The sequence below is a fragment of the Nicotiana tabacum genome, chromosome 19 (genome assembly GCF_000715075.1).
Source record: "Nicotiana tabacum cultivar K326 chromosome 19, ASM71507v2, whole genome shotgun sequence".
Lineage (NCBI taxonomy): Eukaryota > Viridiplantae > Streptophyta > Magnoliopsida > Solanales > Solanaceae > Nicotiana > Nicotiana tabacum.
Genome location: NC_134098.1, coordinates 72,480,191 through 72,544,445, shown reverse-complemented (window position 1 = coordinate 72,544,445; position 64,255 = coordinate 72,480,191). Strand labels below are relative to the sequence as shown.

General features: G+C 38.4%; 3 protein-coding genes across 11 annotated transcripts; all 3 read right to left on the bottom strand.

The window, feature by feature from the left end:
• Positions 1-27,339: 27,339 nt before the first annotated feature.
• On the bottom strand, positions 27,340-41,994 carry LOC142173241 (uncharacterized). Of its 9 annotated transcripts, none has more exons than XM_075237988.1 (5): positions 41,636-41,994; positions 41,495-41,537; positions 33,587-33,638; positions 29,218-29,277; positions 27,340-27,580 (listed from the first exon to the last, which is right to left on the bottom strand). In XM_075237988.1, the coding sequence occupies exons 1-5, from the start codon at positions 41,730-41,732 to the stop codon at positions 27,557-27,559; spliced, it is 276 nt and encodes a 91-aa protein (XP_075094089.1). In that variant the 5' UTR covers positions 41,733-41,994; the 3' UTR covers positions 27,340-27,556. The 9 variants fall into 9 exon arrangements, 4 of the variants coding, with proteins under 4 accessions (XP_075094089.1, XP_075094086.1, XP_075094087.1 ...); XM_075237985.1 differs by lacking the exon at positions 33,587-33,638 and adding an exon at positions 30,458-30,526; XM_075237986.1 differs by lacking the exon at positions 33,587-33,638 and adding an exon at positions 30,458-30,526 and having other exon boundaries at positions 41,657-41,994.
• A 357-nt stretch (positions 41,995-42,351) lies between these two features.
• LOC107799617 (subtilisin-like protease SBT3) lies at positions 42,352-44,961 on the bottom strand. Its single transcript, XM_016622760.2, has one exon. It carries the CDS (start codon positions 44,774-44,776, stop codon positions 42,431-42,433), a length of 2,346 nt encoding a protein of 781 aa, XP_016478246.1. The 5' UTR covers positions 44,777-44,961; the 3' UTR covers positions 42,352-42,430.
• A 1,429-nt stretch (positions 44,962-46,390) lies between these two features.
• LOC107799616 (glutamine--fructose-6-phosphate aminotransferase [isomerizing] 1) lies at positions 46,391-59,180 on the bottom strand. The gene is made up of 11 exons (XM_016622759.2): positions 58,851-59,180; positions 57,728-57,900; positions 55,891-55,999; positions 54,554-54,699; positions 53,782-53,946; positions 51,141-51,501; positions 50,783-51,033; positions 50,593-50,707; positions 50,226-50,481; positions 49,987-50,155; positions 46,391-46,816 (listed from the first exon to the last, which is right to left on the bottom strand). Exons 1-11 carry the CDS (start codon positions 59,056-59,058, stop codon positions 46,733-46,735), a joined length of 2,037 nt encoding a protein of 678 aa, XP_016478245.1. The 5' UTR covers positions 59,059-59,180; the 3' UTR covers positions 46,391-46,732.
• Between the last annotated feature and the right edge of the window lie 5,075 nt (positions 59,181-64,255).

Here is a 64,255-nt window from a genome sequence, read left to right as displayed (position 1 = left end):
GTTTTAAGACGGGTCCTTGCTCATTTTTCACTCCATTTATTCATGGGAGCCGACTTTGGGAGCAATTCTGAAGCACCATTTTCATCATCAATTTGGAGGTAAGCGATTTCTTCACATTGTAAGTTAATTACACGGATTCTATAAGGATTTAACATGGACATTTATGGAAAATAGTGGGATTTTGAAGAAAATCTAGTAATTGATAATTGTTGGATTTTGACCACGAAATTGGGCATGGAATCGAGAATACCTCATATATTTGAGTTCGTAGTGCTATGGGTAAAGTTTATCTTTGAAAATCTTTGGAATCCGGGCACGTGGGCCTGAGGGTTGATTTTATTAACTTTTCGAGCAGAGTTGGGATTTGTTATGAATTGATATAGTATGAGTATTAGAGTATATTTTTATTGGTTTGCACATTGTTTGACTAGTTTTGGAGCGACGAGCATTGGTTTGAGGTGTTAGAGTGGCGTTGGAGCCGATTATGCAACTTCGGAGCGAGGTAAGTCTCATGTCTAACTCTGTGAGGGGAAAACTACCCCTAGGCGATGTATTTGATATGTGCTACTTATTATGGGGGCTACGTATGCATGAGGTGATGAGAGTTTGTATGTAGCTAAATTCAGGTTATTTTCTGGGTAAACTTAGGTTCACACCATGCTATAATTGTACTATAGGAGTTATCTTTGCTCGTTTAATTCCTTTATTTCGCATTATGACTTGAGACTAGACTTGCGTAGAGTGATAGACTTGCTATTGTAGAGATTTGACGGGCTTCATGATTAGCCGCAGAATAATTGTACCCCTCTTACGAAATTCTCCCGTGCTATGTGTTTTCATAGAAAAGTTTTCCTTAAAATAAATTCATAACTCACACGTTTATTTGTGAGTGGGGTCAAGGACCCGTTAAAACTTCTTATTCTAATAGGATCAGGTCATTCGCCTCGGTAGGATTATGTACTAAACTCTCATGGGAGTGGGTCATTCGCCTCGGCAGTATAGATGCATCTATGGCTTGTGTCGTTCGACTCTCGGCAGTGCACACAGTATGATGGGATCGGGTCGTACGCCTCAATATTTCTATAAAATACTCTTATGGAATAGTGCATAATATTTGATAGGAAGCCAGTGTATCTATAAGTTTTCCTGATTTGAATTGTGACGACCTATCTGGTGAGGTCCATTATATATATACTCCGATTGAGAAGGTAACTGATAACTGAGAGATTGCGTTTATTGTTGAGAGGAGGATTGTACCACGTATTTATACTTGTTATTTTATTTATTTATTCTGCCTCACATCTGTTTACTTCCTGCTGTATTTGATTAATTGGACCACCAGTAAGTGACGATGTCGACCCCTCGTAACTACTTCTTCGGGGTTAGGGTTGTGATAGCTTGGTATCAGAGCGTTAGGTTCACTTAGGTCTCACGAGTTATGAGCAAGTTTAGTAGAGTCTTGCATATCGGTACAGAGACATCTGTACTTATCTTAGAGAGTCTACAGGGATGTTAGGAGCACTTTCCTTCTTGATTCCTCTTCGTGCGATTTGATTCCTTTAAGGCTTATGCCTTATTTCCTTCCTACTCAATCTTATGCGACATAGAGCGCTTGTTATCAATTAGGCATCAAGGAGTTGTAGTGGTACTGCAGACGTGGTGCAGGATATTTTTCCCTGCGTATTCAGGATGGCTACTATTGTCGCCTTGCAGAAGGATGTTCTATCATTTTAGCTTAGTAGCTTTATTTCCGATGGTTTTGAGGCTATGCACAAATTGCTATGATGTTCATGCATTATTATCTCACAGTATTGATGTAATAATGGGGTGCTCGTTTATCTGTCGAGGCAGTGAATGACTTGAAAGGAGGATTTTTCGGTGCATGACTTAGAGATTTGGCATTTAATTCTAGTGGATGAAAGGCAATCGGACTATGGATGTGCAGGCCTTGGTTGATTGAGTAACGAGACTTGATATTTTTGAGCGTGATAGAATTCTCATTTGTGATGTGGTGGTGTTGTCCTTGTTTGAATGCATTAAGGTTTGCCGGTGTTATGGTCTTCTTCAATTTGCCTTCGGGGCAGGGTGTTGTGAAATGGTGCCTGAGAAGCAGTTGTCAGAGATGGCGGTGTGTAGCGGTTTCATAAATCGAATTGGTGTTTCTAATATTGATGGCTCGGGAAAGATGATCTTCTAGGAGGTTTAGAGTTGGTAGCAATTTATTAGTTCAGGTGCTACTTGTATGGATTTTGATTTGAGGCAGCAATTGGGCAGCGAAGAATGAGGAAGGACATGTGGGATGTCTTGCGGTGGTTGAATTACTAGCAGGTCAAATTATGAAGAGTAGAGGTCGAGGAGTTGCTTAAAGGAGGTGGTTTAACCGAAGTGGGAGTGACAGAGTAGCATATGGATTTTGTGGTAGGAAAGCCACTTGCCTTGAGAGAGTTTTGGGCAATTTGGGAATCGTGATGGAAGGTGATTTGGTCTGCGGATTTTATTTGGAATGGTGGCTACTGTGCTGAGGAAGGTTAAATATGACGGAAAGAAGTTTGCTTGGAGTGTTTATGGGTGTAAGAGTTTGACTATCGTTATGGAATACGACGTGACTTCGAGTTTGGAATGTGTTGTCGGACTTTCAGTTGATGTCAAGGGGGAATGAACAGACTTGTACAGTCGGTGGACGAGCATGGGCTCAGGAGGGTTTACTGATTTTGTAGTAGTTGTACCCAATGCAGCACCATTGGAAGATGTCGGTATGGAGTTCCACAGGTGGGTTATCTCATGTGAGCAGGTTAGTAGTTGCATAATTTTGATAAAGTTTCTATGAAGAGATCTACTTACTATCCGGCAGAAGGTCAAATATGCGATTGTGACTGATAATTCGGAATGTTCATGAAGAGTTTAACAATGGACTACGAGAAGTTTGGTGAGTTGATGGTGCGAGATCATGGTAATAGAGAAGGAGGAATCTTTGTGGGTTCTACATTATGTGATGGTAGATTAAAGCTAAGTAGGGCAGCCCACCATCTACGATTGGATCGTGTGGTTGTCTGCTTGTGTGGTTTCTGGTTATCGGTGCATTGGTAGATTATTTATGACTAAGAAAAAAAAACATCAGGGGTAATTCGATCAAAGAACGTGATGAATGTGTGCTATATTTTGCCTTATCGATTTAGGTGCAGGTTTTGGGACGATTCAGAGTTTATGATTCTTGTGGATGTGATGTACAAGGAAAAGAATTCAGCTGGTTGCTTCTTCGAGAGGGTGTTTGTGTGCTAGCACAGCGTTGGAGTTTGGTTATATTCGGGACCAAGTCAGAGTGGGTGACTCTCAACATCGGTTCTAGTGGGTCTGAGAATTTAAGGAGTAGCGTCTAAGGATTTTGGGGTTCGTTATGTGATCGAAGACCGAGATTTGGTAGCAGAGTGTGAGAAATACTTGGGAAACTTTCTATGTTATCATCGGGTCTGCTGTGCAATATTGGAGAAATAGGAGAAACTACTTCGGATTCGTAGAAGATCTTTCAAAACGGGTGTACCAGTTGGAGATGCTATTGTGCACAGAAAGAGGGTACGATATGGTTCATGGGTATTGAGATGATGTGTCCTCGTGATTCGGGTCATTCGGGATGAGTGCGGGCTGAGTTCATTATATGCTGAATGGAGCTATTATTTCTAAGGCAAGTCAAGAGTGAATTGGAAGAAGTTGGTTCGGTTAGTAATGGTTGAATCAGCATGATCGTGGCAATGATCAGTTCTTTCGGCGTGTGAAGTTATACATATGGTTGGTGGTTGTACGTGCAGGCTTGACAACCACCATAACTTGATGAATTCGAGAGGTATTTGATTCAAATGGCCTTGTGGTGTAAAGGGAATCCCGGAAGGATTATGGTGGTGTAGACCACAACTTGAGGTTTGTATTTTTTGCGGTTTGGGAATTCGGCTGTGTGTCGCAATGGTCCTTCTGAAATGAGTTAAGTGAAAGGTTTCTAGCCAAAGAAGTGTTTATTCTACTAGTAGTTCAAGGGTTATGATGAATTCTTGTACTTTCGTGTAGCGGCATGATAGGTGCAGTGAGCGGCATGGGAATTGAAAGTTGAGAATCAAGGTTGCGATTTGGTGTTGACTAGAATGTCACGAGCTCGGATGAGCAGAGAAGAATTCAGATGTTCAGAGTAAGCTGGCATTTTCTCTAGTGTCACCTGAGAATGGGGTTATGTGGAAGAGGCATTGTGAGTCGATTGTGGATTCTTGATTTTCATTACAGAATCTGTACGGTTGGAGGTATGGATGTGTATACTTTGCTACCTGGTGCGGAGGGTCGTGGGAGTATAACCCACGGGAAGATGGTATAAGTGCGACATGTTAGTCACTTTATTGTTAAGAATTGAAACGAATTATAGAGATTTTGGCACTGTCGCTAATATGAGATTTTATGCCTGAACGACGCTCTATTCGGTTGGTTGTGAACTGTGGAAGTTTGTTCCGGATTGGACGACTGCTCGTATGTGTCATGAATAAGGCCATTGTGGATCCTTGAGAGGTTATTGGCCCAGTATGTTATGATCAAAATCGGTTTGAGGTCCGTTGGTGGGTCTAATGTGGATGTGTGCTCTACATCAGATCAGGTCAGATGAGTCCATTCAGCATAGCATTGCTTACGGAGGAGTTGTCGGGCATTGGATGTAATTTCCGTCATCAGCTATTCCATGTAAAACTCTACTGTGTCGTGTGGGTTGTGAGACGGCTTGATTATTCGCACGTGTATTGTGGTCCTCCGTAGCTTGTGGTGTTATATGAGCAATATAGCTCTCGAGATGCAGGTCATTTATCGCACCTTAGTTATGCTTGGGTTTCATAGCGTATGGCATTGTCCGTCTTCCCAGGGTTGTATTTTGCACTTGGCATGCTTGTGGTCTATATTCGGGTATTTCGTAGGTATAAGTATTATGGCTTGATGGGTACTTCCTTAATTATTGTTATGTGTCGATCGGGTAGCACGCTGCCACGCTGCCACGGGCATGTTGTTTGGATCGGGTTGCATGCCGTAATGGTATCATGTTTGGATCGGGTTGAACACTGCAACAATGAGATGTTGAGTACGGTTCCATATACTTATTTTTGTGTATTTTTGTTTCCCATTCTCTGAGAAGGGTTCATAGCGTTTGTTCGACAGTTTTATTCATTACGCGGGCTGGGTAGTTCCTTTCCAAAGTTCGTTTTTCCTTATGTATCATATTCGAGTTGTATCTTGTTGGCGCATTGATGGAGTCATATGAAATCTTGGGCGGTGTTTGAGGTGGCTTATTGCCTGGGCAGCTTGTACTGGGTGAGATGAGGTTATTGGGCTTGAAATCAATGCGATCGGATTTGTGTAAAGTATATTAAAGAGCAAATACCATTATTCAGTTCAGAATGAGGTAATGATTCTTGTCAGAAGGAGAGACTCCATGATTTGTTAGTTCGGCAGGTGGTTATGAGTTGCTACACATCTCTTCCATCGTGGCAGTGTTGCGAGAGCTGGAACAAGGCTTAGATGTGTTATGAGGTGTATTGCAGGCACCGGGTTCGTGAAATTGCAGCTATTATGGTCAGAGGATGTTATTATGGTCAAGCAACTTATGTGGTACATAGTGTGATTTCACCGGAGGAGCATGGTCATGTTGGGTACAGTGTCTGGTGATTGATGCGGTGTTCGTATGTTGGAATCGGGTCTCGTGGAAAAATTTCTGATGTTGGGATGTGGTTCCAAAGCTTGTGGACTAAGGTAGCAGGAAGGATCTTCATTTTGGCTCGACCTAATGTGCTCACATGGGTTGTAGTGGCACGGGTAGGTGCACAAGGTGTTAAACAGTAATTTTGGACAACTCCGGAACAGTTCTTAGCACATTCGAGGACGAACGTATGTTTAAGTGGGGGAGAATGTAATGACCCGACTGGTCATTTTGAGCTCTAGCGTGTCGTTCGACAATTTGAGGCCTTGAGTAACTTCACTTTGGGTATTATGATTTGTGCGTGTGGTCGGAATTGAATTTTGGGAAGTTCAGAGTTGATTCAGATGGAAAATTCTAATTTCGGAAGCTTTAAGTTGGAAGAGTTGGCTAAGGTTTGACTTTTGAGTAAACGACCTCGGAATCAGGATTTGAAGGTTTCAATAGGTTTGTATGATGATTTCGGACTAGGGCCTGTGTTCGGGTTGAGTATCGGGTGGTCCGGGAGCATTTCGGCACTTATTGTAGAAAGTTGGCATTTTTGAAAGTTTTAGAATTTCATAAGTTTGGTTTGAAGTGGATTTTGATGCTATCGATGTCCATTTGGGATTTCTGTTACACCCCATATTTTCGTACGTGAAAGTACGCCATAAGAAAATTAATGAAAGCTCGGAAATGAGATGTTACATCCCGCATTTTCGTACGTTAAAGTTTCGTCTAAGTTAATCGACGTAAGCTCGGGAATGAGATTATTTTGAGATTATAAGTATTATGCTATTTCAAATAAGTGATAAGTAAAGGCGTGAATGTTAGAGGGTAAACGAATCAAAAAAATGAGTTTCGCTGAAGGTTGTCTATTTGGGATTAAAAAAAATGGTCCAAACTATAATACCCAGTAATTATGGACTAGTGCCATACAAGGTATCCCATGACCATGATAGTACGGTACATAACGTGTGTTAAAAGTGAGTAGTATTTTAAGTAATTTGAGATAATTCTTAATTATGTGAATAATTGGTTAATGAGGGAATTAACAAGTTAATTAAAAATTAATGGGTGATTAATTAAGGCTTTGGATAAGCCTTAACGTGGCAGCCAACTTATGACTCTTAAAGTCCATGTTATAAGGTGGCAAATGAAGAAAGATTAGTGGCTTAGTCATCCTAGTAGGGCCCACACCTAAAGGTTAGAGATAACCTTTCTATTTCACCCAAAATAAATGACTCTCATCTACTAAATTAAGAGGGAAAGCTTCAGCAAGGTTAATGAATTGCAATAGCAACGTAGTTGTTTCAAAACATTTCATATGAAGACCAACCATTTTGAGAAATTTCATTACATCGTTGTTGGAGAAGCTAACCATTTTAAGAAAATCTCATCACCATTGTACATGAGGGCCATGCTAACAGATGGAGCTTCGTAGCTCATTTGAAATTTCATAACATAATATAGCGTGAGATTTTGCAATTTTAAGCAATACGGTGCAATCTTTCTCAAGAATATCATATGAATCTTTCCCTACTTCAATCCCCTGTTACACGTTTTTGCAAAAGACGGGTGTTAGAGAGATTGTCAAGAGAATCGGTTCAGGTATATTAAGGCTATCCCTTATTTCCTTTTGGCATGATCCATACGATACAAACGAAACAAACAAATGCACAATTTTCATAAATGACTCTATTCATAGAAATACTAGAGGTTCCTATATTCTTGATTTCTCATATGTCTTATTATTCTATCGCCTGTTCATGGGTCTCAGAAAATACGTGAATTGATAAAGTTTATTTCATGATATTAATCAAAGGCATAATAGTCTTATGACATTCCAAAAAATTTTATTGACGTACTTCTCATGTATTGCATTCATTTACATTGACCCATGCCCAGATAGCGTTATATACGCGTATATATATGTATATATATGTATATGGTATATGAAAAAAGGTTACAGCGTTATATACGCACCACCACCTGATCAGCTAGTATACGTTGATGATTTTCCCACAGTGGACGAGATGATATGATGGGATGCCCTCGGAGGCTTGATGATGTTATGAACGCATATAGCTATGCATGGTATGACAATTATACGTATATGCATGAAATTATAAATATGAGATGATTTACAGAGCTATGCAGTCTTACATGTTGAGTCTTTTACTCCATGTTTCTCTCGTGTCTATTATTTACTGATTTTCATTCCTTACATACTCGGTACATTATTTGTATTGACATCCCTTTTGCCTGGGGATGCTGCGTTTCATGTCCGCAGGTCCCGATAGACAGGTCGAGAGTCCTCCAAGTAGGCTATCAGCTCAGCGGAAGATGTTGGTGCGCTCCATTTGCTCCGGAGTTGCTTATTTGGTCAGTATTGTTTAGTATGGCGGGGCGTTGTCCCGACCTTTATGGTATTTATCTACTCTTAGAGGCTTGTAAACATATGTCATGTACGTAAAAGATTGTATGGCCTTCTCGGCCTATGTTCAGTGTACGAGTGGTCATTTTGGTCTTATAAACCCGTATGTCTTATGTATAAGTTGGTATTCCATGTTTTATTCTAGTTATCCCACGACAGCCTTTCTGTCTCATTTACCTATGATAGCATGATACGAAAAGATATGTTATGTTGGTACTCCATTGAGTAAGGTAACGGGTGCCCGTCGCGGCCCATCGGTTTGGGTCGTGACAGTTCCGAGCCTAGAAATAGGTTCATATCGTGATTTTTGACTTGCACGCAACGTTTGGCGTCATTCCGGAATATTTTGATATGGTCAGACACGTTTGTCGAAGTTTGGATGTTTGAAAGTTTAAAGAAGGATTTCGATCGTCGATTCATAGTTTCGATATTGTTTGGCATGATTTGAGGCCTCGACTAAGTTCGTAATGTGTTTTAGGACGCGTTAGTATATTTGGTCAAGATCCCGGGGGCCTCAGGTAGATTCCGGACGGTTAACGGATCGGATTTTGGGCTAAAGGAAGAGCTGGAAAATTATGGTTGCCGATGCAACCGCTTCTGCGGAAGCTTCATCGCAGAAGCGAGGCAGTGAATCGCAGAAGCGACTGGAAGAGAATTGGACAGAGGTCGCAAGTGCAAAGCAATTCCCGCACCTGCGTGATCACAGATGCGACCACTGGAATGCAGAAGCGGACAGAGGTAATTGGGCATGGCTTTGCAGAAGCGATCATTTTGTCGCAGAAGCGACATCGTAGATGTGAAATGCCTTCCGCAGTTGCGATGGGCTGCTGGCCAGGGACTTCCGCAGGAGCGAGTTTTGTCTCACAAAAGCGAGACCGTAGGTGCGCAACTATGTCTGCCGATGCGAAGCAGCGCTGGGAAGAATTTTTTTAAGACGGGTCCTTGCTCATTTTTCACTCCATTTATTCATGGGAGCCGACTTTGGGAGCAATTTTGGAGCAACATTTTCATCATCAAATTGGAGGTAAGCGATTTCTTCACATTTTAAGTTAATTACACGTATTCTATAACGATTTAACATGGAAATTTATGAAAAATTGTGGGAGTTTTAAGAAAACCTAGAATTTGATAATTTTTGGATTTTGACCACAAAATTAGACATGAAATCGAGAATATATCATATATTTGAATTTGTAGTATTATGGATAAAGCTTATCTTCGAACATTTTCGGAACCCGGCCACGTGGGCCCGAGGGTTGATTTTATTAACTTTTCGAGCGGAGTTGGGAATTGTTATGAATTGATTTAGTATGAGTATTAGAGTATATTTTTATTAGTTTGTACATTGTTTAACTAGTTTTGGAACGACGGGCATCCGTTTGAGGTGTTAGAGTAGCATTGGAGCCGGTTATGGAACTTCAGAGTGAAGTAAGTCTCATGTCTAACTCTGTGAGGGGAAAACTACCCTTAGGCGTTGTATTTGATATATGCTACTTGTTGCGGGGGCTACGTACGCACGAGGTGACGAGAGTCCGTACGTAGCTAAATTCAGGTTATTGTCTGAGTAGACTTAGATTCACACCATGCTATAATTGTACTATAGGAGTTATCTTTGCTCGTTTAATTCCTTTATTTCGCATTACAACTTGATACTAGACTTGCGTAGAATGATAGACTTGTTATTGTAGAGATTTGACGGGCTTCATGATTAGCCGCAGAATAATTGTACCCCTCTTACGAAATTCTCTCGTGCTATGTGCTTTCATCGAAAAGTTTTCCTTAAAAATAAATTCATAACTCTCACGTTTATTTGTGAATGGGGTCAAGGACCCGTTAAAGCTTCTTATTCTAATGGGATCGAGCCGTTCGCCTCGGCAGGATTATATACCACACTCTAATGGGAGCGGTTCGTTCGCCTCGGTAGTATAATATATGCATCTATGATTCGTGTCATTCGACCCTCGACAGTGCACACAGTATGATGGGATCGGGCTGTACGCCTCGGCATTTCTATAAAATACTCTTATGGAATCGTGCGTAATATTTGACAAGAAGCCAGTGTATCTGTGAGTTTTCTTGATTTAAACTCTGACGACCTATCTGGTGAGGTCCATTATATATATACTCCGATTGAGGAGGTAACTGCTAACTGAGAGCTTGAGTTTATTGTTGAGAGGAAGATTGTACCATGTATTTATACTTGTTATTTCGTTTATTTATTCTGCCTCACATCTGTTTACTTTCTACTATATTTGATTTATTGGACCACTAGTAAGTGGCGATGTCGACCCCTCGTCACTACTTCTTCGGGGATAGGGTCGTGATAAATACATAAATTTCAATAAAAAGATAAACAATGTAAAAGCCAAATAAAAAAGAAGAAAAACAGCAGGAAAAACATTTCACCGGAATCCACATTCTCGGACAGATTGGCTCTGACGACTGTTGTACAAGGTCGAGGAAAACCAATATAAAGGCATGCAATAGAAGAAACCATCAGGCATCTCAAACACAGACTGAATCAGCCCCTGCAATGATTTGAAGAATACAGTGTGATGTACCTCAGGAAGAGGACCAACAATATATATAGTTCACTTCAACGTAACAGTGAAAGGCCATATACAGTGTCGTATGCACAGATCTCCTCCCAACAATTAAAATGACAAAAGGCAAATACAGTTAATTCACAGTCTGATAAATTAATTGATTAAGGAGCAGCCTCCTTAAAATAGTCCCACAGGGATGTAGTTACCCAGAGAATGATTTTACTTCTTACAGTTCCTTTCCTTCACCTATTTCCTTTTCTACAACTCCTGTATTAAATGCATATATTAATCTTGAAGCATAACACAAAAAGGTAGAGAAGGAAAAGTATAATAGTGGTAATATAGCAACACTCTATATTTAATGATACTAATCTATCGAAACACAAAAGAGTTAAGCAGAACAAATATAATAATACTAATTTTCCAATAATCTATATATAATCGACATTTAAGACATTGTTGTTGAACTTTGGAAGGAAAAAAAGTTACTACATCATTGTTGTACTCCGTACAAGGGGATACTTAGTAGAAGTAAATAATTATTTAATAGGTAAATAATTATAGTATTTCTGAATATTAACATATTTAATTATGATTTTTAGAAAAAATATTTAAAAATTTAATTATGGATTGCGATAAAATCGTAGTAGCATTGATTTTTTGTATTCTTGGAAGTTAAATAGAATCTTTAGATCCTTAGTTATTGATTAGGGAAAAAATTATAGTATTGTAGAATATTTGAAGACATTGTTCTCGAACTTTGCTTGGAAAAACATTATCAGTAATATAACATTCTTCTACTCCATATCAGCGACACAGTTAGTATCAATTGTGAAAAAAATCATAGTAATGAAGAATCTTTGGATTTTTGAAAGTGTTTTAGAATTTGTACATTCTTAGTTACTGATTAAGGGGAAAAAGTTATACTTTCATAGAATACTGATGTTATACCCGGCGCCAGGCAAGGACAAACTTAAAGAATCAGAGTAAAAATCATGATATGATATATCATATTATTTTAATAAATTTTAGTTGCTATTTTATTTATTAATACAGTCTGTAGAAATATAACAAAATTTATATAATTAAAGGATACACATCATATGGTAATTAAATAAATTATTTATTTCTTATTTTATTTTTTATTAAATTAGCAAGTACTTAGTAATAAATATTTACTAATGTGACTTTTTATTAACTTGCCAATTGGCTTAGTATTTTGTCACTATTTTTCGTTTAATATAACATAGATATTTATTTTCTTACTCTGAAAATATTTTTATTATTTTTACTCTTTGTAACGACCTGACCGATCGTTTTGAGTGTATTAGCCCTGACCCCCCTATTTATTACCTTCTCTATGTTATACTGTGGTTACGTGACTTGCCGGGAAGTTTGGTTTTTGCCTTCTTTGTGTTATTTTGAGAGGGATTCTTGAGTTAAGTCGCTTGTGGTTAAATTTACTCAATAATTATGTTTCCCCATTGATTTTTCCACCTAGATTGTGCAGTTTTGAGGTGTAATTTTGGAGCTTGAGGCTAGGGATGTGGAGAGTTTAAATTGGGGATTTGAGTGACGATTTGGTGTCGGATTGTAAATTAGGTATGGTTGGACTCGTGGTTGAATGAGCTTCCGAATTTTGTGACTTTTTGGGGCGATTTTTCAATTCTTTGCAAAAATCATAATTTTATTATTTAGATTAGTTTCCTATAGTTATATTTATAGCATGTAATTGCTTTTGGTTAGATTTGAGCCGTTCGGAGTTGAAAAATGGAGGGAAGGGACTTCTTATTGATTGATTGAGCGTGGTTTGAGGTAAGTGACTTGTCTAACCTTGTGTGTGTGTGGGGGGGGAGGGGGAGGGGAATCCCCCTTAGGATTTGGTACTGTTGTGACAATTTGTGATATGTGAGGGTCGTTTACGCGAGGTGACGAGTGCGTACACGGGCTAAATATTGAAATTCTAGCTTTAGCTAAGTAGTTTCCTTTTTATGCCTTAACTGTGTTACTTTAGCACATATAGTCATCATGTTTAGCCTAAATTTACATGTATATTTGTCTTACCTCTTATTTGCAGCTTGTACTACATGCTTAGTTGAATTTTCTGCTTTTGTTGAATCCGTAATCGTTATTAAACCGTAGGATTCTTTACTTGAAATTGCTATCATTGAAATATCATTGTTTCAGTTGTTAAGTTTTGGTTTTCATGATTTTTGTCGAGGTGACTGGTTGTTATTGTGGCACGAGGTTTCTGTCGTGTGGTTGTTATTGTTGCACGAGGTTTCTACCGTGCGATTGTTATTGTTGCACGAAGTTTCTGCCGTGCGGTTGTTATTGTTTGCACGAGGTTTCTGCCGTACCGTTGTGATTATTGATACACATGAGTGGTATAAGAAAATATTATGAGATATTTATTTTTGGGACTACGAGGAGGTACCTCGGGAGTGCCTCTGTTGATTTTCTCTATTTGTTACATTGATTGTTGTTGTTTTACTTATTTTGTAAGATTCCTGCTTCCTTTCATGTTGTATTTGCTTTCTTTGATTCCGTGTTGTTAGCTTCCGTAAATTCTTATTGTTTCACTTCCCTGTCCTTTTATTTTATCATTACACCTTCTGCCTTGTTTCTTACTACTCCCAGTAAAGCCCTGACTTGGCCTTATCACTACTCTACCGAGGTTAGGCTTGTCACTTACTGGGTGTCGTTGTGGTGTACTCATACTACGCTTCTGCACATGTTTTGTGCAAATCCAGGTATATCTCATCAGCCTCGGTGTTAGTGTGTGGAGTGACTTGCTTATTTACATATCTATTTCAGGAAATCAACAGAGGCACTTCCGTAAATTTTGCACGACAAGGAATCAAAAAAGTAAAGCTTTACAAGTGTTATGAGTCCTATGGAGTCGTGACAAGTTGGTATCAGAGCTCTAAGTTCATAGGTGTTATGAGTCACAAGCAGGTTTAATAGAGTCTAGCGGATCGGTACGGAGACGTCTATACTTATCTTTGGGAGGCTATGGAACTGTTAGGAAAAGCTTTACTTCTTTGATTCCTTATCATGCAAAATTGTTGACTTCATAATTCAAAACTTATGTCTTTCTATTCTCTCACAGATGTTGAGAACACGTACAGTCGGATCAGATGACCAGACACTCGCGCCCTCTGCTAGAGCCACAATAGGTCGGGGCTAGGGTAGAGGTCGAGGACGTCCACGTGGTGCAGCCAGAGCACCCGCACGAGCTGCTACGGAGAAGCCACCAGTAGCTCCAGTTGGAGCACATGTATCGGAGACGCCTGTTACTGCACCAGCTCTCCAGGAGACCCTCGCCCAGTTCCTGGGCATGTTCGGCACCTTAGCTCAAGAAGGGTTGATCCTACTTGCTCCTACCACATATCAGGCCGGGGAAGGAGCACAAACTCCCGCCACCCATACCCCAGAGCAGCGGGTTCAGGTCGACCAGCTTCCAAAGTTCATACCAATGCAACCGGTAGCCCCAGTTCAGCCCGAGGTTAGGGCAGCAGTTTCTGAAGAGGAGCAGCTCAGGCTCGAGAGGTACAAGAAGTACCTCCCTCCTATTTTCAGTGGCTTGGCGTCAGAGTATGCCTAGGGTTTTCTTGAGGAGTGCCACCATATCCTCCGTACCATGGGTATTGCGGAGTCTAGTGGGGTTGCTTTTACTACGTTCCATCTTAGGGGAGCGGATTATCAGTGGTGATGAGCATATGAGTTGGGTAGTCCGACCGAGGCAACTTCACTCACTTGGACTCAGTTCTCAGATATTTTCTTGAGGGAGTATATTCCCCAGAGTCTTAGATATGCATGGCATGCAGAGTTTGAGCAGTTGCGCTAGGGTTCTATGATCATGTCGGAGTATGAGGTCTGGTTCAATGATTTGTCTAGACATGCAGCGGCCTTGGTTGCTATTGTTAGAGAGCGAGTCCGTCGATTTGTCGAGGGGCTCAACCCCAATATCAGATTTAGCATGGCCCGAGAGTTGGAGATGGACATTGCATACCAGCAGGTAGTGGGGATTGCAAGGAGATTGGAGGGCATGCTGACTCGGGAGAGAGAGGAGAGAGAGAAAAAGAGGTCTCGAGAGTCCGGCACTTATAATAGTACTCGTGCCCCAGCTACAGCTTGTCAGGGTAGGGGCTATGTGAGTCTCCCTTTTCATTCAGCATTTCCAGCTACCAGCATATTCCGACCACTCCTAGGCCCCAGGCTCCCTATTATGCATTGTCATTGTCTAGTGTACCTCATGCACGGGGTGCTTTCAACGGTCAGTCCAACCGATCAAGCCCGAGCCAGCCACAGAAACCACATCCTCCGAGAGATTGTTTTGAGTGTGGTGACACTTTTCATATGATGAGGAATTGCCCCAGACTCAGGAGGGGTGCACCTCCACAAACCACTCAGGTACTGCATGCTCTACTGGGTCCTCAGTCTATGGTTACAGCACCAACTACCACTCTACCTGCACAGCCAGCTCAAGGTGGAGGTCGAGCAGGTAGAGGTTGCCCTAGAGGGGGAGGCGATGCCAGATACTATGCTCTTCCTGCTAGGACGGAGGCAGTCTCATCTGACTCTATCATCACAGTTATTATTCCTGTCTGAAATAGAGATGCATCAGTCTTATTTGATCCAGGCTCTACTTATTCCTATGTGTCATCTTATTTTGCTCCATACTTTGGTGTATCTCGTGATTCTTTGAGTTCTTCTGTCTATGTGTCTACACATGTGGGAGATTCTATTATTGTTAACCGTGTGTATCGGTCGTGTTTGGTTGTTATTAGTGGTTTTTAGACCAGAGCAGATCTATTATTGCTCAGTATGGTAAACTTTGATATTATTTTGGGCATAGACTGGTTGTCGCCCTATTATGTTATTCTTGAATATCACGCTAAGACTGTGAAGCTGGCTATGCCAGGATTACCAAGGTTAGAGTGGAGAAGTACCTTAGATTATAATCCTAGCAGTGTTATTTCATTTCTAAAGGCTCAGTGGATGGTTGAGAAGGGGTTTGATGCGTATCCAGCATATGTGAGAGATGTCAGTGTTGATACTACTACAATTGAGTCAGTTCCGGTGGTGAGTGATTATCCAGATGTATTCCTGGCAAATCTTCCGGACATGTCACCCGACAAGGATAACGACTTTGGTATTGATTTGTTACCGGGCACTCAGTCCATTTTTATTCCACCCTATTATATGGCCCCAGCATAGTTGAAAGATTAAAGGAATAATTTCAAGAGTTGCTTGATAAGGGCTTCATTCGGCCCAGTGTGTCGCCTTGGGGTGCTCCAGTCTTATTTGTAAAGAAGAAAAATGGTTTTATGCCAATATGTATTGATTATCGCCAGTTGAAAAAGGTTACAGTGAAGAACAAGTATCCATTTCCACGTATTGATGACTTATTTGATCAGCTTCAGGGTGCCAGAGTGTTCTCTAAGATCGACTTGCATTCAGGCTATCATCAGTTAAAGATTCGGGAGCCAGATATCCCGAAGACTACCTTCAAGATTTGGTATGGTCATTACGAGTTCCTTGTGATGTCTTTTGGGTTGACCAATGCCCCAGCAGCATTCATGCACGTGATAAGCAGTGTATTTCAGCCCCTATCTTGACTCGTTCATTATTATGTTTATTGAAGACATTACGGTGCACTCCGGAGCCGAGAGGATCATGAGCCGCACCTGAAGACTCTGCTTCAGACCTTGAGAGAAAAGAAGTTATATGCAAAATTTTTGAAGTATGAATGCTGGCTAGATTCAGTGACATTTTTGGGTCATGTAGTATCGAGTGAGGGGATCAAGGTAGATCCGAAAAAAGATTGAAGCAGTGCAAAGTTAGCCCATACCATCCTCAGCTACGGGATCTAGAGTTTTCTTGGCTTGGCGGGAATTACGGTCGATTTATAGAAGGTTTCTCGTCTATTGTAGCACATATGACCAGGCTGACCCAGAAGGGTGCTCCGTTTAGTTGGACCGAGGAGTGTGAGGAGAGCTTTCAAAAGCTCAAGACTTCTTTGACTAAAGCCCCAGTGTTGGTACTTCCTACTGGTTCGGGGTCCTATACGGTGTATTGTGATGCGTCGCGCATTGGTCTCGGCACGGTGTTGATGCAGGATGGTAGGGTGATTTCCTATGCGTCTAGTCAGTTGAAGGTGCATGATAAGAACTATCATGTCCACAACCTCGAGTTAGCAGCTATTGTTCATGCCTTGAAGATCTGGCAACACTATTTGTACGGTGTCCCTTGTGAGGTCTACACCGATCACTAGAGTCTACAGTATCTATTCAAATAGAAGGATCTTAACTTGCGACAGCGGAGGTGAATGGAGTTTATTAAGGACTATGATATCACTATTCTATATCATCCCGAGAAGGCCAATGTGGTGGTCGATGCCAAGAGTCACAAGGCGAAGAATTTGGGCAGCTTAGCATATCTACTAGTAGCAGAGAGGCCAGCCTTGGCCAACCAGTTTGTTATATTGGATGTTTCTTAGCTGAGCCGAGTTTTAGCTAGTGTGGTTTCACGGTCTTCTCTTTATGATAGTATCATAGAGCGTCAGTATGACTACCCCCATCTGATTGTCCTCAAGGACATTGTTCAGCACGGCGATGCCAAGGATGTCACTATTGGAGAGGACGGTGTATTACGGATACAAGACAAGCTATGTGTGTCCAATGTAGACGGTTTGCGTGAGTTAATTCTCAGGAGACTCACAGTTTGTGATACTCTATTCATTCAGGTGCCGCAAAGATGTATCGGGACCTAAGGCAGCATTATTGATGGAGGAGAATGAAGAAGGTCACAGTGGAGTATGTGGATCGGTGCCTAAATTGTCAGCAGGTGAAGTACGAGCATCAGTGTCCAGGTGGATTGCTTCAGAAACTAGAGATTCCGGAGTGGAAATAGGAGAGGATCACTATGGATTTTGTTGTTGGGCTCCCACGGACTCAGAGGAAGTTCGATGCAGTTTGGGTGATTGCGGATAGGCTGACCAAGCCGGCTCATTTCATTCCAATAGTGACCACTTACTCTTCAAAGCAGCTGGCTCAGATTTACATTCGTGAGATTGTCAGGATTCATGGCGTGCCGGTATCTATCATCTCTGATTGGGGTACGTAGTTTACATCGCGGTTCTGAAGAGTCGTACAGCATAAGTTGGGTACTTGTGTAGAGTTGAGCACAGTATTTCACCCTCAGACGGACGGACAGTCCTAGCGCACTATTCATATATTGGAGGATATGTTTTGTGCGTGTGTGATGGAGTTTGGGGGTTCTTGGGATCAGTTTTTGTCGCTTGCAGAGTTTACCTACAATAACAGCTACCAATCGAGAATTCAGATGGCCTCGTATGAGGCTTTGTATAGTAGACAGTGTCGGTCCCTAGTGGGTTGGTTTGAGCCGGGTGAGGCTAGGCTATTGGGTACAAACTTGGTTCAGGATGCCTTGGAAAAGGTTAAATTAATTCAGGTTCGACTTCGTACAGTCCAATCCAGACAGAAGAGTTATGCAGATCGGAAGGTTTGCGACATTGCATTCATGGTTGGGGAGCGAGTCTTGCTCCGGGTTTCACCCATGAAGGGTGTTATGAGGTTCGAGAAGAAGGGCAAGCTAAGCCCTAGGTATATCGGACCTTTTGAGATTCTTGAGAGAGTTGGGGAGGTTGCTTATGAGCTTGACTTGCCTCCCAGTCTAGCAGGAATTCATCCAGTATTCCATATTTCTATGCTCTGGAAGTATCACGGCGATCCGTCTCATGTGTTGGATTTCAGCTTAGTCCAGTTGGACAAGGATTTATCTTATGTTAAGGAGTCGGTAGCCATTTTGGACAGGCAGGTCCAGAAGTTGAGGTCGAAAACCATTGCGTCAGTTAAGGTCCAGTGGAGGGGTCAGCCAGTCGAGTAGGTGACTTGGGAGACCGAGCATGATATGTGCAGCCATTATCCTCATCTTTTCACCACTTCAGGTATGTCTCTAAACTCTTTCGAGGACGAATATTTGTTTTAAGAGGGGGAGGATGTAACGACCCGACCGAATGTTTTGAGTGTATTAGCCCTGACCTCCCTATTTATTACCTTCTCTGTGTTATATTGTGGTTACGTGACTTTTCGGGAGGTTTGGTTTTTGGTTTCGGAGTGAAATATGACACATAGTCCCTAAATTGGAGATTTAAGTCGTAGGAGTTTACCGTAGTTTGACTTGAGTGAAGTCGACTCCGGAATGGAGTTTTGTAGGTTCGAATAGCTCTGTATGGTGATTTTGGTCTTTGGAGCGTGTCCGGATATTTATTTGGAGGTTGGTGGGTCATTTCAGTGTAAATTGGCGAAAATTGAAAGATTTTTTGGAAAGTTTAACACGGAGTGAACTTTTTGATATCGGGGTCGGACTTTGATTCCGGAAGTTAGAATAGGTCTGTAATGTCTTTTAGGACTTGTGTGCAAAATTTGAGGTCAATCGGACGTGATTTGATAGGTTTTGGAATCGGATGTGGAAGTTAGAAGTTCAAAAGTTCATTAGGCTTGAATCGATGCACAATTCATGGTTTTAGCATTGTTTGATGTGATTTGAAGGCTCGACTAAGTTTGTATCGTGTTCTAGGACTTGTTTGTATTTTTGGTTGAGGTCCTGGGGGCCTTGGGTAGAGTTCGGATGGTTAACGGATCAAGTTTGGAAGTTGAGAGACTACTGAAGCTCACCAGTTCTGGTGCAATCGCACCTGTGGAGTTGTGATAGCAAGTGCGAGCGGATGAAACGCAGATGTGGCCTAGAGTTGAGTGTGTAGTATTAGCATGTGCGAGAGAATTACCGTACCTGCGTGGCCGCAGATGCGGCGAGTGGATCGTAGAAGCGGGATTTGATTAGATCACTGTGGAGCGCAGATGCGTAAGAATTTCTGCAGGTGCGGACTCGCACCTGCGCGAGTGTCATCGCAGAAGCGGAGGCAGTGGAGCCTTTTGCAACCCACAGAAGCGGAAGATATCTCGCATATGCGAAACCGCAGGTACGAAAGTGCTTGGTAGAATATTAAGTTCGAGCGTTTCGTGATTTCCTTCATTTTGGACATTTCAAGCTCGGGATTAGGTGATTTTGAGAGGGATTTCGAAGGGATTATTGACGTAAGTCGCTTGTGGTTAAATTTACTTAATAATTATGTTTCCTCATTGATTTTTCCACCTAGATTGTGCGATTTTGAGGTGTAATTTTAGAATTTGAGGCTAGGGATGTGGAGAGTTTAAATTGGGTATTTGAGTGACGATTTGGTGTCGGATTTTGGTAAATTAGGTATGGTTGGACTCGTGGTTGAATGGGCTTCCGGATTTTGTGACTTTTGTTAGGTTCCGAGACGTGGGCCTAAGTCAACGTTTTGGGGAGATTTTTCAATTCTACGCAAAAATCATAATTTCATTATATAGATTAGTTTCCTATAGTTATAATTATAGTATGTAATTGCTTTTGGCTAGATTTGAGTCGTTCGAAGTCGGAAAATCGAGGGAAGGGCCTTCTTATTGATTGATTGAGTATGGTTTGAGGTAAGTGACTTGTCTAACCTTATGTGGGGAAAATTTCTCTTAGGTTTTGGTATTGTTGTGACAATTTATGATATGTGAGGGTCGTGTACGCGAGGTGACGAGTTCGTACACGGGCTAAATATTGAAATTCCGGTTTTAGCGAAGTAGTTTCTTTTTTATGCCTTAACTGTGTTACTTTAGCATCCATAGTCATCATGTTTAGCCTAAATTCACATGTCTATTTGTCTTACCTCTTATTTGCAGCTTGTACTACATGCTTAGTTGAATTTCCTGCTTTTCTTGATTCCGTAATCGTTATTAAGCCGTCGGATTCTTTACTTGAAATTTCTATCTTTGAAATATCATTGTTTCAGTTGTTAAATTTTTGTTTTTCATGATTTTTGTCGAGGTGATTGGTTGTTATTGTGGTACGAGATTTCTACCGTGCAGTTGTTATTGTTGCACGAGGTTTCTGTCGTGCGGTTGTTATTGCTGCACAAGGTTTCTGTCATGCGGTTATTATTGTTTGCACGAGGTTTCTTCCATGCCGTTGTGATTATTGATACGCCTGGGTGGTATAAGGAAAGATTGAGAGATATTTACTTTTGGGACTATGAGGATGTACCTCGGGAGTGCCCCTGTTGATTTCCTCTATTTGTTGCATTGTTTGTTGTTGTTTTCCTTAACTTGTAAGATTCCTTCTTCCTTTCGTGTTGTATTTGCTTTATTTGATTCCATGTTGTTACCTTCCATAAATTCTTATTGTTTCACTTCCCTGTCTTTTTATTTTATCATTATACCTTCTGCCTTGTTTCTTATTACTCCCAATATGGCTCTGACCTGACCTCGTCACTACTCTACCGAGGTTAGGCTTGGCACTTACTGGGTATCATTATGGTGTACTCATACTACACTTATGTACATATTTTGTGCAGATCCAGGTATATCTCATGAGCCTCGGTGTTAGTGTGTGGAGTGACTTGCTTATCAGAGACTTCAAGGTACACCTGCCCGGGTCCGCAGGCCTCTGAGTCCCCTTCTATTCCGTCTTTTCCTTGTTTCTTATGTTATGGATAGAGAGTGATGTACAGGATTGCAACATTGTATCTAGAGCTTGTGACTTATTTCTTATCGGGTTTTGGGAGTTGTGCTTATATTGAGCTGAAGTTTTCATTTTATTCAGTTGATGCATTTAAGTTGTTATTTCAGTTATTCGCATGTTGTTAGACTTACCTAGTACGGAGGAAAATTGGGTCGTGACACTCTTTAAAATATTTTAATTGTCTAAATTTATCAATATATTTTTTGAGTGTTATTTACTTACCTCTTATTTTTATTAGTTAATTTAAATTATAAATATTCTAGTGGTTTCTTTATCCCTCTCTTTTTATACATTCTTTTCTACGGTAATATTTAATTATTTTTATCATTTTGCATTCTACTTGTAATTAAAATAACGTAATATCTTTTTTTTTTGTTAAATTATAATTTTGAATTCATCAAAAATATAAAAAAGATAAGTCTTTTAAATGTTTTTAAAAAATATACTAATATTTTTAATAATTGTTGTTTAGTGTTATTTATATAATATTCTTATCTTATGTATAAATATTCTAATATTATTTTGTTTTTTTATTATTTTTCAATAAGGAATTATGAGTTCTATTCTTCTGTTTAAAAACTAAAACTTCCTATATGAAAAAATTAATTAATACTTTACGCTATCGCTTGGAATTCTTTCTTTCTTTAATATTCTTCCTTTATGATTCTTTATTTATTATAATTTCAATTATGAATATATGTACGGATTTTCTTATCATAATTCTACTTATAAGTCTTATATTTCTATATGTTTTCTAAAATTTATAAAAACATTTTTGTTTCTTACTTATTCTAATTGTATTATTCGTTACTTACTATTATCAAATTATGACATAAAATATTTAGTAACTTACCACTTTAATATAATAAAATGGATATAGTCTTGTATTACTCATAAAATGTAACTTGACTTTATCTTGTATGACTATTTCTCAGAATTCTCTTGTTCAAATTTATCAATAATAAATTTTTTATTATTTATTTACTAAATTTTGTCAAATAATTTAAAGGGTAAAAAAAATTATACTATCTCTATTTTTCTCTTTATACATTAGTTTTTGTTCTATAATATTTTAACTTTTTTCTATTTAGCGTTTATCTGTAATAAAAATATTGTTATATTATTTTTATAAATGTGTGGTGTTGAATTAATTCAAAGTTTAAATAGAGAAGTTCGTTTTTTATATCTCATAAATCTACTAATAAATGTAATGATTATTATTTTAATATCACTTTCAATAAGCAATTAAATTAAATTCTCCTTCCTTTTTGTATTTAGTATGAAAGTTGACTTTTATTTTTTTATTAAATTACTACATAAAAATTTAAATTATGTCTTTATATTTTTATTTGTTTCTTAGAATTATGTCAATTGTCTATATGTTTTGTTTTAGTTTTATCTATTATAATATTTTCAGTTACGCGATCTTATCTATATAGTATGACCATATGAATTATTTCAAAAAACTTTCTCATCTCAAAGATCAAATAAGTCTTATCCTTTTTTATATCTCAACACTGAAATTTTGTATTTACATATTTGTTTAGCCCTATTTTTGGTTTCTTATCCATGTTATTAAGTTACCCATAATTTAAAATTGTTGATATCTTCTGCTACTCTCATTGGGTCTATCAAAAATAGCACATCTGCCCTTCTAGAGGTAAGGGTAAAGTAACGACCCGACCGGTCGTTTTGAGCTCTAGCGCATCGTTCGGTGATTTGAGGCCTTGAGTAGCCTCACTTCATGTTTTATGACTTGTACGCGTAGTCGGAATTGAATTTCGGGAAGTTCGGAGTAGTTTCAGAAGGAAAATTGTCAATTCGGCAGCTTTAAGTTGGAAGAGCTGACTAAGGTTTGACTTTTGAGTGAACGGCCTCGGAATTGGGATTTGAAGGTTCCAATAGGTTCGTATGATAATTTCGGACTTGGGCGTATGTTCGAGTTGAGTGTCGGGTGGTACGGGAGCATTTCGACGTATATTATGGAAGGTTGGCATTTTGGAAGTTTAACAATTTTTTATGTTTGATTTGAAATGAATTTTGGTGTTATCGATGACTGTTTGAAGTTTTGAGCCTTGGAATAGGTTTGTATCGTGATTTGTGACTTGCACGCAAAATTTGACGTCATTCCGGAATGTTCAAGTATAATTCAACGCGTTCGGTGAAGTTTAAATGTTTGAAAGTTTAAAGAAAGGTTTTGATCGTCAATTTATAATTTTGATGTTGTTTGACATGGTCTGAGGCTTCAATTAAGTCTGTATCATGTTTTGGGATGTGTTGGTATATATGGATGGGGTCCCGAGGGCCTCGGGTGCGAATTGGATTGGAAACGGATCGAGTTTGGACTTGGAAGAATTGCTGAGGCAGTTGAGATCTAGTGCAACTACACCTGCGTGGAAAGGGCCACAGGTGCGAGCTCGCAGAAGAGGCCATAAGGGTCACACAAGAGGAGGGGAGTGAGGTTGGTTGGATTCGCAGGTGCGAGGAATCCACCGCACCTGCGAGCTCGCAGGTGCGGACTGTTGGTCGCAGAAGCGAAATAGGGTAAGAGGAGGTATTTTCGCAGAAACGGAAGAAGGGGCGCAGGTGCGCCTTCATAGGTGTGAAACCTTGCCCGTAGATGCGGATGAGGGGAGGCCTTAAGGGAACCGCAGGAGCGGAATTTTGGCCGCACCTGCGGGATCGCAGATACGGTCAAGTGACTGCAGGTGCGATGATCGCTTGGCAGAGGGACTTGATAAGTACGTGGATTTGGCTCATTTTCATTTTATTTCTTCCATGGGAGCCGGCCTTGGAGCGATTTTGGAGCACTATTTTCATTGTCTATCATGAGGTAAGTAATTTCTACAAGTTGTGAGTTAAATATACGAATTTGGACTTATAACAATTGTGGGAATTTTGGAATTTTAAGAGAAAACCTAAAAATTGGTATTTCAAATTTTGACCACGATTTTGGAAGTGAAGTTAGGAATAAAATATGTATTTGAGTTCGTAATATTATGTGTAAAGTTTATCTTCGAAACTTTCCGGAATCCGGGCACGTGGGCCTGAGGGTTGACTTTATTTACTTTTCGAGCGGAGTTGGAAATTGTTATAAATTGATTAATTATAAGCATTGGAATATATTTTTGATTTATTTGCACATTATTTTGCTAGTTTCGGACCGATGGAATTTTGGTTTGAGGTGTTAGAGAGGCGTTGGAGCCAGTTATAGAACTTCGGAGCGAGGTAAGTCTCTTGTCTAACCCTGTGAGGAGGAATTTACACCGTAGGTATTATTCTTGATGTATGCTACATGTTGTGGGAGCTACGCACGTATGAGGTGACTAGTGTCTGTGCTTATGCTAGAGGTCCTGATTATGTCTGGGTAGACTTAGGTTCACGCCATGCTTAAATTTTATTATTTGAGTAATACTTGCCTGTATAATTCTCTTATTTCGCGTTGCGACCTGAGACTAGGCTTGCGTAGCGTGATAGACTCGCTATTGTAGAGATTTGACGACCTACTTGATTAGCCGCGGAATAATTGTGTTTCCCTTACGAAATTCTCTCGCGTTGTGTGTTTTCATTGAAAAGCTTTTTTCATTTCATAACTCATACATATCTTCGTGAGTGGGGTCAAGGACCCGTTAAAGTATCATATTCTCATGGGAGTGGGCCATTCGTCTCGGCAGTATAATAGATGCATCTATGGTTTGTGTCGTTCGACCCTCCGCAGTGTACACATTATTATGGGATCGGGCCGTTCGCCTCGGCAGCGTCGTGCGTAATATTTGACAAGAATCCATCGTACCCGTGTGTTTTTCTGATTTGAGTTGTGACGACCTATCTGGTGAGGTCCATTTCATATATACTCCGGTTGAGGAGGTAACTGATAATTGAGAGCTTAGGTTTACCATTCAGAGGAGGATTGTACCTAGTATTTATATTGGTTTATGCCGTTTATTACCCTGCCGTATAATTTATTTACTTCCTACTATATTTGATATATTAGACCACTAGTAAGTGTCGATGTCGATCCCTTGTCACTACTTCTCCGGGGTTATGCTAGATACTTACTGGGTACGCGTTAATTTACGTACTCATACTACACTTGTTGTACTTTTTTGTGTGTGTATATATATATATATATATATATATATATATATATATATATGTGTGTGTGTGTGTGTGTGTGTGTGTGTGTGTGTGTGTGTGTGTGTGTGTGTGTGTGGTGGTCTTTTGGGCGCAAAGGCGCGGCTATTGCGGGAACTTTACGGTGAGCTGCATTCCATGTTATGATCCGCAGCATGCAGAGTCTCCATTAGAGTTATTAATATACTCATGTCTAACTTGTATTCCAGACAGATATTTTATTATTATTGTACTCCTTAGTAGATGCTCATGCACTTGTGACACCGTATTTTGGGGGTTCCTACTGGATGTTCATTATTGTAGTTCACGTAATTATTATCATTTCACCTAGTAATTTATATTTTATACGGAAATTGGAAAATAAAATCACGGTTTTTCTACGAGTACCAGATTTTACTCTACTTATTTAATGGGATTCATGATTTCGAAAATAATAAAATAAGTAACTAAGTTGATTAATCATCGTTGGCTTGCCTGACGACAGCGTTAGGCGCCATCAAGACCTATAGTGGATTTTCGGTCGTGAAAGCTTGGTATCAGAACGTTAGGTTCACTTAAGTCTCACGAGTCATGAGCAAGTCTAGTATGGTCTTGCGGATCGGTACGGAGACGTCTGCACTTATCTTCGAGAGGCTATAGGGTTGTTTGGAGCACTTCCCTTCTTGATTCCTCGTCGTGCGATTTGATTCCATTGAGGATCATGCCTTCGTTTCCTCTCTATTCATTCTTATACGATGTGGAGTGTTTGTTATCAATTGGGCATCGACGAGTTGTAATGGTACTGCAGATGTGGTGCAGAATGTTTCTCCCTTGTATTTGATTGGGCTATTGTCGTCGCCTCATGGAGGGATGTTCTGTCATTTTAGCACAATATTAGTGTTGCCTACGGGTTTGCGTCTATACACGGTGCATTATAATATTCATGAATGGTTATCGCGCAGTGTTGGTGTAAATGGTAAGGTGCTTATTTATGTGTCGCGGCAATGAATGACTGAGAGGAGGACTACTCGGTTCATGTCTTAGAGGTTCGACATTTAATTCCAGCGGAAAAAAAGGCAATTAGACTATGGGTGTTCAGGCTTTGTTTGATGGTGTAACGAGACTTGACATTTTCGGATGTGGAGGAATTCTCATTCGTGATGTGGTGGTGGCATCCTTGTTTGAATGCATTAAGGCTCGTCGGTGTTGTGGTCTTCTTTGATTTGCCTTCGGGGCAGGGTGTTGTGAAATGGTGCCTGAGAAGCGGTTGTCAGAGATGGAAATATGTAGCGGTTTCAGAATCGAATTGGTGTTTCTAATGTTGATGAAACTTCAAAAGAGAAGGAATTCGCTCACTCTCAGAAACAACATTAATATGCCACAAAAGATGACCCATAGGCTTTCCCGTAGTGTACTACTCTACTAATTCGAGCTCATTCAGTCAAGGATCCAGAAGGACTTTCATTGGTTGTAATATAGGTTGCGAGACGGGTAGGATACATTTAGATATGCGGTTGACTACACCTCCCTAATCACTTGAATACATATAATTTACCTTTCAAAACCCCACACTTATGTCATACCATAACTCCACCTTCACATCAACATATATTAGCTCCCTACTTCTTTAAGCACTTTTACATCAAGAGTCACCATTATCAAGGAATAGTTTTAACAATACAACTATTTTTTTTCTTTTTAATTCAAGTGACTCACTTTTTCAATACATTGCACCTTTCTCCTTATTTCATTAGTTCTACTCAAAAGCCAAACCAACCACCTGTCCCGACCCAGAATTCCCACTGTCGGGACCGTGATGGCGCCTAATATTTCACTTGCTAGGCAAGCCAACGTGAGAGAATCATTTAAACCAATCCTTATTCCATTCAGTAAATAACAACCATTAGCTAAGGTGAAATATGGTGAGTGCGGAATAATATAAAAAAACTGCCTTAATTACTACCACCCAGATCTGGAGTCCTAATTCACGAGCATTCTAAAATTCACTACAAATAATAGCCTAAAAGAAATATAATTGTTTGAATGAAGGAAATAGTAGAATAGAAAAGATAGACGGGGACTTCAAGGTCTGTAAATGCCGACAGATCTACATTGAGTCTCCGGATAGCGGTCCAACAGCAAAAATCTCGATCAACCTGAGCCGGTACTAAATATCTGCACAGAAAGTGCAAAGTGCAGTATCAGTACAATCGACCCCATGTACTGGTAAGTGTCGAGCCTAACCTCGACGAAGTAGTAACGAGGCTAAGGCAAGGCACCTACAAATCAACTTGTATAATTTAACATTGTATATACAAATAACAGTAATGAAGAGCTAGACAGGAATTATAGGGAGGGGGAAACATGCTGAAGGAAATACGAAATAAAGAACTACAGCAGAATGATAACTGGAACAACCAATATATAATGAATCAACAGGAACACGAATACAATAAAGGAAAAATGCACGACATCACCCTTCGTGCCTTTACTCTCAACCTCACCATAAAAATCAATAGAAACGGCACGGCATCACCCTTCGTGCATTAACTCTCATATCATGGCACAGCATCACCCTTCGTGCATTAACACTCACAATATGGCACGGCATCACCCTTCGTGCTTTTACACTCACAATATGGCACAGCATCACCCTTTGTGCTTTTACACTAACAATATGGCACGGCATCACCCTTCGTGCTTTTACACTCATAATATGGCACGGCATCACCCTTCGTGCATTAACACTCTCCTTTACCATAATGCAATGCATATATAACAACATGGAGATAAATTAACAAGTACAAGCCTTACTTCAACATTTGGTTCCACAATATCAATCTCAACTTTGAAATAAATACTCAATTATCACCAGATAATCCGTACACATGATAAGAACGATCAATTTAACAATACTAGTATAAACACGTAGCAATTAGGCATAGGAAAGAGACAATATAAGAAAAATGGAAGAAACATGGAAAACAGGTAAATTGGCGGCGCATAAGTACTCGTCACCTCACATATACGCCACTCACATGAATTTTACATAGCAAATAGTCTAAGGTCCCTAATTCCCTCAAGCCAGGGTTACACACAACACTTACCTTGTTCCGAAGGCCACTTAATTCTCAATCACAACTTTTCCTCTAGAATTCACCTCCAAACCACTCGTATCTATTCAAAAATGACTCAATAATATCAAATATTGCTAAAGGAATCAATTATATTGCATAAATTAAATTTTTCTCCAAAAAGTCAAAAATCGACCCTAGGCCCGCTTAGTCAAAACTCGAGGTTCAGACCAAAATCCATTTACTCATTCACCTCCGAGCCCAAATATATAATTGGTTTTGGAATCCGACCTCAAATTGAGGTCTAAATCCCCTAATTTCCGAAATCCCTAATTTCTACCCTAACCCCTAATTTTACCATAAAAATTCTAGATTTTAGGTTAATAATTCATGAAATGTAATGGGTAATTGAAAGAAAATGGTTTAGAATCACTTGCCAACACTTTGGGAAAGAAAATGACTCTTGAAACTCGCCTTGTCACGACCCCAAATTCCCTCCGTAGGATGTCGTGATGGCACCTAGTCTCTAAGACTAGGTAAGCCTATCAATGCGCAATAAAAATAGAAATCTAAAACTTTAAATAATTGCAACTCCCAAAACCTGGTAGAAATAAGTCACAAGCATCTAAGAATTTTATCCTCAATGTCTCTATATATATCAAGGTCTAAAAAAAATAAGAAAGCAGCATAATAATGATAGAAGGGGACTCCGGAGTCTGCGGACGCTGGCAGATATACCTCGAAGTCTCCGTGTACAGGTAACTCACTGATGTCGGGGCTGGTAAGGAGTACTTGGATCTGCACAAAAATATGTGCAGAAGCGTAGTATGAGTACACCACAGCGGTACCCAGTAAGTGCCAAGCCTAACCTCGGTAGAGTAGTACCGAGGCCAGGTCAGGCCCTACTGGAAAATAATAATTGCATGGTAAAATGGTTAACAATATAATAAAATAAAATGACAATGGAAATGAATCAAGTAGCATGTCACCATTTGATTACACAAAATAATGGCAATAATATCTCGTGGAATCAAAACAGAATTCCTTTCAACTTTAAGAAAATCACTACAAATAATCAAAGGCAACTGCGGCCATAAATCAATATCAGCAAGGGCACTCCCGAGGTACCGTCTCGTAGTCCCAAATCATAAATAAATTCACAATATCTCATTTCCTTATCTCACCGCGGGAGCCTTCACAATATATTTTAAAGAAAACATTTTTACCGAAATAGCATCCCTCGGTTTAGTCATCCTTATCACACTGCATGACTTCTAGTAGTTCCCCCTACTAGCCACGCGTATCAAGCCACCCTTATCTCACCTCTTGAATTTCAATACTCAGACTTTATACCACCGCATGCGTATCAACATCACAATATATCACAATTTGCACCTCAAGTGCTCAAATAATTTAACTTGCCAAAATACTTCAACAATAATATTTTTCCACAATAAAGAGCTCACAGCTCATGCCAACATAAATCATCAATAATATTTTTTCACAATAAAGAGCTCATGGCTCCATCACAATGAGTACGAAAATCTTACAAAAATATTCAGGAATAAATAATTCAGCAAAATAATATTTTAAAATCTTTAATACATTACTTCAATACCAAATTTAAAAATGTCAAATACTTCATATTACTAATATTTAATTAAAAGAGAATCAACTTCAAATAATGCACAAAATGAAAGAAACCAAGTTTCAACTAAATAGGTGAAACAATTAGTAAGAAAAGGTCAAGCAACTTTAAAATATAAACATTAAATCAATGATGAAGAATATATTAAAATAAAATAGTTTAATTAATGCGCAATGGTGATCTACACAATTTAAAAATATAATCTTTCACATTTATTCCGTGTACACACTCGTCACCCCGTGTACACGACTTTCAACACATTACAATTTATCACTTCAATACCAATCTTTGGGGAGATTTTCCCCACACAAGATTAGACAAGTCACTTACCTCGACTTGCTCCAATTTAACCAACTAGTATGCTTTTTCCTCAATTTTCCGACTTCGATCGACTCGAATCTAGTCATAATTAATTTGATAGAGTCAACAAAAATTATAGGAATCAATTTCATAAGAAAATATTATATTTTTCAATAAAATCCGGAATTAGCTCAAAAATCACTCGTGGGACCCACGTCTCGAAATCCGGCGAAACTCACAAAATCCGATAACACATTCAATTACGAGTCCAACCATACCAGTTTTACTCAAATCCGACTTCGAATCGACACCGGAATCTCAAAACTTCATTTCTATGAGATTTCTAAATGTTTCGCAAAATTTCAATCTCAAAGCACAAATTAAATGGTGAAAACAATGATATATTCATGTATATTGACCAAATCCGAGTTAGAATCACTTGCCCCAATATTTTACCTTGAAAATATATCAAAATCACCTCTCCTCAAGCTCCAATTCGTCAAAAATGGCAAATGGGACGAAGTCCCCTGTTTTATAACTTACAGATCTGTCCAGGCTGCCTTCGATCCTGAACCTCGATCATGCACCTTGATCATGCACCTCGATCATGTACCTTGGTCCTGGACCTCGGTCATGGGGCTCGATCATGGCCCTCGGTCCTGGACCGCGGTCATGGACCCCGATTTTGACGGATAAAGGAAAAACCAGATCAACCAAAAAAAAACCAGCAAACTCAACTTCAGCAGTTTCCCGGCTTCAATTCTTGATCCGTTAACCATCCGAAACTCACCCGAGGCCCTCGAGGCCTCAACAAAATATACCAAAAAGTCCTAAAACATCATACAAACTTATTTGAAACCTCAAATCACATCAAACAATGCTAAAATCACAAATCACACCCCAATTCAAGCTTAATGAAACTTAAGAATTTCTAACTTCTACATTTGATGTCGAAACCTATCAAATCAAGTCTGATTGACCTCAAATTTTGCACACAAGTCATAAATGGCATACCGGAGCTATGAAAATTTTTGAAACTAGATTCCGACCCCGATATCAAAAAGTCAACTCCCCGGTCCAAACTTAAATTACTATTTTAGCCATTTCAAGAGTAATTTCACTACGGACTTCCAAATAAAATTTCGATCACGCTCCTAAGTCCAAAATCACCATACAGACCTACCGAAACTGTCAAAACACTGATCCAATTCCGTTTGCTCAAAATATTTACAAAAGTCAACTCAGTTGAGTTTTAAAGCTCTAATTCATATTTTAATCCATTTTTCACTTAAAAAATTTTCGAAAAATTTTACGGACTGCGCACGCAAGTCGAGTAATGATAAATAGTGCTTTTTGAGGTCTTAAAATATAGAATTAATTATTAACTTTAAAGATGGCATTTTGGGTCATCACACGCCTCTAACCGTTTGGTTTTTGAGAAAATGATTTTTTTTGGCTAAATCTCGTTTTGATTATGTTTTAAGCACTTGGCGACAGTGTGCATCGCGTTCGCGAGGCCACTGTCGCGTTCGCGAAGAGCAGAGCTTACAAGCCTTCACGTTCATGAGACCTACTTCGCGTTCGCGATGGTTACCCCATGGTCTTCGCGTTCGCGAGACCATGCTCGCGTTCGCGATGAAGGATCACTGACTCTCCCCCAGGTATGCATAACACTACGCGTTCGCGAGGAGCTGGTTGCGTTCGCAAAGGGTAACGCCCCTATCGCATCGCGTTCGCGAAGAAGAAAATTCCAGGTGACCAGTTTACTCTTCGCGTTCGCGAGAGTACCTTCGCGAATGCGAAGAAGGACATGCCAGAACACCTGCTGCAGCAAAATACCAGATTTTTCCAAAGGCTAAACATCTCGTAGCCTATCCGAAACTCACCCGAGCCCTCGGGGCTCCAAACCAAACATGCACACAAGTCTAAAAATATCATACGAACTTGTTCACGTGATCAAATCGCCAAAATAATACCTAGAACTACGAATTTAGCATCAAATCAAATGAAATTCTTAAGAACACTTTAAAATTCTTATCTTCTCAATTGGACGTATTAATCACGTCAAATCAACACTGTTTATCACCAAATTTCACACACAAGTCTAAAATATTATAATGAACTTGTACCAGGCTCCGGAACAAAAAATACGGACCCCGTACTAACAATGCCAAACATCAATAAATTCTTAAAAACAAATAATTTTCACTTTGAATTTTCATTAAACAAAATCATAACTCGAGCTAGGGACCTCCGATATCGATTCTGGGCATACGCTCAGGTCCCATAATTCGATACGGACCTACTGGGGCCGTCAGAACACGGATCCGGGTCTGTTTACCAAAATTGTTGACTGAAGTCCACTAAAATCAATTTTTAAGGCAAAAATTCTTATTTTCATCAATTTTCAACATAAACGTTTTCCTGAAACACGTCCGGACTGCGCACGCAAATTGAGGAGGGTAACAATGAGATTTTTAAGGCTTAAGAGCACAAAATCGAGTTCTAAAATATAAGATGACCTTTTGGGTCATCACACCACCCCACACTTCAACTTTTACAAAGTTCATAACAAATTCAGGTGCTCATGAGAGGTACAAGGTTCAAATAGATGGTTAATTCAAACAAATGGGCAAGGCTTGTAATGTGGTTGCCAAAGGAACAGGATTATAGGCTCAAAGGGGTTAACTACGATACATAACAAATAGGTGGGTAAAAGCATATAACTGGCTCAACAAAGAAATGCCTATATCACTTCCAAGACTGAACAGAACTACTATTTTGCTTTGCAAACACAAGGGGCAAGTTCTAGACATCAAATACAATGCACAGAATATGCAAAACCACACACACCTGGCACATAACTCACTCAATATTGGATTATCAAGACACTCTAGTCAAAGCAGTTAAGCAAAGTTAAGATCATACAGTTTAAGATACTTATACAAGAGTCAAAAACTGAGTCTAAGCATCAAAACTAAAGCACTCACCACTCTCAAGGCATAACCAAGTCAAGAGATATTTCCTTCAATTCAGCTCACAACACAAGGCTTCCTACTTCTAACAAAATAAAAACTAACTACACACAGTTCAAACAAAACCCTTGGAAAAGAACCGCTGCACAAAGAAAAACCAAGGGGGATTTAATACACTACCTACCAATAGAAAATCTTTTTGGTCTTTTTCCTTTGACTTAACTCCCTCAAGAAACCTGTCAAATGATATTCATTGTCAGGAAAAATTAAAGATTTTTTAAAATTTTATGGTTTTTTATTTTATTCAAAAAAAATTCTTCTAACTATTAAAAAGCAAAACAAACTAAAACTAGTATACATAAAACATACAAATATCCCCCACCCTACACTTAAAGTTGTGGCATGTCCCCATGACACACAATTAAAAAACATAAGGTAAAGGAAACTTCCCTGAATTTCTAGTCGGGGTCTGAATCAAAGTCGGGCTCCATTATTCTCGCCCGAACTAGTGCGCACATCCCTGCACACAGTTTCTTCTTAGCCTTCTTGGGATACACCCCCCACTTATCTTGTTCATTAACTGCAGCCTTTTTTTTAACTCTTCACCTTCCACTCAACACTTGCAGCTGGCTTCTCCTTTTTCACCCCCGTCTCTACATTCATCTCGAACGTCACCGTCTCCTCACCCACTCTAAGCATCAGTTTTCTATCATGTAAGTCCAATATTGCTCTACCCGTCGCTAAGAATGGTCTTCCTGGAATGAGGGAGACCTCCTTATTCTCCTCCATCTTCACTACTATAAAATCTACAGGAAATACAAACTTATCTACTTGAACTAAGACATATTCCACTATCCCCTCAGGTATGATAGTTGTTTGGTCTGCCAGCTGCAACTATATTGGTGCAGACCAAATCTCTCCAATCTCATTCTCCAGCTTCCTGTAAATAGACAAAGGCATTAAAGTAATTGAGTCACCAGAATCACACAAAGACTTATCAAAATTAAGGGTGCCAAACAAATAAGGTATAGTAAAACTCTCTGGATCTCCACACTTTTGTGGGAGTTTGTTTTGCAAGATTGCACTGCAATGCTCTGTGAGCTTGACCACTGAAGTCTCTCCTATCTTCCTCTTCTTTGTAAGGATCTCCTTCAAGAATTTGACATAAGCTGGCATTTGTGAGAGAACTTCTGTGAATGGAAAATTTACATTAACCTGTCTCAGCATATCTAGAAATCTCTCAAACTGCTTGTCCAGCTTTTCTCTACATAGCTTTTGGGGGAAAAGTAGAGCATGCATGTGCTCGCTCTCATTCCGATCCTCCTTTATCGAAGTCTCATCCTTCTTCTTTTTCTCAGCTCCCTTCTTGCCTTTCTTCTTTTTATTAACTTCATTTTTCAGATGCTCCCCACTTTCTTTTTTAGATACCATCTCTTTTTGGATTGGAGTGGGATCTTTCAACCCGCTTCTCAAGGTCACAACATTCACTGTTTCTTTGGGGTTTCTTTCAGTATCAGCTGGCAGATTACCTGGGATTCTCTCAGACAATACAGTTGTAATTTGCCCCACTTGCTTCTCCAAGTTTCGCAACCCTGTGCCAAGTTCTTTTACAGCTGCACCATGAGCATCTAATCTCTCATCTGTCTTGACAATGAAGGACTTTATTAGATCTTCTAGCCCAGGCTGAGTGAAATGTTGAGGCTGGAACTGCGGCCTCTACTGATTTTGGAAGCCTGAGGCTCCTTGTCCCTGAAATCTACGGTTGTTTTGTTGCCATGCATTTGCAGTACCCCCAGGTGAACTCCATGAAAAACTAGGGTGCTTCTGACCCATTGCATTGAAATTATAATTCCCAACAGCATTAACTTCCTCAATTGAGGCTTGACACTCATGAGTAGGGTGTCTTCTTCCAAATATATCACATGTGCATGGGGCTCACTGTGTATCGAAGCTAAGGTCAGCCTTCTTTTTTCCTTGGCCATGGCATCAAGTTGTACCTGCACCGATGTGTTAGCATCAACTTGGTGAACACCAGTTGATCTTCTTCTTTCAGCAGTCTCAGAGGGCCACTGATTTGCGTCTTCTCATACCTCATCTAGAATTGTGACTATATCCTCTGGAGTCTTCTTCATCAACGGGCCTCCAGCTGCATTACTCAATGTTCTACGTGAGGCAGGTGTCAATCCATCCCAAAAATCTTGGAGTTTCATCTAGAGTTTAATTCCGTTATGTTGACAATTTCGCACTATCTCCTTAAACCTCTCACAAGCTCCAAACACAGTTTCAGTCTCGTTCTGGCAAAGGTTATGGATTTCTCTTCTAAACTTGCCCGTCTTAGCTGATGAGAAATATTTATCAATAAATTTTCTGGTCATATTAGGCAAGCTTCGAAGCCAGTATTTTGCATCATCTTTGAGTGTGAAGGGGAATGCCCTTAAGTAAACTGCATCTTGTGACACACCATTGTATTAAAAGGTATTCAGAATCTTCCTCAATCGAGGCTTGACACTCATGAGTAAGCAAGGAAGATATCAATGGGAGAAAATAGGGATTGATTGGATAGGTGCAAGATAAATGTCTAGGACTTAACTCTACTTAATTCACTTCTAATATTCAAGTGAGTCTCTCGAATTCACTCAATTATTAGTTCAAACGTTTAGTAGAAACTCCTCCCTTGATTAAGTCTCAACCTCATAATATGAACAAATTAAGCTCAATGAAGATATGCAAGAATTCGTAGTGGATTGGTCTTTAGGAGAACCTCTCTCGATTATCCTCCTAACTAGGGTTAAACAATAATTCAACTAGCATCTTTTGATTACTAAGAAGAATTAATGAACTCAACCAACAAGAGAATGCAACGATATCACAAGTTATGCCTCTCTCGATTACATGAACATATGAATATAGATGCAATACTTAAATCATCCAAAACTATTCAATACATAAAAATTAGAGTTATAATCCACAAACAAATATCAATACACCAAATCCATCAAACCCTAAAGAGAACTACTCCATAGAGATGGAGCAATTCATCACAAGTATGTTTAAAGTAAAGGAAAACATATAACGATCCAAACTCTTGCCTTGAGTGAGGATTGGAGGATAAATTCCTTGTGCTTTTACTGCTCCAACTCCTCCTTAGACTCCTTAGGTATTAGATATGTCAAAAGTCTAGAAAATAATATTTTTCCATGTATATATACCAAGTAGGATCGGGCCCAAGCGAAAACACCTTTTTCTACGCGAAATAGGACATTTTCTGGCGTTGGACGTGCGCGGCCGCGCACCTGGGAGTGTGCTCGCACATATGGCCGCGCACTTTGGACAATGTTCTGCCTGACTTGCGCATTCGCTCACCTGGGTGGCGTCCTACTCAATTCATCATTTCTCTCGTTAAGTGCACTATTGTTTGTTGATCACCGAACACGATCCCAACTTAATCCTTATGCTTTTACTCAGACTTCAAAGCTCCATAATAGCTTGAATTCATTCCAAAATATCTACATAGCTAGGAATCACTCCTACAAGGCATAAAATATATAATTAGTATAAAATACTAGCGATTAACGCTCAAACTCAATTAAAGTGCACTAAAATACGAGATTATAGCCTACCATCACTTGTCGGCGCATTGATGGCGTCATATGATATCTTGGTCAGTGTTTGAGGTGGCTTATTGCCTTAGCAGCTTGTACTGGGTGAGACGAGGTTATTGGGCCTAAAATCGGTGCAGTTGGATTTATGTAAGGTATATTAAAGAGAGAATGTCATTATTCAGTTCAGAATGAGGTAACGGTCCTTGTCAAGCGGAGAAACTCTGCGAGTTATTGATTTGATGGGTGGTTATGAGTTTCTGTGTCTCTTTCATTGTTGCAGTATTGTGAGGGTTGAGACCGAGTTTATATGTGTTATGAGGTATACTACGGGCATCGGGTCAGTGAATTTGCAATTGTTGTGCTTGGAGGAGGTTATCATGGGAAATTGAGTTATACGATGCATTGTGTGATGTCAGCATGGGTGCATGATCATGTGTGGGTTCAGCGTGTGGAGATCGATACGGTGTTCGTATGTTAGAATCAAGTCTTGTGGAGAAATTCGGAGGTTGGAATTTGGTCCTAAAGCTTGTTGGATAAAATTAAAAGGAAGATCTTCAGTCTAACACGAGCTAATGTGCTCACATGGGTTGTGGTGGCACGGGCATGTGCACGAGGTGCTAAACAATGATTTTGGACAACTCCAGAATAGTTCCTGGCACGTTCGAGGATAAACTTATGTTTAAGTGTGGGGAGAATGTAACGACCCGACCGGTCGATTTGAGCTTTAGCACGTCATTCGGCGGTTTGAGACCTTGAGTAGCTTCACTTCATATTCTATGACTTGTACGCATAGTCGGAATTGAATTTCGGGAAGTTCGGAGTGGTTTCGGAAGAAAACTTCTCAATTCGGAAGCTTTAAGTTGGAAGAGTTGACTAAGGTTTGACTTTTGAGTAAACGACCTTGAATCAGGATTTAAAGGTTCCAATAGGTTCGTATGATGATTTCAGACTTAGGCGTATGATCGGGTTGAGTATCGGGTGGTCCGGGAGCATTTCGGCGTCTATTATGGAAGGTTGGCATTTTGAAAGTTTAAGAATTTATTATGTTTGATTTGAAATGAATTTTAGTGTATCGATGTCCGTTTGAAGTTCCAAGCCTTGGAATAGGTTCGTATCGTGATTTGTGACTTGCACGAAAAATTTGGCGTTATTCCGGAATGTTTAAGTATAATTCGGACGCGTTCGGCGAAATTTGAATGTTTGAAAGTTTAAATAAAGGTTTCGATCATTAATTCGTAGTTTTCATATTGTTTGACGTGGTTTGAGGTTTCGACTATGTCCATATCGTGTTTTGGGATATGTTGGTATGTTTGGATGGGTTCCCGGGGGCCTCGGGTGCGAATCGGATGGGAAACGGATCTAGTTTGGACTTGGAAGAATTGCTGAGGCAGCTGAGATATGCTGCAATAGCACATGCATGGAAAGGGCCGCAGGTGCGAGCTCGCAGAAGCGGCCAAAGGGGTCGTAGAAGCGGAGGGGAGTAAGGTTGGCTGGATTTACAAGTGTGAGGAATCCACCGCACCTGCAAGCTCGCAGGTGCGGGTTGTTGGTCGCAGAAGCGAAATAGGGGAAGGGGAGGTATTTCCGCAGAAGCGGAGGAACGGGCGCAGGTGCGCCTTCGCATGTGCTTGACCGCAAATGCGGAGGAGGGGAGGCCTTAAGGGAACCACAGAAGCGAAATTTTGGCCTCACCTACGGGACCGAAGTGCAGTCAAGTGACCGCAGGTGTGATGATCGTTGGGCAGAGGGCCTTGATAAGTACGTGGGTTTGGCTCATTTTCATTTCATTTATTCCATGGGAGTCGGCCTTGGAGCGATTTTGGAGCGCCATTTTCATCGCCTATCATGAGGTAAGTAATTTCTACAAGTTGTGAGTTAAATATACAAATTTAGGCTTGTAAATACATAGAAAATTGTAGGAATTTTGGGATTTTAAGAGAAAACCTAGAATTGGTATTTCGGATTTTGACCACAATTTTGGAAGTGAAGTTAGGAATAAAATATGTATTTGAGTTCGTAATGTTATGGGTAAAGTTTATCTTCAAAAAATTTCGGAATCAAGATACGTGGGCCTGAGGGTTGACTTTATTGACTCTTTGAGCAGAGTTGGGAATTGTTATAAATTGATTAATTATAAGCATTTTAGTATATTTTTTATTGATTTGCACATTATTTGGCTAGTTTCGAACCGATGGGCTTTTGGTCTAAGGTTTTAGAGAGGCGTTGGAGCCGGTTATGGAACTTCGGAGCGAGGTAAGTCTCCTATCTAACCCTGTGAGGGGAATTTACCTCGTAGGTGTTTTTCTTGTTGTATGCTACATGTTGTGGGATCTGCGCACGTATGAGGTGACGAGTGTCCGTGCGTATGCTAGAGTTCCTGATTATGTCCGGGTAGACTTAGGTTCACGCCATGCTTTAATTGTATTATTTGAGTTTTCCTTGCCTGTATAATTCCCTTATTTCGCGATACAAACTGAGACTAGGCTTGCGTAGAGTGATAGACTCGCTATTGTAGAGATTTGACGAGCTACTTGATTAGCCACGGAATAATTGTGTTTCCCTTACGAAATTCTCTCACATTGTGCGTTTTCATTTAAAAGCTTCTTTTCATTTCATAACTCACACGTATCTTCGTGAGTGGGGTCAAGGACTCGTTAAAGTATCATATTCTCATGGGAGCGGGTTGTTCGCATCGGCAGTATAATAGATGCATCTATGGTTCGTGTCGTTCGACCCTCGGCAATGTACATATTATTATGGGATCGGGTCGTTCGTCTTGGCATTTCTATAAATACTCTTATGGGATCGAGTCGTTCGCCTCGGTAGCTTTATGAAACAATCTTATGGGATCGGGTTGTTCGCCTCGGCAGCATCGTGCGTAATATTTGACAAAAAGCCATCGTATATGTGAGCTTTCCTGATTTGAGGTATGACGATCTATCTGGTGGGGACCATTTTACATATATACTCTAGTGGAGGAGGTGACCGATAACTAAGAGCTTGTATTTACTGTTCAGAGGAGGATCGTACCACGTACCTATATCTGTTTACACTGTTTATTTACTTTTACCATGCCTCATACTTGTTTACCTTCTATTGCACTTGATATATTGGACCACTAGTAAGTGTCGATGTCGGCCCCTCGTCACTACTTCTCCGGGGTTAGGCTAGATACTTACTGGATTTGCATTGATTTACGTACTCATGCACTTCTGCACTTATTATGCAGGTATATATATATCTAGTGGTCTTTTGGGCGCAGAGGCGCGTTACGATCTGCAGCATACAGAGTCTCCATCAAAGTTACTTATATTCTCTTGTCTAACTTGTATTCCAGACAGATGTATTTTATTATATTTCTTAGTAGATGCTCATGCACTTATGACACCGGATTTTGGGTGTTCATTATTGTAGTCACGTAATTATTATCATTTTATCTTATAATTTATACTTTATATAGAAATTGATAAATAAAAATCACGGGTGCTCTACGAGTACCAGATTTTACTCTATTTATTTAATGAAATTTATGATTTTAAAGATACTGAAATGAGTAACTAAGTTGGTTAATCACAGTTGCCTTGCCTGACGGCGGTGTTAGGCGTCATCACGGCCTATAGTAGATTTTGGGTCGTGACAGTACATATTATCCTCCCCAAACCCCATTTGTGGGAAACTACTGGGTTTGTTGTTGTTGTTGTTGTTGTTGTTGTTCCACTACTCTCATTATAACAATATTTTTGGTATTTTTTTTCTTGTAATAAAAATTTTCATCTATTTTTATTCTTGTGTTCTTTTATGCTATTACTCAAATTAAACTTATCAATAATATTTTTGAGTATTATTTATTTATTATCTTTTCAAAAACACTATGTGGAAGAGCAATTTACTCTTCTTCTTTTTTTTAACAGTTCATATAATTTTATTTATTTCGTCTTCCTTTTTGTTTAAGTAATTTAGCTTTTTATATCCATGAATGTTTCGATGAATTTGTCTTTTCTCTTCTTTTTTTTTTTGTTGCCATAATTATAGTATTCTATATGACATTTGCATCTTTATAGTAAATTGATACAATTTTAATTATGTTAATAAATCCTTACTTTTTCTTTTTTCATATTTGTCTGGACAAATGAAACTACTTAGCCGAAAATAAAACAATTAAAGATCCATAACAAAATTGAGTTGAAGATTGTCATGTAAGAGACAAAACTAAATTTAAAAAAAAAATCTATTAAATGTGATTTCATATAAGTTCTATTTTTTTAATTGAAAATCTCCCCCTAAACTCACTTTAAGAACGCCAAGTGGCTTTTTAATAGTTTGCCACTTGACAACCACAATGTTAATTATATATGATAACCTTATTCCTTTAATATATATATATATATATATATATATATATATATATATATATATATATATATATAGATTCACATTATAAGTTCTGATTTGGAGGAAAAAAACAATAGCAAAGAAGGTTTGGATTGTACCTCATACTTTTGTTTGTGTTTTTGCATACTTGTTTATCCGTACCTATACAATTAGATTAGGGTTCATACAAGTTAGTAAGAGTGAAATATATAAGAATAAGACATAAATGATAAATACTAAACTGTGAAAGGATTACATACCAGCAATTATGGAGCGAATACCTGAAACAGTGGTCGAGTGATGGTGTTCTTCGGATGTCTTCATTGGCGTCGAAGGAAATAGAATTTGTGTAAGCATATCGATAACTTCTTTATTTTTTTCGTTTACCCCAAATAAGAAATAGACAAAGAAGGCGAATGTAGTTGAGTTTATAGAAATTAATTCACAATGTTAGAGGTCTGGGGGAAATTGAACAGGGAAAACGGGGTTGAACGTTTGCAGAAGGTTTTTTCGAAGCGGTGCGGGTAAGCAGTTGGGTATGTGAAGCGTTTTGGTTCTGTAATTTGCGGTTTAAATTGCAAGAAAATCTGAAGCGGAGAAAATTCAATTGCTGTTTTTTGCCAATACTTAAGTTGTTCGTGGCGACTTCCCCTCTCAATTCAACCTTAGCCTTCGAACTCTCCATTGATTTGGGTTCTGCTAACTGTCCTTTCTTAAAATGTTTTTCAACACACTGCAAGCAAGTGTTCATATGCTCTGAAAATTGCTGCAATTGACTAGTAAATTTATTCCATTGTCTTTTGGGCGTAGGACATTGGAATAAACATATATGTTTATTATGTTTGTATAACGTGTTTTCTGGAATATATATGTGTATGAACATAGTCGATTTTTCTTTTAACCTTTTTTGGGATTGATCATACAGTTCTTAGGGATAAAATCAGCGATGTTGGGGCGTTTCAACGCTTAAAAGTTGTTTCTAGTGTAAACATAAATTATTCCAATGTCGTGTGGATACAAGCACTTTTTCATTCAGTACACATAATCTAATGCTCCTAATCATCTGAACCCCAGACCGCAATTATACGAGTTATCACTATAGGACTTCTTACTGAATGGTTCCCATTCTCTTCAACCCAAGTGATAGACCCAACATTTCTACTCTGATTCTCGTCACCTATATACCGAATTGTCAAAGTATAACTTTGTTTCTCATTTTTCTTCTTGAACACCAGAGTTTTTGGAGACACTGAAACTGTGGAATTCTTTGGAGTTTCTATCTTTACTTTATAAGTTGTTCCACCTTTACCAACATTTGTAAGGGTCCTCCTGAATTTCTGCTTCAACCAGGTGAAGTTTCCCTCGAGACTGAACGGATACAAGGCAATGAATGATGGATAATTGAGATCAGCACATGGACTTGAGCAGTTGTTGTAATTGGCTGATGATCTTGCAAAAGTTTTAAATTGCTCTTCTGTGAAATTCATTGAGCATATAAGATTTATGTAATCTTGCGGAGTAGCATCATATACTAGGCCGGGATCAAGAGCTCTGTTCGGATTAACATGCCCTGCTCCCATGTCTAGCGGCGTGGCTACCATGCCATCGTCCTCTCTAATAGGTTTTTGAGTATTATCCAAATGGTTTGCTGTGGTCATCATGGCGGAGCGAATAGCTGAAGGACTCCATTCAGGATGTGCCCCTTTTAGCATTGCTGCAATTCCAGCAGCATGTGGTGCAGCCATGGATGTGCCTGATTTAAGCTCGTAATCAGTAGATAATCCTATATTTGTCCCAATGCTTTCTGAAAAGAGATTAGGAGGGACAGCTGCAAGAATCAGTACCCCTGGTGCCATAATGTCTGGCTTTGCGATTCCCAAGTAGCTTCTGGAGGGCCCTCGTGCTGAGCTTCCAGCAAGAACTGGGGCTGGTCTTTCTCCATCCACATACGTTTCTTGGAACGTGATGGTGGCCGTGGGAGAAACACTGCTTTTAACGTAATTGATGACTTGCTTCCCTTCCTTTTTGTCAATCACAACTCCCGGGTAGGAAAAAGAAGCAGACCTGAATACTCCTGGATCCTGAGAGATAAAGATGCCTGCCCGAAGTCTTGCTCGAGTTACGTAAAAAAACTGACTGGACAAATCCCAATTATTGCCATTACTATCATCGCAGATGATGATGGTACGTTCGGGGTCAGGTACTTGTAATAACAACTCGTCTGAATTGCAAGCGGCTAGAGTCTTGTTGTAAATCACCAGTGAATCCCTGACAAAGGCTCTTGCAGGAAACAAGCTCCAACCCCTAATTTGTAAGCCATTGCCCAAAGTCAAAGTTCCTGCAAATGTTCGGTCGGTGTATCCTGATGCCACACACAAGATCCATGGAGATCCGTTGCCTAAACTTCCCATGCTTGGACCTCGATTTCCAGCTGAAGCAGAAACTAGCACTCCCTTCATCATAGCTCCAAAAGAAGCAATTGATATAGCATCTTCATACAAGGGAATGAAACGGTACCCATAAGAAATGGATATCATGTCAACACCGTCTGCAACAGCTTGGTCCATAGCAGCAATTAAATCTGAAGTAAAGGTTCCTTCGTTAAAGCTAAACTTGTACACAGCTAGCCTAGCTCGTGGCGCAACTCCTCTTGCTGTTCCTGCTGCATATCCAAAATGGGAAACACCTTTTGCAAAGTTCCCAGCAGCAATGGAAGCGCAATGTGAGCCGTGACCATCAGTATCCCTGGCAGAATTCATGGAAATGTTCACAGATGGATCATTAGCCAAAATTCCCTTATTAAAGTAATTAGCCCCAATAAGTTTTCTGTTGCACAATGAAGTGTTGAACTGTGTGCCGGGCTTGCAAATTCCTTTCCACCTTTTGGGGATTTCAGGCATACCATCATCTCGAAAGCTTTCAGATTCCGGCCAGATGCCACCGTCAAGAACACCAATGATCACTTCTTGGCCTAAACCAGAAGCAGGCCATAGCCCAGATGAAGGATTGAGCTTGAGGAAATCAGATGTATAGGTAGTGTGAGGTTCCACAGTTCTATCTTTGTAAGCTGAAACGAAACCTGGTAACTTCTTCAAAGCTTCAAGTTCATCTTTGGACAAAACAGCACTGAAGCCATGAAATACATTGTCATAAGAGTAAACAAGTTTTGGAGCAGAGTGGAATCTGTCCACTGATGAAGGAACTGCAGCTTTAATGGAATCAATAGTGGAAGAATGCCAATGATGGTAATCAGCAAAGATATTAGGCATCAACGACTTGTCCAGGTGAACTATGTAAGTGGATCTTTGTGCTATGGCTAAGAAACAGAAGACATGGGCAGAAAGAAACCATGATAGTAAGAGAAGATGAAGACAATAAGGTAAGCCCATTCTAGATCCCATGTTCACTCACTACACACTGCACTTAAACCACCAAACATTCAATTGACTTTATAGGATTAAGCATATGAGGTCCCTTTAGCAATCAATGTAGTAAACATAGGCGGCTATTATAAAAGTGAACTGTACCAATTAATATAATCAGTTTGTATGGATGTGTGCTTGGAAACATATGCGGATCCAAAATTTAAATTCTATGAGTGTTTTGGTATTTGACTCATTATATTTTTAAAGTTATGGATTCATATCTATTATTTTTACATATAAATTTTTTATTCTGTTACGGATTCAATTGAACAATATTAACAAACTACATCCACCCGTGCTTGAAAAGACCCTTTATGTCAATCAGTCTATTATGGCCCCACTTATCCATTTAATAATTTAATTCAATGTTTACTTTTTTATTTCTTAATTGTTTGTTCTTTAATCTAAACTTTTATGATCTGCTGAGACATTGTGATTTTAAGTCAAATATAATTTTCTAAAGAAAAGCAAAAGTCAGTAGATAATCAAGGATGCTGCTTTCACGGTTTCCTCCATCATCATATACCTCATATTTTAAGTTTATATAATTCTGTCAGCATGTGCTCCTTTTGCTTCTGGATAATATATATAATCTGACGATGATTTTAATAAGCATTTTTGATTTGGAGTCTCAATCAAATGAGAATTGAAAGATTTGAAAAGAGAATATGACAGAACTCAATTACAATTCCTAGGTAAAGAACAATAAAATCTTGAAATCCTTAACTAGGCAAGCGGATGAGCTACATGGATTTCTTTTTTTCTCTCTTATTTCATTGTTACCTGAAGGGATTTAAACATTAAATGAGAAAATTTTAGAATTCGTAGTAGAGACAGAAACTTAGGTTTACTTTTTCTATCCTTTTATTTTTTCTCCACTTTCTCCAAATATTTCTAAGTTCTTTTTTCTGATATTATATGCTTTAAGGTATGGCCTAACGGTCACCGAAGTTAAAATGAAAACATGAGAAATCATGATTTGGGTTCGGTTGGAGGGAAAAGGAAAAGTTAGATAATTTATTTCTATATGTCCAAGTTTCTATAGATTTACTTGGTAGTGGCGTGATGTAACGAAATATATCAATAATGTAACGAAAGGTAGTGGCGTGGGGCGGGATGCGACGATTATTCAACTCATTATTATCGACACTCTGTATAATTTTTGTTTTTCCTCAAAAAAAAAAAAAAAAAATGAGCAAGCTTCTAATGTTTGGACACTATAAAAGGAAGAAAGGAATATTCGACTGGAGTGTGTTTGGCTTTTACAATAGAAGAGGAAGAAAAATAATTGGTCCATCTAGCTAATTAAGAAATGGATTCAGAATATAGAATCAACAAACCAAATTTTCAGAGGGAAAGTTAGGTCATTATACGATATATTTTAAGAGAACGATACAAAATGACATCACTCAATTATGCATTTCGTACTCTTAAAAGAAGATTTTCAATTGGAATGTTAAACAATCAATATCTTATTTGGGAAAGGTTAATAGAAAACCAGGAGGACACTATAGTATAGCCATTAATTAATGGACCAATACGGAGTTGTTGACTCAATTAAAATAGCCATTAATGGACCAACCACCACTAGAAATACACTACCGATAATTCACTGCAAACTTTGAACATCACAGAGTACTCTTCCTGAAATGCAATATCTCTCGACTTGCTCCAAATGATCTTCATCTATCCTCCTTCAATAGTTCTTAGTTTACAAGAGAATAGCTCAACTATATAACCAATCACTAATAAGAAAACACCGCTATATTAAATATGTTACCCAGCAAACAGAACCTAGATGTTACAAAGTGAATTGAATATATTGTTCGGGTCAATGCGGCCAGTAGGAGTCAAAAGCTGTATTAGTAGAACTAATTGTTGTCATCAAGTGGTAGAGGTTGAACATAGCTCAAGACTATGAAAATGGTTAGCTCACTGTGTTGTGACACTTTTGGCAAGATTGCGAGGTTGATCAACATTGTATCCACGCAGTACAGTCAGATGATAGGATAATAACTGCGCAGGACAAAGACGACAAACACAAGAGAACAAGTAAGCTGGCTGTAAAACCTCAAACAGAAATTAAGCTTTCAGTCTGCATATTACTGGAGCAAAAGAAAAGCTGCTGCGCAGCAACTGTCATGATTCATGAAATTTCACTTAATTTACCAACATCCCAGCGAATTCTGCTAGGCCACTAAATGATCAATGCATCGAGTGAAGGGAAGTGAGGGGGAAAAAAGGAGGCGGTGAGGGCGTTGAACTTAGAAGAAGATGAAAAATGCATGTTATGGTATACGCTATGCCAGTCTATCATATTGCATATGATCTTAAGTGGTTCTTGGCCCCTAGCAGGCTTTCACAAAATAACACAAATTTACATGATATGAAGCTGTGACCAAGTAAACGATAAAGATTGAGAGAAATTTTGCCTATTTATGGCGTTCAGTGGTTTAAAGGTAGAAATCAGAGCAAGTAGAGGATTAGCAGAGAGAGAGAGAGAGAGACACAGAGAGAGAGAGGAAAGAGATGAGAGCAAAATTTGTACAGCTGCCAATCAAGTGTAGCAAAATAATACACATAGTATTAGAACAATAGAAACCACAAAGTGGAAAATTTATGATCTTGGCACCTTAGTTTCGGTCCTGCTATATAATTTGCTAACAAGCGCTTTAGTGTTTATATTGAAGGGACCTGATAAGTTCTCATGGTTTGAATCATTGGAGATGTGATCAAACCAACACAAAAGAAATTCAAACTACTACATAACTCAGACAGATGCTATTTCCAATTGAATGAATACTCAACTTTACACGGTAGATAAGTATCTGACTTTACTGCACACTTACTATTTTCTTTTTAGGCTAAAATAATGTAATAGGCAACCAAACAAACCCCACTTTAAGGACTTCAAATTTATGGTCTTAATTTAAAGGTGTATCTGGATATACACATCTTTAGCTTGCATCTTGAACCAGTCATTATGGCCATATAGTGTTCTTTTCATTTTATTCAGTGGCTGAGGCACATAGAGGTAGTTTTGCTTTTGTTTGTTGGAAAATGACATTTAACAAACATGCATCATTTTAGTCATTGAAAATAGGACTAGAGTAACCTAATAAAAGATGTCCCAGGAGTGCCACAGATTGAACATGTAAAATAAGAGGCAACCATACCGCAAGTTATATGCATTAATGAAAATCATCACCCGGCCATCAAAAGAATAGGAAACTTATGTTACGAACGAATAAACAAAACATGACGTTGCTCCATAACCCTATTTGTTAATTTATATTTGATTCACATTGAAAAATGTTAACAAAAGATTGACATACTTCTAGTTTTCAAATCGTATTCCTGTTATATTCCAGGCCAACTAGAGGCCAACAAGGCTGGAAATCTTTATGCCAAATGAACGAAAAGATGCAGAGTTCATTTGCACGTCTGGCTAAAAGATTTATCAGACAACACCAAAATGCCTTACATTTTGTCTACTGAAATGTTGGGTAATCCAGTTCACGGATGCAGTCCAAAAACTTATGAAAGAGCAGACATATTGGTACACAGAATCCTGATACCCCCATCCCTGGCGAGGAAGTAGATTTGTGTACAATCTACTAATCCAGCTAGGAGATGCATGTCAAGCCATATAATGCCAACAGTTTAATTTCCACGATTACACAGGGAAATGCAGCTTTGGAGCAACAATAAAGTTGTCTCCCTATGATCTATAGGTCACGGGTTCGAGCCGTGGAATCAACCACTGATGCTTGCGTCAGGGTAGGCTGCCTACATCACATCCAAATGGGTTGCGGCTCTTCCTCAGACCCTGCGCGAATGCGGGATGCTATGTGCACCGGTCTGCCCCTCTTTAAGGGAATTGCAGGCAGCTTTAGCTTATACTAAATTGTGTGAACAAACACACTTAAGCTATTAGAGAGTTGACATAGAGGATGTTTGGCTAAGCTTATAAGCTGGTCAAACTGGCTTATAAGTCATTTTCAGCTTATTTACGTGTTTGGTAAAATTAAAAGTACTTATAAGTCAAGTGCTTATAAGCCAAAATAAGTCATAAGTTGGTCACCCCCAACTTATCAAATTTGAGCTAATAAGCACTTTAGGTTTGACCAAAACTTTTACTATTCTATCCCTAATATTATTATACTACTTCCAACAAGGAGATCGGCGAACGAGATGAAGATATCCATCGCTGGCAATTTTCTTTGCATCAATAGTTATGGATGGTTTCATCATTATATTCTCATCATAAGAAACACATATTTTCCTCGTAACTGTTTACAAATGTTCTTTAAATGCATTAAGTACCAAAATCTGGTTATGAAAACCAAGAAATTTGTTGGTTCAAGATTTTATTTTAGTTTATCATAAAATAGTTTCATCTAATAAATCTCGTATTAGAAATAAATTGAGACATAAAATTATTTTGTATTTGAATCATTAAAATTATTTTGTATTTGAATCACGGTAGAATATAAAATCTTGTAATCATCATGCCCTTATTAGCGTTAACAACTTTAGGGCATTTAAGTCAATTTAACATAAAAAGTGCTTATCTGTTTTTCCTCAAATATTGCAACAACTTATTATCAGTTTCAGTACTTTTATCCAAACACAAAACTACTTATTTAGTAAATCAGCTTCAGCATTTAAAAGTGCTTTTAAGCACTTGATGCTTATTAGCTAATTTAAATCAGCTAAGCCAAATGGGCTCATAATTATCTATTCTAGGTCTGCAACAAGTCCCTTACGTCACTGCTTGATTCTTAGGCCAAGCGGGTGGAAATATTTCGTAAATGATGGTGGCAAGACCCCAAACATCCTCTATCTGCTCTGTTAAATTGTGTGAACGGCCTCAATTAAAAGCATTAATTGTTAGAGAGTTTGCCCATTATATTTATTAATTTTGGGTCTGCAATAGCTTTTGTATCATAAGGAAACAAACATTTTCCAGAATCCCACTTTTTCCACAAACTTACCCAAATGCACAGGCAGATCCAAGATAAAATAAATTCTACACAGAAAGGGCTAGGTAGAAACAGTACATGTATTCGCAACAAAAATGTTTTTGGCTAAAAAGAATGCCAATACCGTATAGTTGCCAACCAATAGTCACTAGAAGTTTTTATTTCACTGAATTATGAGCCTAAGCAGAGTAGAAACGTTACCTGTAATGGAACTACATTGATTACGGGCTGCAAACAGTCCGCAACCTGTGGAACTTCAATTACTCGACATGATCCACCAACAGAAACAGATGCTGCATCTCCTTCTGTGCACATCACTATCAGTCGACCTTTCCGTGCATGAAGTTGTTGAATGACTGATTGTTGTTTGCTGCACACCAACCTAATTTTAAAAGACTGGCATTCACGGTCATGAAACTCTTTATTAATTAAAGACTAACCTAAAACAAGCATCACGGGTGGCGATTACTACAATAGGGAGATTTTCATCAACCAAAGCCAAGGGACCATGTTTCATCTCTCCAGCAAGTATTCCTTCACTGTGCATGAGTGCCACCTCCTTTACCTTCAAAGCACCTTCAAGAGCTGTTGCATAGTTGTAACCTCTTCCAAAAACAAGAAGTGATTGCTCAGCAATTAGCAGTTTAGCAAGATCCTTCATTTCTTCATCAAGCTTGAGCACCTCTTTCACTTTGCCTGAAATTCATGTATAACATAGCCAAAAAAAGGACATACTAGAACAATCAGCATCCCATGACATTTAGGGACAAATAGAAACAACAATGTTAGCACCAAATGATAACTTACTTGGCAAGTCAAATAGACCATCAATTATTGCTTCTCTTCTTGCTTGATTTGAGAGTGTATCACCTCCAATTGCAAGTGCCAACATGGCCATCACAACAATTTGGCTCGTGTATGCCTGTTGATCAAGGAGGTAATTGAGAAGCCAACACTAAAGGTGACCAATAAAATTCAAGAAACCATGAGTACCTACCTTAGTACTTGCAACTCCAATCTCACAGCCCGCATTTATGTGAACACCACAGTGAGTGTGCCTAGCAATTGCGCTACCAACAGTATTTGTAATGCCAACACATAATGCGCCGTTTTCCAGAGCATACTCTAATGCAAGCAAAGTGTCAGCAGTTTCTCCTGATTGACTAACAAAGACAGCTGTATCTTCTCTATATATAGGCCCTTGTCTGTCCACTAAATCACTGGCAACCTCCATGGTTACAGGAATACCTAAATTAGAGAAATAAAACTAGTGAGACCAAAGCTACTCTAGGATCTACCTTTTGTCCGTCGCTATAGAGATCAAAACAACTTTATTAGAAGTTTAAACAACTAACCAGAAAGCTCTTCCAAAATGGATCTTGCAGCAAGAGCTGCATTGTAACTAGTGCCACACCCAATAAAAAGAATTCTCCTGCTTCTTCTTATGGTTTTGAGGTGATCCTTCAGGCCCCCCAAAAGCACAGTCTTTGATTTACATGATCCTCCACGTATAAGTCTCCCTCGCATAGTAGTAGTTAGAGATTCTGGTTGCTCATGAATTTCTTTTTGCATGTAGTGCTCATATTTTCCTTTGTTTATCTGCTCTACCTCCATTTCCAAAATGGATAAGGCACGCTGAACAGAAGCAGGTCTACTAAGAGTACCACCATGATTATTCTTAGCCTGGTCAAATTTGTAAATTGACACACCTCCGTCCTGATTCATCAGAAAGCAAAAATTATAGAAGCCCACTCTAAAAACGAAGAAGAGGGAAGAAAAGGTCATGTGCATGTTATAGATTGATGATTAAATGCCTCGGCCATTCAAAATGCATTTAGGCCCTTCATGGCAATGTGGAAGAGGGCTTGCTTGTAAAATATTTGATGAAGATTCCCACACATGCTGCAACAATCTACATAGATATTAGCCATAGATTCCAATAGCTTGTCTAAACCCACTGAACCCATGTTCTAGATGGAAAATTGTGGCCCTAAACACCACGTGAGCTTCACCAGCAGGGGCGGATTTAGGATGGCGGAAGGGGGTTCACACGAACCCCCTTCGCTGGTAAAATTACATTGTATATATAAGGCAAAATCCGTTTTGTACCTCTATATATTATATTTTGAATCCCCTTGACACAGCTCAAAAGCATAGCTCAGTGGTCAAGGGGGTCCAAAACCTTTGTGAGGTCGCTAGTTCAATTCCTACCGGCTATAGTTTCTTTTAATTTTCTTAACTTTTTCTTTTTTGAACCTCCCTTAGCAGAAATCATGCCTCCGCCACTGTTCACCAGGTCATGAATGTGCTTCCCAATTGTTGCCCCACTTTAAGTATCATAATGCATCAAATGCTCACAAACCCTGATTACCACATCTTATTCAATCTTTTATGACTGCGCAATCTTAACATCCACATTTCTAGTAAATTCATATTCTGGATGTATTGAACCATAGAAATTCCATATTACTCCCATAGACTTACATTTCACTTGGAATTTCCATAGTAAATTCATGATTACTCTCTCAACTATTATATAGTATCGTATAACACTCCTCTAGAACTCCATTTCCGCCATTCTGTTTCAATTATATGAGTTACATCTATCATGTTTTTCTCCTAAAAGACTTCCCCTAATCTATGAATTGAGGGAATTTAGACACCACAATCCCGTGTAGTCCATTTAACCTTCATTTGTCTTATGGGGCTAAAAGGTGATACATATGATGATAAAAAATAAAATAAAGAGAAGGAAAAGGGGGAAAATCGTTAAACCACTTCAATTTGGTATCTGCTACGAACTTTCAGCAACCAAATTTAGGGAGCTCTGAAATTTGATCTAAGAGAAAATATTACAATTAGAATGAAATGGGGTCAAATTGAGTGGAATGGATATCAAGGATTATATAGCCAACACCAAACTAGATTGGAATTGGGGAGTAGGTTTTGTTGTTAAGTGATGATCTTCTGTAGCTTTCTGCTTATCTTACCTCATATTCTCTGCTAAAATTCACTGTTTATGCAATTCATTACAATCCGTCCAAGTCCCGAAACAGCTTCAAAATACCATTTTTCTCCTAAGTTATCAACCCCAATTTAGCCATTGCTCCCTCTCTTTCATCTGTATAAAATTTAGTCCTCGAAGGAGCTTTTCCCTTCAAGTTAAATAGTTCTTGGTGCAGAAATCATAAAGAAGATTCTGCATCATTATCCTACCTCATCACACAAACCAATAAGATGCTCCTTGCCTCCCCATAACTCTTAATTCCAGCAATATTGGTCTAATAGCACAATCCTTTCCCCATGACGCTCTAAATGAAGCATCAAAATCTATGTTACATGAACTCAGACACCCATACATCTCCAGTACATGTACAACCAGCTTTTTGCTGGTGCGATTACGGGTAAGTATCGAGCATGTGTCTCTAGCTTCTAACAAGTTTTAAGTGTGTTTTGGAGGAGCGCAACACAATACCCATATGAAATTCGTTAAAAACTAAAGAAAAGGGTCCACATAATGTCGTCACCAACCCACTCCATACAAGTCAAAAAATCTGACTATAATTTGTGTAACAAGTTCAAGTAAATCCCATTTTTATCTGGGATAACAAAAGAAGAAAACAGAGAGAGAGAGAGAGAGAGAGAGAGAGAGAGAGAGAGAGAATCATGCAGCCTTGTAAATGAGATCCATGAAGAAGGGTGTAATTTACAGAAGAGATTACAACAACAATAATATTAAATAGAAAAGAACCTTCTAAATAATGACAGTTTCATCTGCATCTTCGAAGAACCAACAAAGATTAAGCGTGTATGGTCATCAGAATGAAGAGGTGCTATATTACTAAAGAGAAAGCTGCTCAAGTTAGAAGGAGAGAGTATTTACAGTTCGCTTAGTAGTCATGTACTCCATTTCTAATGACAGATAGCTTCATATCGAGAAATAAAACAAATTTTGATCAGTATATTCGTATGGAGAAATTAGCAATAAGGGAGTACCTTGATGTGAACAACTTCACCATCCTCAATTACCAAGACCTTTTTGGTATGTTCAACCAAAGCATTAGCATCACTGGACAAGAATAATTCCTTCGGTTGCCCATTGCTTGAAGGAAATTTAGCATCACTAAATGATGATTCTGCGGAGGTCTCTTCTTCTAAGTCCTGGAATCAAAGAATTTTAGACACTTGTTAACTTGGGAACCTATGGATTGCACAGTCAAGTAAATTTCTTCTGGTGACCATTTAGGTGAAAATCCATCCCTATATGAATGTAAAATCCTAATCCAATACAGACCTACGTTATGGAACAATAGGATGATAGCCTAATCTTAGATAAATCAAACCTGGATACCAGTTTGTACATACAAAAGTTGATATAAGTATTTTTATACTACTGGATGATGTTAATTCTTTTTTATTATTGAATAGTCACACACCATTCTTGCAGTCCTGTGGTTAAAAGGTAGGAGAGGTGATAAACTGGATTTCTTCTGGTAATATGTGGGACTGGTACAAAGCTAAAAACAGACTTGTGCAAATCAGATTAGACTGTATTTTTATGTGATAACCGAAAGAAATTTAACATTTCCTTCATGGTTGAACAAAATAAGAGGGTAATGGCTGTGTAAAAGACACAAGAGCCAAGCCGTTAATGATTCGACAGGCAAAGAATAATGCATCTTTCTTGTAAACAGAAAGTCTATTAAAGGGAATCTAAAGATTTAAAGGATGTTCATATCAGATTCATCCAAAGTACAGGTTAACTTACTTTTACACCAAGAAGAAGTGGACTACCACGCTTGCAAGCAATCAATTCATTTGGGTAATGTCGACTTTTAAATATGAGGGCATAGGCTCCTTCCAGATGCCTTATTACCTCAAGCACAACTTGACTGAATGTCACGCTCTGGTCACCTGAGATGACAGTCTAACAGTTATTCTACTGAAACTATTTTATGCTTCATACAACAACAACAACAACAAACCCAGTGAAATCCCACAGGTGGAGTCTGGGAAGGGTAGTGTGTACGCAGACCTTACCCCTACCTTATGAAGGTAGAGAGGCTGTGCACAAAGCATCCCGCGTTCATGCAGGGTCCGCGGAAGGGCTGCACCCCAATGAGGTGTTATATAGGCAGCCTACCCTGATGCTTGGCTGATTCCACGGCTCGAACCCGTGACCTATCAATTCGACCGTTGCTCCAAGGCTTCCCTTCTAAAAAGAAGATGAAGCCAAGTAAAATTTGGGGCAGAAAGAGTTAATAACTAAATCAATCGCACATTGCAAGATCTCTCTATGACGAAACCTATTCCATAGCTAGGAAAAGTTTTGGCTAATGAGGAGGTAAGAAAAAAGACTCAAATATAGAGATTACTTTAGAGAGGTACCACACGGAAGTAAATTGACCCATCTTGCAAGAGAGAAAAAACACCCAAGAATAAAGATAGTACATTCAAGAGTTAAAATTTGCTACTTGCAACTTGATGCTATAAAAACTAATTGCGAAAGGAAACAGCAGAACCCATTTATTAATTTATAAAAATAGGAGAACCAATTAAATAACTTATCACTCTTTCTTTGGGAGTCAAACTAATATTATCAATATTTAATTTTTAAGGCAATGATATCTAAGTTGTGTAAGTCACTGTGTGGTGTATCTTTACTTCAGTATTAGATCAATAGGGTTAGCCCTTAGCCATAAACAGTGGCTGCATTAATAATTCCATGGACTATTCTCCTTTCATATACTTTCTGATTCCAGGACTTTAGCTGCCTTTGATCTTTTGGACTTCCAAATAATCTCTCCTAAAATATTCTTGCTCTACATCCTAGTTCTGTAACTGCCTAGCTGGAGATTCCTTTGCATATCATCACCGCTAGGCAGATCAAAGCAGGTTGCTAATGATCTGCGTCAAAACTACATTTAAAAATATCTTGAGAGAAATGTGCTTTAAAGCAAACACTACAAACCCAGCGAACACAACAATGATGGTCATGCTATTCCCAGATTTCATGGTCAAGGGAGCAGAAGGAAAAAGAAGGACTAGCTGAGAAGTGTTGAAAGCATGTATTCCAAAAAGTCAACTGGATGTAACTTTACTTACCTTCTTCATTAGCTTTATCAAAGACAAACTTCGCAAGCTTTGGAATTACTTCCGTGTCTGTTTCAGAGTCAAAGGTGAAACCATGTCGGAGAAGGGTCTCTTTCAACACCTGGAGAATCAAAAGACCGCAAAATGCATAAGCGCATAATACAAAAGGAACAAGTGCACATAAAAGTGATCAAGAAATACCTATATGCATAAGAGAACGAAAATGACTGAGGTATAACATAACCGAAGGTCATTAGTTATTTAATTTTAGGACTTCGCAGTTGCATACAAAAAATCAAAAAAAAGAAAAGTGAAACTTCGAAACAACATACTAAATCAAATAAGAGAGCACTTCAAGTAACCAAATTGATATATTTTCCAGAAATGTTACAGCATAAATCTTTCAAGTCCAAACTCATTTCTCATTTAAGATGAAAAATAAATGCATCGCGGCTCATTGAACGGAAACATGGAGTTCTTCGAAAACAAAGTTTTCCACAATAGACAGAAAATAGCAGCCAAAAACATTGCGGGCAAATCCCCGGACCGTGAAAGAAAATAATTAGGTCCGGGTGGAAACAAATGGAACACTGTAGTTAACACACTAATAAGTCATAGCTGATTCTCCATCTGGTAAGAATCCTTAGCACCATGATCCAGAGACTTCTCAGGCTGTGGTTATATACTGAAACCACTCTAAGAAGTCCAGTTTCTTGCACAACTCCTGTAAACTAACAGCAGTAAGGTCCAGGAAAGATCAGGCAATGCAATACCGTAACTATTCTTCCTCTGCAGCTGTCATCAGTTGGTTTAGTATGGATAATAGAGCTCCTCCGCAATAATTTTTTAGATAAGGTAACAAATTTTATTAGAAAGGGGCAAAACATGCCCGTATACAAGGAGTATACCTCGGCAATAATAAGGCTTACATGACTAATCTGGACAGACTTTCCAAATTAAGGAAAGGTAATTAATGGTATCATGGCCTTCACCACCAAACCAGAGTGGGAAAAGGGGCAACGTAAATTAACTAAGGACCTGGGATAATGCCAGAGTATATCCACCTAGTGCATATTTCTCTGAGCAATAACTGCATGACGCCATGATCTACAAGGGATATTCTGCACTAGCAGAAATTAGCATGTTCTTCTTTCCTTCCAACTATGTTCTGAACATAACGAGGGATATCCCATACTTGCATGTATCAGCAGTTTCTCTCCTACCAACTAAATTCAGATGATGCAGAAAGGAAAGGTATACAAACTTCTACCATCACCATCCAATAATTTGAAATTATCAAGAACGGGTAGTTGCCTACTTCATTTTTTCTTTTGTATTTTGTTTTTGATAAGTAATGCATCTTACGACTTCATACTTTCATAGAGTTTGGTACTTTCAAATGTTCAACATGACAGTTCTAAAATTCAGCAGCAAATGATTTTACAAGAAAATGCTAACTAAGTTGTGCTAGATTAAGATAAGGTCAGCACACAAAGAAATTCAAGGCGAAAATACATTAGTCAACTTGGATATAGTTCCCTCTAATTTTTACTTTCAAAAGAATCTTTCAGGATTCAAACAGAACCACCAAATTCTAAAAAGCGAGTTAATTACTAAGAATATGGGACACATAGCAAAAACAGTAAACCAGTTATAACTAATAATCTTACAGATGCAGAATAAGCAAATAATTATTATTTGACACACCATTCTACTGAATAGGAAAAAAATAGGAACCACAAGTTAACCATCCAGAGCAGGACTCGGCCTCAGAAAATGAGAGTAACAAATAAGCAACTGAACTAATAACAGAATGTAAAGAAACCAAGGATGAAAGAGTCGCAGGAACCTCGTAATTGGTGATAACACCATTGTGAACAACCAAAAACTCATTTCCAGCATCAGAACTCTGAGGATGACTATTCCTAGGAGCAGGCTCCCCATGTGTGGCCCACCGAGTGTGTGATATTCCAGCATGAACAGAAAATGATTCTTCCAGATTCAAATCTGTAGCAGCAACATCTGAGCAAGTGAACTCAGTGTTAGGGTCACAAAATCATACTCAATCACTGGGAATGTGAGTGTGTAAAGGCAGACTCAAACAAGAAACATTTCAGAGAGTGTATAAACATTTGGATGTCATAAAAGGACAATTTCCTCCTAGGTCCTTTATTTTTGGATAACCGAGAAATCCCCTATGAGTTAGCTGGTCCGTCCCTATTTGGCACACAGGTACAAAACTTGGGGGAGTCTCGACCCACTGCTCTGCCCTCCTCCCACTTAAATACCAAGCTTTAGTTAGAAAATCGTGACGTGAGCCTACTGCACATCCCGCGCATTACTTCTTTACCATTGAACCAAAGCTCCGGGGCTTCTACGTAAAATCATTCTTGTAGCCAATACTTGAGTTATCTTGCAGATGCAGCACTTAGATTTGCAACCATCCTACTCAAGATCATTATTCCTATCATTCGTCCAACTACTTCACCATCTCTCAGCAACTGTACTTCTTACTTTCAATACCTTATAGCACAGCACAATCACATACTTAACCTCACCTGCTCCTAGAAGAATGTATCCATCCGCGGGATCATAATCAAACTGATCATAACTTAGAGGTGATAATATTATTTTTCTGATAACAAATTAAAACAATTACGAACTTAAACTCAGCAATTTAAAGCATTTCCTTAAGAAAGTATCATATAGCTTCTATTTCACTCTCTTCTCGTCCAACACATAAAGTAATACCCATTAACAGAAAATTTAAAACGAAAAAGAAAAAATACCCAGATCAAGCACGGACGATTAACAGTAAAAAAACCTAAGCACAGCAAGCTAAAATCTTTCATCAAAAAAAGAAATTGCCATGAATGGAGAAAAAAATTAAGAGGACCCGGATCAATGCATGAAATAAATCAGCATCTAAAAGGGTCGAACCCAAAAACATAATAATTGAATTATGGTTGTACCTTGGTAGACAGACTTAACAAGAGATTCAATATTGCCTTCTTGACGAAACACAAGAGGAGGGGAATCAGAATCAGAAGAATCAATGGAAATTCCAGCTGAATCATACCCTCTGTACTCTAAACGCCTCAACCCATTGAACAGAACTTCTAGAATGTAGCGTCTCTCTCTGGTGACATTGTAATTCAAGTACGCAAATATTCCACACATTCTAGGACGAGAATCTTGCACTAATATTTTCTTCTTTTGGAGAAAATTTTGATGCAATCAAGAAAGGATGGTTGATTTAGAGAGACATATATATACTAGTGAGATGTCGAGTAACAGGAAAGCACATGGGAAAGAGGAGGAAAGGTAACGAGATTTGACTATTGACTTTTCTATGTCGATTCGGATTTCAACAGATCATTCCAACAAATTAAATTCTAACACGTCACTTCTCGCCAACGAAGCTCCCAGTTGTGACTTGTGACCACTCTTGATTTTTACTACTGCTACTATTAGTAATAAATAATGTAAATATTGTCATCATATCTTTAGCACTTTATCCAATAAAATTGCTATGTTTTGCTAGAGCGTATCTTATTACTTTGTTAGTACCTTCTTGCTCATGAGTCATGACATAGTATCAGGGCGGCCCAAGCCTAAATCAAGTGTAACACTTTGTTTTAGGCTTTAAAATTATTAATATTTTTTTATATATATTAGTATATTATTTATATAATTATCTTTTATTATTGATAAATTTATTTCTTTATTGTCATATTAATTTTTAATAACTCGATTTTTTCCTCTAATTAATATAACTAAAATAGTTTTTTGTCAATCTTATTTTACTTTTTTATTTAATTATATTTCTCTATTCATTAGTTGGTCACGTAACTATATCTAATAATCTAACTTATTATTTATTTTTCTTACATAAATTATACTCTTTCCGTCCCAATTTATATGAAAGTGTTTGACTGAACATGGATTTTATGAAATAAAGGAAGGCTTTTGAAACTTGTAATCTTAAATAAATTATATAAGTTTTTGGGCTAGAAATCATCTCATTAATGGTAAAATGAAAAATCTAAAGTTGAATTGTTACCAAATATAGAAAGGAACTTACTAACAAAAAAGAGTCACTTATGTTTTCTGGGTTCTCCCATTTCAGTTGTGATGCAATCAACGTTAAATTCATTTAATTTTCTGTATTTTATAAAAATTAAGTTCCCATTTTTTTAATTCCACATCCTCACTTGTCTAATTTTTTTAAAACGACGTTCATTAAATTTTATATATATATATATATATATATATATATATATATATATATATTAAGGCCTCTTATTAAGATTTTGCTTTAGGCCTCCGATGAGGTTGGGCCGCCCCTGGTATGTTGCCCCGCCAGCCATTGAAAGCCATCAAAAGCTTCAAAACTTTGATCTTGAATTTGATTTTTTAAAATTATTATTTATTTTGATTTGAACTTGTGGTATCAATATACTATGAGATTTTTATAATTATAATAACATCTCATTAAAATGCCAAGTCTAAAGGTGAATTGTGTTCGAATATAAAAATAAACTATTATTTCTAGAAAAAATTGCTAACAAAAAGATAGTCTCACGTGAAATACACGTTTCATAAATGCTTATTCTCTTTTTTAATCAAATAATTGAATAACAATTTTTAACAAAATGTTTGTTCTTTTTCTTAAATTTATGAAATTAAATGCATTGAGCTTTCTATTTGCAATTTTAATTTCTCTTTAAATTATTCTATTTTAATAAAGCAACTAATTACGGATATTCCAAACTCAAAACAAAATACTAACACTCATGTAAAATAAAAATATTATGCAAACTAATATTTGTGTAGAATTTACATTGTATAAGAGATTTAAAAGTATAATTTTGAAATACAAAGAGTGCATCTGCAACTAGTCATATTACATGAATGTTTATTTATCCATCTATATCTATCTATACTATATTAAAAGCACGAAGTCACTTAGCGAAATGTCGTTCGGTTTTTTTACCCTTTAAAAATAATTTTACATTGGATAAAATCGTAATTAAATTATTATCCTAATATTTACGAATTTGAAATCTACTAATTTTTTATTATTAAATTCTTTCCTTATTTGAAGTCATAATTATTTTCAAGTCTTTGCGTTTTTTATTTTGTTAGAAATGATTTAATCATTATTAGACTTCAACTTAAATAAAATAAAACTCTAGCTTTGTCGAAATCCAAATTAAACGTAAATTTTACATCTTTTTTAGTCTAATTCTACCAAACTTATTGGCTATTCGGGTAAGCAAAAACGAAAAGAAATTTTAAACACATTAGGAATCTTAGAAAAGTTTTTATTTTCAAGTTTTTCCTTTTCTTTATTTTGTTATAAGCAATTTAATCATTATTTGACTCAAATTCAAGTAACACGTAAGCTTCGCACTCGTTTTAGTTCTTCCGAATTTTAAACAATTACTTTTTCTAAATTTTGGTTTCTAATCACATTGTATAAAATTGTAATTTAATTTTTTTAATATTTAATACTTTAAAAGTTTGACAAGTGTGGGTTGCTCTAGTAGTGAGCACCCTCCACTTTCAACCAAGAGGTTGTGAGTTCGAATCACCCCAAAAGCAAGGTGGGAAGTTCTTGGAGGGAAAGAGCCGAGGGTCTATCGGAAATAGCCTCTCTACCTCAGAGTAGGGGTAAGGTCTGCGTATTAACTAAAATTTTGGTTAATAAACTTTTAGTTATTTGAATTATGTTGAAAGTCCTAATATTGTATTTAGAAATTCCAAAATCGAATATATTTCTTCTAATAAATATGGTTATATATATTTCGCATTCATATATGATTCAAAATGGAATATGCAGAATTCAGTCATATAATTTCAAACTGGTTTTTGATGTTCAACGTTTTGATAATGAACTAAGACCAAAAATCGGTAATATATCAATTTTCAATTTAAAACAAGGAATTAACTCTTTAGTTTCAAGAACATTAATATTCATATTGCAAAGCTTAAAAGTTTATTCCCTCTATCTCAATTTAAATGACACGCTTTGCTTATTAATCCGTTGAAAAAAAAATGACACATTTTTATATTTGAAAATAATTTAGGTTTAAACTTTTTATTTTACTCTTAATAAGAAGCTTTTATACCCAAACAAATGTCATGGTACCATAAAGTTTTTGTCCCTTAAACTTTTAGGACCACATTATTTAAAAGTCCTTTTTTTCTTAAACTTCGTATTCAGTCAAACTATCTCATGTAATTTAAAACGGAGGGAATATTAGATTCTAATTATGAATGAGATTGTTGTAATTAATAAGATTCATTAGAATCCTACAATTAAGGCTCAGACTACTACTAAGCATTGATTTTGGGTAGCATCAGCATGTATACTTTCTTGTTTGGTTTAGACTTCTACTTTTTTTACCATTTTTGCCATTGACTTATGTAGTAGTTCCTTTACCTATTGTTCGATCAATTTGTTAAAGTTGATGCAATTTTTTTTTAGATGGTTTGAGTCTTTGAGATACTTGCATCTTCTACCTATTGTTAGTTTGAAATTGAAGATGTTCACATTTTTATACTTTTAGATTGAAAATAATTTACTCTTTTAAAGTACAAGGTCAAATATATCATGATCTTTCGTTATTTGTTTCACATATATCATGATAATTGTTACGCGGCGCCTTCCTGAAATTTCTTAGAAGGACGACGTAAGGCTAAGCAATCGATATCAGTGCGATTGTTGTCCGCCACCTGAGGTCCCCTCCGTGCACTAGACTAGATTGTCAGTGCCATACGGAAAAACTAATGTCGTGATCAATTGAAAGAGAGAGCAGAAAAGAGAATTGAGAATGAAAGAAAGCTTGATTGCATTGAATGAAAGCTATTACAGAAAAGCAACACGGTATCGGAGGGAGAGACACCAGTACAGAGACGTGTTTGCTTGCTTGAAAGTTTGATTACTTGGTCCCCATTAATAATGCTTAAAAAAAAATAAACCAAAGTTACATGACTAGACCTATGAAAGTTGAAAAATCACACTTAAAGAAAATGCAGTAAAACTACTCTATATTTACAATGAAAAGGACTTAGTCTTCTATAAAGCAGAAACAAGTCCGTTGACAGCAACTTTGTCTTTAGCATCAGGGTCTGCGCACACGGCGCTGTTGGCATCTGCCTATAGATGGGCGCTGGTGATGGCTATCGGTGGGGCGACAGAGGTACATGCGCGCTTGTCACTTGGAGCTGCCGAGACCACGGGGCCAACCGTGGCGATGGGCGTTGGGAAGCTTGCCAGGACGCCACGGGGCACGTCCAATGGGTCATGGGGCATGGCTGGAAAGCCGCCCATGACATTCTCCCCCACCTGAGTTGGCGACGTCCTCGGCGCCTTCCTTGCAAGGTAATCATCAATCAGGCTCTTGTAGGCTTTGAGGTTTGTTCCCCTCTCCCAAGTATTCTCCTCTGCATTACATCCCTGTCATTTCACCAAGAACTCTTGGTGATCTTTTCTTGAGGCGTGAATCACTCGATCATCAAGAATAGCTTCAGCACGCCTTTTCCCGGTTAAATTGGGACCTCGAATACTTGGTATTGTGAGTTGGCTTCGTGAAGGATCCTCCATATCTTCCCGAAAATAATTCAGTAGACTGACATGGAAAATAGGATGGATTTTTCACCAAGCTGGGGTATCCACCCGGTATGCAACTTTCCCAATGCGTCTTTCAATGGACAAGGGTCCAATATATTTTTGCAATAGGCGAGGGTCATGGACTTCTGCAAACAAGTACCACTTTGGGATTTTGACCATCACTTTGTCTCCCACTTGGTATTCAACAAAGCGGCGATTATGATCAGCAAGCCTCTTTATCCGTTTTTGGGCTTTGACAAGATAGCTCCGCACTATCTCCAAATTTTGCTTCCACTCTTTTGAGAAGCTAGCAGCCCGAGGAGATTTTGAGATGTTTAGTGCGTTCACTGTGTGTGGGAGTAGCGGTTGCTATCCGATAACAATTTCAAAAGTACTTTTGTTGGTACTTGTGCTCTTTTGTGAATTGAAATACAGTTGAGCAGCATCCAGAAGCTTCACCCAGTTCTTCTGCGATCCGGTCACAAAGTGCCGGAGATATTCCTCTAGCATGCCACTGAATCGCTCCGACTGGCCATCAGATTGCGGATGAAAACTTGAGCTATGACTCAATTTTGACCCGAGACACTTAAAGAGTTGGGTCCAAAAATTGCTAGTGAAGCGTGAGTCGCGATCACTAACAATGTCATTAGGTAGGCCCCAATATTTGACGACATGAGAGAAGAAGAGTCGAGTTGTATCTTCTGCTGATATATATTGTGGGGCTGCTATAAAGATAGCATACTTGGAAAACCGATCCAC

Bases quoted from the DNA above. Each gene is read 5' to 3' on its own strand.
- LOC142173241 (XM_075237985.1), bottom strand. From the start codon at position 41,732: ATGCTTACACAAATTCTATTTCCTTCGACGCCAATGAAGACATCCGAA. The intron at 41,538-41,635 runs GTATGTAATCCT...CTAATTGTATAG, and splicing joins TATTCGCTCCATAATTGCTG to GTACGGATAAACAAGTATGC. The intron at 27,581-29,217 runs GTATATCTGCCA...CTTTCTGTGCAG, and splicing joins CTGTACACGGAGACTTCGAG to ATATTTAGTACCGGCTCAGG.
- LOC107799617 (XM_016622760.2), bottom strand. From the start codon at position 44,776: ATGGGATCTAGAATGGGCTTACCTTATTGTCTTCATCTTCTCTTACTA.
- LOC107799616 (XM_016622759.2), bottom strand. From the start codon at position 59,058: ATGTGTGGAATATTTGCGTACTTGAATTACAATGTCACCAGAGAGAGA. The intron at 51,502-53,781 runs GTACTCCCTTAT...CTGATGAATCAG, and splicing joins GTGAAGTTGTTCACATCAAG to GACGGAGGTGTGTCAATTTA. The intron at 51,034-51,140 runs GTTAGTTGTTTA...TCTCTAATTTAG, and splicing joins CATTTTGGAAGAGCTTTCTG to GTATTCCTGTAACCATGGAG.